At 34.3% G+C, this 72,089-nt stretch overlaps 3 pseudogenes; all 3 read right to left on the bottom strand.

Moving 5' to 3' along the window:
• Nucleotides 1-25,394: 25,394 nt before the first annotated feature.
• On the bottom strand, nucleotides 25,395-36,662 carry LOC116121137 (annotated as a pseudogene).
• Nucleotides 36,663-42,316: 5,654 nt separating this feature from the next.
• LOC116121136 lies at nucleotides 42,317-49,229 on the bottom strand (annotated as a pseudogene).
• Nucleotides 49,230-53,597: 4,368 nt separating this feature from the next.
• Nucleotides 53,598-61,950, bottom strand: LOC116121135 (annotated as a pseudogene).
• Nucleotides 61,951-72,089: the final 10,139 nt, after the last annotated feature.

Here is a 72,089-nt window from a genome sequence, read left to right as displayed (position 1 = left end):
GCCCTAGGACGTAGAGGTCGCTCCTTTAGGAGCCTGATTAGGGCTTTTAACCATATCTTTTTTGCTGTACTCCTTACTAATGAAATTTACATTTTTGACTTATACAATTTATGTTCGCTGCATTATACATGAGTACTATCTGATCGCTTACATTCATTGAACAAGTGTGATAACATAACTCATTTGCACGAAAAGGATCACAAACAAAGATTGTTACAAACGCCCAAGATAAAACTTTACAAAGAAATGACTTACAAAAATCAGAAATTAATTTACAAGGAAAGTTGAGTTCGGAATTACTGATAGTATGGCCGAAGGTGCTCAGCATTCCAAGCTCGGTGTACTTTGGAATCGTTTAGCCTTTTGAGATGATAAGTCCTTAGTCTAATTACTTTATCGATGCGGTATGGACCTTCCCAGTTCGGTCCCAAAACTCCCGCACTTGGTTCTCTGGTTCTAAGGAGAACTTCTTTTAACACAAGGTCGCCGACCTGAAAGTCTCTTTGTCTGACCTTTGAATCGAAGAACTTCTTCGTGCATTGCTGATAGGTCGCTATGCTTAGCGAAACCTTGCTGCGGTGTTCTTCAACAAGGTCTAGGCTTGCTCTCATAAGTGCTTCGTTGTCGGCTTCACTGTACAAGTCCCTCCGAAGTGAACCAGTTCCTACCTCTACAGGGATCATCGCTTCGCATCTGTATGCCAGCGAAAAGGTGTTTCTGAGGTGAAGGTTCTTGGAGTTGTTCTGTACGCCCATAGGACTTCGGGGAGGTCGTCTGCCCAATTTCCTTTGGCTGCACCAAGTTTGGCCTTCAGAGTGTGCTTGATGGTTTTGTTGACAGCTTCAACTTGGCCATTTGCTTCCGGTCTTGCGACTGAGGTGAACTTCTTATGGATGCCTAGCTTGTCGCAAAACTGTTTGAATTCCTTATTGTTGAATTGTTTTCCATTATCTGAAATTAGGGTGTGAGGAATTCCAAAGCAGCACACAATATTCTTGAAAACGAAGTCTTTGAGTTTTCTGGTCGTGATCGCGGCTAGTGGTTCGGCCTCTACCCACTTGAAAACGAAGTCTTTGAGCTCCATAGCGGTCAGCTTGCTTAGCTAGTTTTCCTGGCATGCGATGTACATTGCAACAGCAATGACGTACGGGTTCAGAGTCAGCTGCATCGGCGCGACCCTGAAGTGGTCCAGAAACAACCTGATGAAAGGGTGTAGGGGGATTAGTCCCCCACCCTTGATAATCTCCTCGGAGATCGCAGCCAGACCGCTTGACAGATATCGCGACGAATGCATCAAGTCATGGAAAACGTCCACCTTTTACCCTCTCAAGCTCGTCCTCGGTAAGTACCGAGAAGACCTCGAGAGGGACGCTAGGAGCACCCTGCGGGGACGAGCTGGTTCCCTGCTCGGATCTGGTTACTGAGGGGTCCATTTTGCTAGTATGCAAAAGTGACAAGCAGAAGGGTCATTCGACCGTCGTACGCTATTTCGTACGATGACGTGGGAGAAAATAGACTCCCTAATTCCCAAAGAAAACCCTAACAGCCTGATTCAAGCCACCATTCATGGCTCGAACCCGATGCAAACGTCTCGTCTCTGATGGGTTATCGAAAGACTGACGCCACTAACTCATGAAAATAATGAAACAGTAGCAAAGAAGCTCTTACCTTTCGGAGTATGACAACAGCTTCTGCTTCAAATGCCGGAAAAATGCAGGTTTGGAAGACAAAGGTCCCTGGTTTATAACAATCTTTTGCTCTCTGTGAAAAAGGCTCTGGTGACATTGCCTGAGAACGATTTGAGGTTTTTATAGCGTGTGAATCGGCGTTTGGATTTCCCGGAATCGAAACGACGTTTGGGCGGCAAATGTTTCTTACCGTTGATCTCGGCCACGTGTCACTCATCAGCAGAGAAGGGTGAACGAAACGACTGGATAAAGTCAAACTTTCATACCTCCAGTTGAAAAGCTCAAACGACGGCCATACCTCTCTCAGAGCATTAATTGCGACTTAAATCCTCATTTAATGCTCTGATAAGGGGTGTCATTCCAACGTAAAATGCATTTAATGTTATGATAAAGTGCACTGTTTCAGCATACAACGCATTTAATGCGATTGGCTGGCTTTTATAACGCACAGAACACACCTGTCAGCGCAGGGATTGCTTCATTAAATGCATCCCTATCGTTAGAACAACAGGTGACGTCAGACGAAATCAGGTCGCCCGTCCTCTGCAAGCAATGAATATTCGAGGTCGCGCTCATTAAAATGCCATCCCGACCTACTTTCAAATAGGCCAGAATTTCCAGAAATCATCCCGCTGTGGCATGACTTATAGTTTCCAAGGTTCAATCCTTAAACCTCAAAAACTAGGGGACTTCTGTTATGCTTAAAAAATATAAGGGCTGACGTCAGGTCCATTTAGCCCACAAAAGTCAGATCATTGGGACAACCACCGTCTGCTTCCGTCAGGATAGTGGGTGCGCGTCAGGCCAGTCAGGAGCTATGATGCTCCCACGTGTCCAATCCCTGTTCTAAATCGTGCAAATCACTCTGGAAGGTAGACAATGTGACATAAAGAGGGATTTGCACGGATAATCCCACCAACTTTCAGATTTAGTGATCATTGCCTCAATGCATCCCACTATAAATTGGGAGCTCCTCTCTCATTAAAGGGGATTGACACATTTTACTCTTGATTAATTATTCTCTCTTTTCCTAGAATTCTTAGTATTCAATACCTTGTAATATTATTGTAAAGCCAGTCAGCTAAAAGCGACCTGACCTTTATCATCAGTATAAGCATCAGTGGACGTAGGACTTGCTACCTTAGCATCCGAACCACTTTAAAAATTGTCCCCATTGCATTTACTGTCTCATTATCCATCACTTTCACGTGTGTCTTCTGGGTCAGCTCAACATTTCACACGTGCGTTTCGTTGGTGTAAAAATCACGCATCAACAATTATGATGTTTGCACATTAATTTGTTTAAGAATAATCATGTATGTAGTTTACACATGTTTCAACATATTGCAAATATGTGTGCACATTCCTTTGACCTTGACATATTGCAAATAACATTTTCTTGATCTGTTCTCACAATACAGGTGACGTTTTTATCTTGCTTGTTAAGATAATTCTGTTCATGAAACTTGCGTGAAAATCACTTTATAGGTGTTTGTCTATTTGTCCTAAAGTGGTCCAGCAAGGTTGTTAGAATGTGATCGTGTCCAACAAAGGTTGGTAGAGTTTGTCTGCTACATGAATTGATGATATTGGTTAAGCAAGGATTATATTAGGGTCGCCTCGAGGGGTAGGCAGGTAAGGCACTTGCCTAGGGCCTGGTAAAAAAGGGTCCAATTTTTTTGAATATATTACAAAAATGAAAATAATGTATAATTTCTTATCTGCCTCCCCCCCCCCCCCCCCCCCCCCCCCCCCCCCCCCCACAAAAAAAGAAGGCCAAAAAGGCCCTAATTTTGTTATAAACTTTTTACATATATTCCCACCCAAAGTTTAACAAAATAACAAGTTTGTACCTCTAGTTTCATATATTGTAATTTACACCCCAAAATTAACACATTGAATTTCTTTTAACAATGAAAGGCTAAAATGGTCATTTACATGTCTCAAATTACTCACCTCCAATTCAATCCCAAAATTCGATATTCACATAAATCATCTCCACCCCTCTTTCGCCATTGGCCATTTGGAGTTGATTCCGGTCAATTTTGGTGAGAAAATCGATCGGAATCATCGCTTTATCATTTCCCAAGTGTTTTCCTAGCCTTGATAGCTCTCGATTTGACTAATTTTAAACGAATCTCGCAACCCAACTCCATCGTACGCAACAACCATTTCCGGCATGTACTCGGCGTTGTTGGCCTTCCCCGACACCACCATCTTCCTCCCCTCAGCCCTCTTACCAAAATCCCTATCATACCTCATTTGTTTACTCCGCCAATCGTCGATACCTTTTGGGCCGTGATTTCTCAAGCCTTTTCCGATCAATTTGGCATTGGAAATCACTCATTTCACCACCCATTGCTTCTTTAGCATCTGATCTCCAAAACCTCCCACCAACCTGACCCTGTTAGCTCACCGGTCGTCGTCCACCTCTCCTAGTGATTTTGCATCTCAAAAGGCAAGAAAAAAAAATTTGAAATAATTTTTTTAATATATGCTTATATTATTAGAAGGCCTCCAAAGTAACTCTTGTTTAGGGTCACAAATGTTCTTGAGACGGCTCTGGATTATATATGTTCATCATGTTCTTCCTTGCATTTTTTTAACTTGAGTATTTTGCACTATGAAATTTTCCAGAGCATATTTCACTTAGTCATTTTCCATTAAATTGTTTATTGATTGTTTATTTGACTATCATTTGTTTATTGATTGTTAAATCAAAAGGGTGAAGTTAAATTTGTAAACAAGAAGTTGTTTACTCTTTGATGTATTTAATTTTTATTTTGTATTGATATTTTTGTTTGATGCTATTGGATTTGATTGAGTTGGACATGATCCCATGAATGTAAGCTAAAATGGTTTTTAGCCGAACACGTAAAAATCCATGGTGATATTGTTTTGATGTCGATTGTCTATTCCTCCAAGCAATAACAAACGCTATCAAACCCATTGCAAAAGTTTAATGAACTCGATTATACAAACTTTCATATAGTTATTATGTATAGTTTCAATACTATCTACTATCAATTTAGCACACACCGATCTGTTCTCTGTTTTTTGCAACTGAAACCTGACCTATCGTGGAAAAAAATCATTAATTGTGAACGATTTGTCTTATTTGCTTTGCAACATTCTACAGATAAATACACTTATGAAATAAGTTTAATATTTTTGTTTTTAACAAAACATTGCATACTTGAGCTTATTTCATTCCCCGGTATGCTGCCATTGTCTTCCATTGTTCTTAATTAACCCTAGAGGAGTGAAAGGCAAGCATCGCTCTCTCTTCACTCGGGATTTCTATTCCTTCTAAGCCATACCAATTATCTTCAAACAATGAGTTTTCTATATTCATCTAGAACATATATATTATCATTTCATTAAATGGTAGAAAGGTCACCCAAATAGCCAGACGCAATATTTGTTTTAAAACATGAATACAACGGTTAGGATTTACGGGTTTTTGCGATTTTGGCTTATAATCAACTTTGGAAAAATTGTTTAAACGTTCTAAAGCATGGCCAGGGCATATAAGAAACATAAAAAAAACAAAATAACTCCCAAAACAACAATCGAAATCAACAAATAAAATCAAAACTGGATTATTCCGTGACTAAGTGCATAAACCAAAAGAACAAGCCTATGAGATGAGATTTTAATGCTTAAAAGTATTTCTTTTGCGTTGGGAAAATGTATTATGAAATGCATACAGATTAGATGAGATTAAAGCAGAAAAAGGTTAGAACTTTGAACAAATCTGAGTTGTATATGTCTAGGGGGATGATATGAATTATATATGATGTATATTCGTGATGGCTGGGACTAAACATGATTTCGCTCTTTGAAATTCCATAATCATCCCTTCGTCTCCACGGAATTTCAAACCCGTTTTAGAAAGCAGAGCCGTGTGATGATGGAGAGATGAGTAGCGATGGACGTGAATGCTATGTTAGTGTGCAACTTCTCCTCTGATCTCAACTTCTTTATATACTGGGATGGAGATGACGGTAATTTGGCTGAATGGATGATCTTAGCTACAATGATATGAATGAAAGAGGATTCATAAAATAAATTTGTGGAGAAAATATATAAAACTGAAATTCTTTGAAAAAATAAAATAAATAATAAAACACTAAAGGAAGTCTAGGTTCATTAGAAAATAAAGATTTTAAAAGAATTTCGAAAATATTAAAAATAAAAGGAAGGAGACGGCGTTAATATCATCAAGAAAGAAAGAAAAAATACTCATGCATCTGCCTAGCTAGAAGATAGGATACATACATAATACTTACGGTAAATAAAAGAATAGGATTTAAATCATTTGATAAAAGATAAATAAAATAAAGAGATTTAAAATATTTATAAGAGGAGATAATTTGCTGGAAAAAACATTTAAAATAATTATCTCTCATCAAATTAACATAACAAGAAATATATAAATGATAGAAATAAGGGTTTTGATGAGTTAAAATGCTTTTATACAGTAAAAATTAATAAAATACGGGATTAAGCTCAAATAATGTTAAAATATTGATAAAATCATAAGATAAACTTTGTAACATTTATCTTAGGTTTTAGAAAATAGATTAATAAAAGAATTCAATTAAGAGAAGTGATTTTTAACCCCAAATCCAATTTACGGTTATCCTCCATTGTTAGCTAGACCTATTTTATATTTAGAGAAAAAAATCTCTTAAACCCCCAATTAATACCGAAAATACCCCTCTAAGCTTATATATATATATATATATATATTTTATTTATTTATTGTTTATACCTATTTCTCCCCTATTCAAACTTAATTACATTTTTTGTTTACATCCAATTTTCTTAATTTCAAATTTGGAAAACTTGTTAGAAAGTAGCTCTCGGCAAAGACAAGCAACATCAGGCATAAAGGATTAACAGAATCAAGCATGACAAAAATCAATCGAGCAAGAAAAACACAGCAGCAGCGAACAACCACCACAAATCAGCAGATTCGAACACGGTATTATTCTTTTTTTTTTTGTCTCTTTCTAATTCAACGCAAGCATAAATGAGAGGAAAAATGATATTTTACTCATTTATTAACCTAAGTCAAACGATGGAAGGGTCAATGGTGGTTTCTGCACAATTTGTAAGTGTAATTTCTAAAAAGCATTAAAACTAACAAGTGAAATTAGCCTAAATATTTAGAGTTATTATCTCACTTCCTGAGGTTTAAAAAAATTTCAGCCCTTCAGGTACGAGAAAACTTAGTATGAGAATAAATTAAATTTTCTAGATCCGAATTCTTTTATGTTTGTTGAGACAAAATATAGAAACGAGAAACAGTGTTGAAACAACATATTTAGGTAATCATGTTCACGGCGTCGTTATCTGCTAAATGGATATTATGTTTTATAATATAATAATAAATAAGAGTGGGTCATGTTTTGGTTGTTAAAAAAGATAAATAAACAAAACAAATACAACTGTATTGCATACAGACGAAAGGAAATAAGTTTAATAATATGATATAAAATGTTAAACTTATAATCACGTTATTAATATGGTATGAATATGTATTATACCATAAGTCATATTTTACACAAGTACTTTAATGTTATAAGTATAATATTTATACCGATTTTCACAATAATTCTTACTGATTATGCAACAAGGTTAATGTTATAGGTATAATATTTATACCGGTCAGCTTTAGCAATTAAACGAGAATCTAAATTTCTTTTGTAAAGTTAATAAATAAATTATAATATTTATACTGATTTTCACAATAATTCTTACTTATATATAAGAATTATTAATTTATAGAACTCTCAGACACCAAAATGTATTTTTTTTTTATTGTATATTAATTAGTGATCAAATGAGATTAATTATTGGTAATATTACATAAAATGAAAATCGGGCTACAAATTTTGTACCCTGATCAACACATGAATAATGGAGAGATGATAAACTAGTTACAATGAATATGTTTCACGTGAAACTAAATACAGGTAACATATAATACACGAAATAATATAATAATAAGTCTGAACATAAAATGAGTGTTCAATCTATACAATTATAAATATTTTTTATATTGCGAATTTGATAACATCTGCATGCATATATCCATTATCTTATCCATTACATTACTACTTAAATAATAAAACAAAAACATGGATCAAACATCATTTGTCAACGTTGTTTATGAGAATATTTATATGCAAACACTTCATATAAATTCATCCATAAAAATTGACGTGTTTTAATATAATAAAAAAATTAAAAATAATTTAAACAAATTAGAATAAATGTAAGGTTACTATATCATAATGTAGAAAATAATTTGTATAAACATAATTACTTGATAATGAATACATGCACACTTGTGGTGATCTCAAAAACGCGAGGTAAAAAGAGAAATATGTAATTAAGAATTGAGTCAATTTGTTGCTAGCAGTGGAGCCAGCCACCGAACAGAAATGAGTGGTGAAGAAAGGAGAAAAGCAAAAGACAATAAAGATATGGAGCAACAACAAAAATGGGTAATCAATGGGTCCCTTATATTTAACACAAAAATGGGAATCTTGAAATTGCAAGGAAGAAGAGCAGCCATTCAAGTCAAATACGTGAATATGGGCCAAGCAATTTCTAAGTGGTCACTGATTTCAAACTTTTTTAGAGTATTAAGGCTTTTCTCATTGTGATTGTATAAATAATTCCAACACAAGGTACACAACAACTACCATTACCGACCACATAAAAGTTTATTTGATTTTCTTATCAACTATGACTTTGACTAAAACGTGGAATGCATGAAAAAGTTTTAATTATAATGCAAATGAAGATCAAGTCCTGTGTGAATGTAATGTATGCAAGAAGCTCGTGGTACCTTCATGTAACATGCTTCTTACTTATCCAATCCTAATTTATTAATTTGATAAATAATTAAATATCGCTTTTCATATAGAATTTCTTTATTCAATATTATTAAGTCTATTGTAATTTTGCTGTAAGTCTTACATTAATTAATGCTTCTGGGGTAGAGTTATGTTAATCCTATGATGGCTACCAGCCTACCCTAGACTTACAAAATCATCTGAAGTTATGCTTCTGGTTCTGGGGTAGGGTTATGTTATAACAAGTTTCCTGTAATTTATTTTCAAGGTTGGTGTTCATAATCAAATCAATAAGTAATAGAATTTTTTGGTATTTAATTAATTGTGAACAATATGTCAAGATGAAGATTTGTTTTTTTTTTTTTTATACTTTTAAACTTATAAGAACATGGACGTAATTAAGTAAGATATACCATAAGCTAGGTAAGTGATATTATCAATTAATTCCACTAGTTTTAGTTTATTGACTATTGAAAACGTATTTCTTTTACATCAAAATTCTAAATATAGTCTTTTCATACGAATACCATGACTTAAATTTAAGATGCTGGAATAGATTCCTCATTAGGTGACAAGGAATGTGGACAACAAAGAATAAAATATACACTAACTACTCAGTTCACACCATGAAGACTCTTTTATTTAAAGTGCGAACAGAAGCCTATGAATAAATAAATAAATAAAAAAAGACTGTCAATTCAAAGTTTTCTTCATTTAGTAAGACTCATCGACTACTTGAGCCATCTCTCCCTTTGACTTCAAAGTTCAAACTAACCCTTTTTATCACCTTTTCACTTTACTGAGGTTTTCAAGTAGCCGTCCTCATTTAATTCTAAAGGAGTGGGGTGTATGCTCCATTTTTTACCACTTGATGTATTTGTTTGATAAAAAGTAAATAAATCCAACATAATTTATAAATTAATTTTTCTTTGTAAAATAAATTAAACAACGCAATAAATAATAACAATGTATTATTTTATTGAATTTGTAACATCTCAGACAAGTGAAGAACATAAAATATTGTTGTTGTACGTCCAATCAAAGTAAAAATGATTTTACGAGAAAATTTACTGAAATAAAAATAAATAAGAGAACTCAATTTGGAAGTTTGAAGTCTTCTAATTCACATGAGATCAAGCTTCAACCACCCCAACAACATACTTTTTTTATTTGTTATTGTTTTTATTTTATGGCGGAGACCAGTTACAATAAAAGAAGTTGTCGCATGTCAGAAAAATACAATTGCAAGTTTGAACTTAAAACTAACATGAGATCAAGCTTCCAACACCCAAAGAACAAGCATCTTCTTCAAGGTGTAGGCCACTTGAAAAAGATAATAAATATTCATAGACAATAAAAACAAAAAAGTGATTGTTGCATGCACGTCTGTCCAAAGTACAATAATTCTAATGCAAGATGTACTAAAAAAAAAATGATTAAGACATATGAGATCAAGTTTCGAGCACCACAAGAACCACTTGAAAGAGATAACCATCACGAAAGTAATTGTGTATTCAAACTACAATAATTCTGCTACAAGATGTACCAAAAAAATAAAAAAAATGATCTAGTCCCGGACACCACAAGAAGCAATATCTTATTTATGGATGAGACCACTTAAAAAGAGATAACCATCACAAAAAAGTAGAACTTTTGCTACAAAAATAATTATTCATAGATAATAAGAACAAAAAATAATAATGCTTGTCCATCCAAAGTACAATAATTCTACTAATAATTTTACTACCTAGTAAGAGAAATAAAATTGGATATTTAAAGCCTAAAATTCATACGAGATCAAGTGCCACATGCCACAATGCTCACGAATGGAGTCTGGGTTTGGTTTATAAGGCATTTCCATAATAAAATGCGTTTTGGGTGAAAATGCTTATTTGAAGCCTAAAATTTGTGAGAGTATAAAATAGACAATATCTACTTAATTGGATCCCAAATGTTATAATTGACTTTATATTGGTATCAAAGTGAGCTCATGACCTGATGGTGCAATATGATGAGCACACAGCGAAGTGTGGTTCTTAAGATGGAGAGTTTTAATACATTCTATATTACTTGTGAACCGGAGCTTGTGATAGTTAATAAGTCTTGGGTCCTTATACTTGAGTAGACATGTTTTGAGTGAAGGACGCTTACGTTAAGCCAAAGCCAAATTTTGTGCAAGTGTGAGCCTAAAGGGGATAATATTTACTTAGTTGGACTGGAGATGTTATAATTGACTTAAATCAAGCTTCAAGCAACACAAAAACAAATATCATCTTTAGGGTTGATTGACATCGCTTAAAAGAGATATTATTCACAAAGATAAAAAATAAATTGATACAAAATAACTATTCATACGAAAAGAGGGTTAATTTCATGAAAGAATTGTTAAGTACTCTCAAGCATCCCAACAATTTTCGAAAATTGTTGGGATATCCCCTAAAATTACCAAAAACCCCTTTAAAAATATATATAAGAAAAAAACTCACTTAAACTATTAGAACCCCTACAAATATATATACAAAATCCTAAATAGGGAATATTAATAATTTTCAAAAATCATTATAGCTCTAATTAGATATAAAAATCTTAGGGGGCTGATGTAATTAATTCTATGATAATAAGAACAAAAAATATTGTTGCATGTCTATTTAAAGTACAATAATTGTACCACAAAATTTACAAAAACAAATTATTAAATAAGGGAAATAAAATTGAAAGTTTAGATCCTAAAATTCACATGTGATCAAGCATCGAGCACCTCAAGAGCAAACTGTAAGGAATTGATATGAAGAGGCAAAGAGTAGCAGTTCAGGATGTTGATACTGCCAAAGAATGCTAAGAGAAGAGAAAAGAGGAAAAGATTTCTGTATTTTTCATTGCTGTATTAATCTGTACAATGCTAATTTATACACCTTTTGTAATTGTAAAAATGGAAATCAATGAATGCAATTAAATGTAATTATTCAATCAATCACATAAATTATGGATTGATTGAATGAGACAATTGCTCCTTGATTACAATCAGCATGAATCAAGGAATTTGTGCATTCCATATTTCGTCACTCCCCCTCATGCTTGTGGTTTGTAAATGTCAAAAACTCCAAGCTTGCCAAGTAAATATGAATGCTGTCTACTGCAAAATGGCTTTGTGAAAATGTCTGCTGGTTGTTCTGAAGTAAGAATGTGCAAAGTCTTTTTTACCCCTTCTTGTATCTTGTTTCTAACAAAGTGGCAATCAATCTCTATATGTTTTGTTCTTTCATGGAATACTGGATTTGTTGCGATGTCATTTGCAGCTTTGTTATCGTAGTATAAAAGGACAGGCTTTCTTACTTGTACCTTTAGGTCTTCTAATAATCCCAAAATCCAGATGATCTCACATGTTGTTTTGGCCATGGCTATGTATTCGGCTTTTGCTGAAGATAGAGATAATGTTGATTGTTTCTTGGTCTTCCAAGAAATAAGAGCTCCCCCTAACTTGATACAGAAACCTGTATAAGTGACTTTCTTGTCATTGGACATGTGGCCCAGTCTGAGTCACAATGAGCTGTGACAATTAATTCTTTGTCTCGGGGAAGGAGGAGTCCTAATCTAGGACATCCTTTCAAGTACTTTAGAACCTTTATTGCTGCATCCATGTGAGATTGTTTGGGCACATGCATGAACTGGCTAAGAATGTGGACTGCATAACTAATGCCTGGACGTGTCATGGTGAGATAGATCAATCGCCCAACAAGTCTTTGATACTTTGTAGGATCTTCTAGTGGTGGATCATTTTCGGAAGATGATATCCCACTGTCATATTCTTGAGTAGTCAGCTTTGTATTCTGTTCTATTGGAATGATACTTGGCTTGCATCCTGATAGTCCTGAATTAGAGATAAGTTCCAAGACATATTTCCGTTGGCTAAGGGATATTCCTGCTGGGGATCTTGCAATTTCAATGCCTAGGAAATACTTTGGCTCTCCTAAATCCTTTATTCGGAATTGTCTGTTAAGATGCTCCTTTAAGGATTTGATGCCTGTTTCATCATTCCCTGTAATAAGAATGTCATCAACATATATGATGAGAGCAATAAAAGTTTTACCTTTGTTCCAGGTAAATAATGCATAGTCATGTTTGGACTGAACAAATCCTATGCCAGTGAGAGCTTTACTGAATTTCTCATTCCATTGTTGGGATGCTTGTTTTAGCCCATAGAGGGATTTTTGCAGATGACATACTGTGTTCTCCCTCTATCTGCGTAATCTTGGCGGAAGATCTATGTATATTTCTTCATGAAGATCCCCATGAAGAAAGGCATTATGAACGTCCATTTGATGAAGAGGCCAGTCACGAACAGAAGCTGCTGGAAGAAAAGTACGAACGGTGACATGTTTGGCTACAGGGGAAAAAGTGTCCTGATAATCAAAACCTTCCCACTGAGTGTATCCCTTGGCCACTAACCGAGCTTTGTACCGTTCTATGGAACCATTAGCACGATGCTTGATTTTGTAGACCCATTTATAGCCAATAGGTTTTCTATGAGAGGGGCGAGGCACGAGATCCCAAGTATGATTCTGAGAGAGAGCAGTAAGCTCAGCATGATTCTGAGAGAGAGAGCAGTAAGCTCAGCAGTCATGGCTTGACGCCAGTGAGAGTGTTGAACAACCTCTGAGTAACTAGTGGGTTCTCTTTCTGCAGAGATGTTACTGATGCAAGCTCTATATATAGGAGAGAGACGATCATAAGTCACATAATTTGAGGTGGGATACAGTGGAGTTGAAGGATCTGAAATGGTGAGACACTCATAATCTGCTACCCAGATTGGTGGTTTGGTCTGACGAGTGCTGCGACGGACAGGAATATTAGGAGCCTGAATAGGAGAGCTGGGTAGAGGGATAAGGAGTTGATCCGGTGAATCTGTTGTAGTGTTATCAGTGTTGGTTGTGTCAGGGTCAATAGTAGGAGTGCTAGGCTGAAGAACTGGTGGATTAGGAACCATATTGAACAGAGGATCTTGAAAAGTATCATTGTCAGGGAACACTTGAGGTGATGGTGATGGTGATGGTGATGGAACAGTGTCTTCTGTGGCAAATGGAAAAATGTCTTCATGAAATACAACATCTCGGGAGATCAAAAACTTGTTTGTAACTGGATCATATAGCCTGTATCCTTTCTGAAGCATAGGATATCCCATAAAAACACAACGGGTAGCCCGAGTACCAAACTTATCATGGGATCCAAGAGTGGCAGCATAACAAAGACAGCCAAAGACTTAAAGATGATCAAAAGATGGTTGCTTCTTGAATAATACCTCATAAGGGGTCTTTCCATGAAGGACTCTACTGGGCATGCGGTTGATCAGGTAGGTAGCAGTGATCACACATTCGCCCTAAAAGGAGATAGGTAGGTGGGCTTGGTGTTTAAGGGCATGGGGTACTTCTAGGAGATGACGGTGTTTTCATTCGACAACCCCATTTTGTTGTGGAGTATAGGTGCAAGAGCTTTCATGCAGTATCCCAAGTGATGAAAAAAGGGAAGAACAATTATGATTGAAGAATTCTCTAGCATTGTCTGTTCTAATCCTTTGGACAGAAGTATGAAATTGTGTGTTGACCATGGCTAGAAAGTGTGTGATGTGGGTAAGTGTTTGAGCTTTGGATTGCATGAGAAAAGTCCATGTACCCCGGGAAAAGTCATCAACAATGGTGAGAAAAAATCGGGATCAATCATGATTTGGAGTGTGATAAGGTCCTCAAATATCAAGATGGATTAGGGCAAAAGGTTGTGTCGTAGTGGAAGTGCTATGTGAAAAAGTAATTCGGGCTTGTTTAGCTAACGGACAGATGGGACAATGAGGTTGGGGAATAGTAGCACTGTGACCTAATCTTTGATGGAGAATAAAAGAGTTTTTATTAATTGTTGCATTACAATTGGTAATTTTATTGGTTGTAATACAAGGATGAAAAATTCTAGAAGACTTAGCTGGTGCCCAGTAGTATAGACCTCTATGAACCTTACCCAAGCCCATCAGTTTCCCAGTCGAAGGGTCCTGAAATTCACATGTGTTAGGACAGAATTTTACAGTGCAAGTATTGTCTTCACATAGTTTGGATACTGATATGAGGTTAAAATAAAAAGTAGGGACACATGAGACATTTTTAAGGAATAAATTTTCGGATAATTGGACAATGCCTATGTGAGTGGCCGAGGTTATGTTTCCGTTCAACATGCGAACAGAGGTGGATGAGGTAGTGCAAATAGAGTTGAAAAATTTTGGATTACAAATGATGTGATCACTGGCCCCTGAATCAATAATCCACATGTCAGTAGTAATTAAATTGAAGCAATAGGAAGTACCTGCATAAGACGTTGTAGGTGCGGTGGGAGCATTATTCAGAAGCTGAAGCAATTGATTATATTGATCCGAAGTGAGAACGGGTGCTTGCGGATTGTTGGAAGAAACTGAATCAACCTGAAAAGAAGAAGAATTGTTATTTTTGTCTTTAGGACGACCATGTAATTTCCAGTAATGGTCTCGATCATGATTGGTCCGTTTGTAATAGTCACAATATAATCGCCTCCGATTAGATCATGAATTGTCAGACCCATTGGACCCGTTTCTGGATCCGTTTGACCAAGACTTGGGCCTAGTTGACCAGTTGGTTGACCTGTTTGACTCTGATTGTGACGTGGCTCGATTTGAGCCGTCAGATGCGTTTAAAAAAGCAATCAGCTTCTGGCCGTCAGATCGCGAGATGAGATCTGGGCCTTTCATCTCTGCGTATAACTTCAGGCCCTTCTCTTTTGCAGGTTGCCCTAGCTGCGAGCACTCATCTTCGTTTTCCTTAAGCCCTGCAAAAACCAGAGAGTCAGTGGATGGCTGATCGGAGTGCAACTGGCGTTGGCTCTCATCCTGCACCTTCAGTTGAAAACTCTGGCGAAGGGAAGGTGGTGGAGACGTGGCCAGAACTTGGGTGCGAAAAGCATAAAAGCTTTCGTTCAACCTGAGCAAAAAATGCGACAGGCGGTCGCGATCACAGATCCATTGGTACTGGTGGAGGGTTTCCGGCGGCCCTTCAAGAGCTTCCTCAATAGCGTCTAACTCGTTCTAAACGGTAAAGGGCCGATTGAAATAAGTGGTCACCGAAGCGTTTCCTTGCTTGAGTTCGATCAATCGTTGCGGGAGAGTGTACGTTTTGGCGAGATCGAGTTTCCCATACATCTCTTTGATGTATGACCATATATCGGCGGCCATCTCTGTTGGTGGGAGGTCGGCCGAGACATCTGTAGGATGCAATTACTGATCCATGAGCGGACCAGTGTGTTGCAGCGGTTCCAGTGGCGTTGGAGGTGTGGTTGTGGTTGAAAATTTTTGTCCAGGAAAAGCTCTTTGTCTTTTACGATGAGACCTCATCGGAAATCGCGAGCCCAAGATGCATAATTGTCTGAACCCATAAGGGTTTGTTTGATGAGGACCAATTCTTGTCCATCGAAAATCGGCGAAAACAGAACGTCATCTGGTTCAGGGCGACTGTTGCTAATGGTTGGGATGAAGCGAAATGGGTACGGGTAGGGATTTGGATCCGTACCCGTTTGAGAACCAGATTCCGGGTTGTGACCCGGTATTCCAAGAAGAGATGGGTCGGTGCGGGTAAAAGAATCCGGGTCATAACCCAGCATTCCATATGGGTAACGGGCTGGGTCAAGCCTAGTTTGTGTGTTTGGGCCGATTCAGATTGAACTGGTTGGGAGTGAACTGGTTTGGTTTGGGTCTGGGCCGGTTGAAGTGGGATTTGCATTTGTTTGGTTTGCTGCAGTTGATTGAGTTTGAGTTAGATTTGGATTATCTGCCATTTGCAGAAAAGTAAAACACTAAAACGAGTTTTCTGTTTGATTGCAGGGACAGAAAAGAGAGGCTTGTTTGTGTGGAAGCGTGAAGATTATGGCTCTAATACCATGTAAGGAATTGATATGAAGAGGCAAAGAGTAGCAGTTTAGGATGTTGATATTGCCCAAGTATGCTGAGAGAAGAGAAAAGAGGAAAAGATTTATGTATTTTTCATTGTTGTATTAATCTGTACAGTGCTAATTTATACACATTTTGTAATTGTAAAAATGGAAAACAATGAATACAATTAAATGTAATTATTCAATCAATCACATAAATTATAGATTGATTGAATGAGATAATTGCTCCTTGATCACAACTAGCATGAATCAAGGAATTTGTGCATTCCATATTTCGTCGCAAACATCTACCACTTGAAAGTGATAATCATCACAAAAAAGTAAAAACGAAGTACAAAACAATTATTCATATGACAATAACAAGATGAAAAAAACACCTTTCAGACGAAAACATGATTAATTTCATTAGTCTTCTTACAGATATCATTAAGTCTTAAGCATCCAACAATTTTCATTAAATATTCCTTAAAATTATTAAAAAAATCTCCTTCAATATATGAAAAATCCCCTTAATATATTAAACCTTAAATAAGGGGCATTTATGTCTTTTGAAAATCGTTGGGACGGTTAAAACTTGGTAATTTCTCAATGGTGGATGAAATCAACCCAATGATAATAAGAACAAAAAAATATAATTGCATGTCATTCAAGTAAAGTAATTGTACCACAAATTAACCGAAAAATGATTAAATAAGGGCTTATTATCAAGTATAAGTCCCCTGAGGTTTAAGCTTTTTGCAGATATCACCACATGTTTCAAAAATCCTCAATCCCCTCTCCTCAAATTTCCACTTTCCTCAGCCACCTACCCTAAACACTATTTTCTAACGGAAAATTTAGACAAAAAATATGAAAAGTCATAATAACCATAGGTTCAGTGACGACTTATTTAAATGTTCATATTATCATACAATTTATATATGTTTATATGGTTACTATGGACTTTTCATATTTTGTCCAAATTTGGAAGACTAACAAGGTGCTGAAGAAGCACTTTAAAGTCCTAAGCAATTTGCAACAACATTCTTTGCTAGAATTATCAATTTCTTTCAATCAAAAGGTGCCAAGATATATACTTTGGTGCAAAGGGACGTAAGAACAAAAGTTGGAAACATAATTTTAGAAAATAACAAAAAGAAAAAAAAAAAAAAAAAGCGCAATCATTCCAATTCAATCCTCACAAATATTAATGAAAGTTTGTTTAATGGAGTTCATTAAACATTTGCGGAATTGGCTGATTGTGTTTGTTAACGCTTAGAACCTCTAGTGAAACTATTTTCGCCAAACTTGGTGATATGAATTCATGCAACCTCAATTCATATATCACTTTATTTCAACCAATTTCAACTCAACCTAAGCTAGGATTTACTTGCAACACCCAAACATAAATCCGGCCAACACTCCATAATGACAACTTTAGAACAACACTTTTAATTTATTCTCAATCAACACAAACTCATTCCACTTGAAAACACAACACAAATTGGAATACAAACACAAACAAAACAAGTCAAACCCGAAATTGAGACGAATAGTAACCAAATGGAAATAACTTACAAGATAGATGGCCAATGATCATTCAAGCCTAAAGGAATTCCACTAGCTTGAAAAATCAACCACCACCAAGCTTGGCCGAAACTTGGGTAAAGGAATTCAAAGAGAAAAACAATTCTCCAAGGAAAACACTATTCATGCAATATTCATTGTCTAATTCATATTATGAAAGAGTAGCCTTTATATAGGTTTTACAAAACATGAGAATTACACTAACAAATATTACAAAATCTTAAACAAAATATTAAGGGATAATTCTCCACCATGTAATTACAAAAGTGCAAACCATACATATTTTCTTGATTTTCTTTCACCAATTGAACCAAAGAGCAATGCTAGTTTTACAAAGACATATACAAATGGGGCATACAAAGACAATCCACATCCTTGATTTTCATGATTTCTCTCTCTCTCTCTCTCTCTTTTTCCCTTTTTTGTTTTTTTTTTTGTTTTTTTCTTCTGGATGATGTCACTTTGTAGCCCTCTTCGTATGAGTCTTTGTAAGGATAGCATTTTTCTTGAACCAAATAGCATCTACAAATTGGGCTTGGACCAATTAAGCTTCTCCCCACTTGATCTCCACGGCCTGGGGCTACAAAAAAGGGCTTGTGTTATGTCTTGGACCCTTAACACATCCTGGACAAGTTTGTGAGCTTCCTTGAGTGTTTGGGCTGAATGTTGTCCTCCTTGTAAAGCTTGGGCTTCTTGAATCTTCAATGAACACTCTTGCATGTTTAAAGAACACAATAAGTTTGGATTCTCATCACTTGGTAATAATGGTTTTAAGCCAATATTTTCATTATATAAAATAAAGTAATTTTTAGCCGCGTATAATTCAATAGCATGTATTATTCATTACACCCTATTTATATTTTAAAATATCTCTTTAAACTCCTCTTAATACCAAAAATGCCCTTTTTGACTTAAATATGCTTTTTTTTTTACACCCATTTTCATAATTTTAGTCTATCTGGAATTAATATGAACTTTTTTTTTTTTTTTTTTAATGCAAATCAACTCCTTATTTCATTTTGCATAAGCTTTAAAAGATCCATTGACATATGATAGTTGTTGATGCCGAAATTATTCATCACCCTTAGCTTAGCAAGGTTAGAGCATCTCCAATGACGCTCTTTATTTTGAAGAGCATCTTTCATATAAATAAAGAGCATCTTCATTAATTTTTAAATATAATAGACTCTTTAAATTTAATGAAGATGCTCTTTATTTTTAAGAAAGAGACTTAATGAGAGAGAGAATTAATAAATAAAATGTATAGAAACTTGTAGTTTATTAATTAAAATTATGATAGAGGGTGAAATTTGACTCTCTAAATGTGGAGAGTCAAACTAATTCTCTAATTTATATTTTAAAGATAAAGAGTCTGTTGGACTCTTGTTTTTTTTTATAGACTCTTTATAATAAAGAGTTTGGGTCATATAAAGAGTCATTTGGAGATACTCTTAGAAGCAATTTGGGAGGCTTAAATAGGGGCGGACCCAACCCTTTTGAGGGTAGACCTCAAATTAAAAAAATAATAATAATTAAATGAAAAAATAAATAAAAACCTTTTTTTTTTTTTTTTTTTGGGAAAGTTTTCCCTTGAATCTCTCATTATCCTTTGAGATTCTATGTCTTTATTAATTTGACTTTTCTTTCCTCTCTCTTTCTCCTAATTTAGTACTTATAATATGCCACATAAATCATTATTAATTGTAATTTTTATTCTATGACCTGGTTTCATTGTTACTTAATCTGTACTTACCTTTCCTTCTTTCATCAGTCTACTTAATTAATTACTTAACAAACGTCAATTCCCTCTACTAATAAAAGATTCCATGTTGTAACTTACACCTCTTATTAATAGAAATAAAAATTAATAATTTATATAATTATAAACTAATAATCTACTTAATAATTATCATTATCTTTCCCTTATTTTAATAAATTTGGAATGTTTATGTTATACTCTTTTCACAAATCCATCATTTAATTAATGACAATGACATGACATAATTAAAAAAATATATAATTCAATTTAAATCATTCATTGAACTTTGACGATGACAATCTAGTGTTAAGAGCAAGCAGATTTAATTTTTTTAAAGAACTTAATTATATAAAACATTACTTTAAAAGTGCATATAACTCAACTCATTTTTCTATTCGGCCCTTGCTTCTTCCCTTCCAATTTCATCACAAATTTTCATAAGACATTAATAACATCAATTGGTAAGAGAAGAATTTGAGTTGAAAGCAAATTAAGTCAAGATTTAGGGCTTAGGGTTTAGGTTTAGGGTTTTTTTTTGCTCTCTTCACATTGAAGAGGTTTTTCTATGTAAAATTTTTATTGTGTTTCTTTATGAATAAGATATTATTTTCAACACATTTGCTCAAGATTTTGCTTCTCATGAATTTATTCAAGTAGAAAAGTATTGTGTTATTGCATTATTTCTTTTTAACTTCTTGATATTATATTATTTCATTTGCTTAAGGTTTGGTGGTTTTTTATAAGTTTTCACTAGTTGATTGTCAAACAATGGCAGAGCCGTAGAGGCCCCCCCCAACAAAAATCCTAGGTCCGCCACTAGGCTTAAAGGACCACTGTTAGGATCAATATGGAATGCTCAAATATTAAGAGGTTTTTCCAATAATGAAAAGCGTAATCATCCCTTGCCTTTAGCCTCCTTTATATAGTGAAGTAGAAAGAGTTTGGGTTTTAGAAGAATAGTTTCCTTTGATGATTAGGAATTTGATTAGGATGAGAAGAATGAGTGTTTTACTAGAATTGAGGATCAAATTCCTTTATGGAATGAATCTCACGTATATTCAATTCCCTATTTTACTTATACAGTAAAACCTCTCTATAGTCATAATAGTGGGACTAACTAATTTTATTATTATAAAGAGGTTATAACTTAATAAAGGTATAGTTACAAAAATTTCTTATTTTATAATTCATGCTTTTGTAGTACAGTATTAGGATTTCAATTAATGTTTTAACAGTATTAGGATTTTAATTCAACATTTCGATTGCTTACTTTTGAAACGGATAGAAGATTGTGTTTTGGAACCAATAAAGATAAGTGTCCTTGATGGAATTGTAAATGCAATTGATGCATGGTTAAATTAATGTGAAGTCATAGACAATTGCCTATTGTTTTAAGCATTACAAAATTAGGACCCCCGATGTCGATTAATTGCAAGTTACAAATAAAGTAGATAAGGAGAATCAAAGAATCATAGTAGAATGGAGTGATCAGATTTGACAACTTCACTACACTAATCGAATGGATGTTAATGTCTTCCTCAATTATTCAAATGAGCAACAAGTTATGTATACTTTAACTGAAGAAGAAATCATTGTTACAATTAGACAAGAAGAGAAAGGAAATAATCATGAGAATGATAGTAGGGAAATACAAAAAGTTTCGTGCCAATAAGCTCTAAACATGCTTGAGAAGCTAGAAATATTTTGATTTCAACAAGAAGATATCCATGCTAGCGGGTAATATACTCGCAAGTTAAGAGATGTGGTAACAACTCTAAAACATAAATCATTCATCTAAACAATTTTAGATAAATATTTTATTTCGTCTTAAACCTTTAATGTAAGGTAACATATATATTTTTTTTCAATATACAGATAATTATTACTATGTGAAGGCAATTTTTCTTAAGACGAGAATTAAAAAAATTATAACTTAGTACAATGTGGAGTTTATTCTTATATAAAATATCACTATAGAGAGGTTCTACTGTACTTTTTTTTCTTTTTAAAATACTCTTTTAACATAGATTCCACTTATATATATATATATATATATCACTTAGACTAATTACGTGATGTCCAAGTAAGATCTTTAGAATATTTACATATTTAGCCCTGGAAAATCTGGGCACTACAGCTGTTATAATATTAGACAGGAGGTATCTGTGCATTCAATTTTTTTTTTTTCCTTTTAAGTCTCCTAATTAAACTCAAGATTTTTTCTTCTTAATTACTAAATAGAATTTTTATGTTTTCTACACTTCTTCTCCAAACCAACAACTGTTAAGTGCAACCATATGTATTTCTATTCAAACTCTAATCTCTCTAAGAAACTCCACCGCAATGGAGATTATTTGTTTAATAAGAAGTTTGCGTTTAAAAAAAAAAAAAAAAAAAAAAAAAATTGGATTAGTTTATACTTTAAGACTTCAAGTTTAAGAAGAACAAACATATTTGAAGTGTATCATTGTAATGAAAAAAGAAAGATGGAGTGAAAATTCATATCTAGATTTAACATAAAATTTAAGTGTCATGGAGGAGTAAAAACTGATTATTTTTTGTGTTTTTAAAATGATAGACTCTAAGTTTTAGAGGTTAGAGGAAAGAATAACAAAAGGAAAATATAAAATAAATAAGGGGTGTATTTAGAACCTATAGTGTCATTTATGGTAACGTTATTTGGTTAAACTTATAAAAAAAAAATGGGGGCTACTAAAGTTAAAAATCACAGCTTATTCAAATCTTCCCAAGGCATTGTCAGCCTCAAAACTTTGGCTTGCCTCAAACTCTTAGGGTGTGTTTGGTTGGGAGTAATAGAAGATTACTGATGTAATGTCATCTTCTAGTACTTGATTACTATATTTGGTTGTCAAATAATATAAAATTTTAGTAATCTCTCAAAACCAATAATAATTACTATTGGTAATATAGGAGATAATCTTATTACCTCAATTTTCTTAGGTATTTTAAAATTATTTGGTAATTTTATTTTTGTTACAATTTTACCCCTTATTAATAAAATTTTAGGACAATGATATCCTTGTTTTAAAAACAATTCACAAAAATACTAATAGACTATTTTGTTCTTATATACAAAGTTTTTAGGATATAAAAACCTCAGGAATTTAAAAAAAAATTACCCAAGGGTGGTGGCCGGATTTAGCCACCACAGCTAGCCGCCGACAACCACTGTCGATGGCGATGGAATGGCGCACGATTAGCAAATCTGGTTGGCCGTGCATTGCTAAGATTGTTTCCGGCCATGGATCTATGATCCTTGGCTGGAAACAACCATTTCTGGCCTTTCACAGCGAAGATGAGGCCGCAAAAAGCCAGATATTTGGCCATGAAACGACAGCCGTGAAATGACCAAATATCCAGCCTTTCACGACCAAATCGTGGTCCTGATCTTTGGCCTTTCACGACCAGATCTCCACTATTGTTGCCGCCGAAGGTGGTGGCATGCACCGGTAGTGGCTTGGGGTAGGTGGTAGGGGTGTTCGGTTTCGGGTACCCTGCACTTTTTGAAGGAACCAGAACCGGAACCTACGGTTCCTTGAAATTTGGAACCAGAACCTGTAATAACGGTTCCGGTTCTGGGTACCCTGTAAAATTACATGACCCCCCAAAAGTTTTTAAAATGGCAAAAAAAAACCCTTAAAAACATACAAATACCCCCTCACTTGGCACTTGTCAACAAAAATAAAATTACAAATTATAAATTCAAAATTACAAACTCCATTACTTTGTAAATGTAGATTCTCAAAATTCAAACCAACTTACTTTAAATGTTATGAAATATAAATATAAATGTATTCACATTACTTTTTCTACAAAAGTTTTTATTAACCCCCCTAATCTTTAATTTTATTTATATTAGTCTCGGTTCCTGGTTCCTGGTTCTGTTCCGGTTTTCTTAACTATAGGAACTGGAACCGGAACCGGAATCGCACAGTAACGGTTCCAAAAATTTGAACCAAAATCTACCCATTGACGACTAGTTCTGGTAGGAACCGGAACCAAACCTAGTACCTGCGATTCTGGTTCCAACCGGTTCTTTTGAACACCCCTAGTAGGTGGGGCGGTTTTTGTTAAATTTTAAACTTTTTTTGTTGCTGGTTGTTTTGCTAAATTGAATGTATGGGGTTAAAAGGAATTATTCAAAAATATATAATATTAATATTTAAAGGAGGGCAATTTAGTAATTTATATAACATACCTGCCATTTTATTCTCTCAACTAAACATATTAATATAACATAAAACCAATTTATTCTAATCAACCAAACATATTTCCTTAAACATTCATAGTAATCTTCAAGGTAATTTATCTTTCCATAATATAACATTCCCTGAACAAACACACCCTTAAGCAATTTTGACTAGTAATGTTGATTTGGTATTTTACAATTACAATAATACTACTTTCCCTAAAACTTATCATATTTCAAGTATGTGCATTGACTTGTATATAAAATGATGATGCATTGAATGATATGACATTGCCCATATAATTACACATGATTTGGGACATAAAATTTGAGATAACATTTGGAATGACTAGATTACGACTAAAGGGTGTTTAGAAAGTCAGGACATTTTGTACCACGAGTTGGAGCCGAAGCTTGCATAAAATGAAATCGGGTCTGGCTGGTAATGTTATTGGCCCAAGATAGCTCTTAGATTGGACTTGATCAAGGCCCAAACTACCGTCTAATACCACAACAATCAAATGAAATATTGTCCAAATAGACATCACTTTTATAAATCACATCATATAGATGTGAAATTTGAGATAAGTATGAATGATATATATAGCAATGCTTATGTGATGACATATCATTTAGAATGTAAAATCCAGAATGTAAAATTTGGGATAAGTACGTGGGATGAGTAGCATTATTCTTATAACTAAGGGGTTTAGAAAGTTATCGAAGGAGCATTAAATGCCTGAGTTGAGGAGCCGAAGCTTGTATAAATGAAATCAGGTCAGGTTCGTAATGTTATTAGCCAAGATAGCTCTTAATTGTACCTAGTCAGGGCCCAAACTACCAGGTCTGGTACTGTAACAGAATCAAAAGGAAATTCTATCCAAAATAACTTCATTTTGGTAATGGATAAATAATTTAGAAAAAAAAAAAAAAAAAAAAACTATTTAACATCCTTTGGTTTACCTTCATCGAAAAATACATCTTTACCAATTCATCAATGACTTAGTTCACAATAGCTCTTGTTAACTAATAGTTAACAGACCAATGATATGTTTTTCTAAAGTCTTAATTCTCAAGTTAATAACAAGTGGCACTTAATCATAGGACCAATACACCTCCTCTTCACAAGCTATGTACTAATTAATGACTAATTCCTTTCCTAATGAGACTCGATTATGATCAGCCATTAGAAAGTACACATTTGCTTTGCATAACTTTTAAATTTCTACAAAACGAGCGAATAAATCATCGCACTAAAATCACAATTCAACCGAATCTTTAGCCGGTCCCTACAATTGTTCAATTATCAGCTCCATTCACATTCTTCTACGCAGCTACTAAATCAGCTACAATGCTCCCCCTATGACTCTCACGGAACCTAGCAACGCCTTCTTATGAATGAGAGTTTTGTAACTATCCCCTGCCTGCACCTCAAGGCTTGGGTCCAACTTCTTCTGCTGCTCCCCAGTCCCGCTCTATTGTCCATCGCCTGTGCTTGTACGGTTCTATCATTCCACTTCCATCCTTGCCTAATCCCTATTGGTTGTAACAAGTCCCCAAGCCAGGAAACAAAATACCCATATAAAATGTTAGAATTCATAATTTCTGAGAAAAAGTGCCACCTGACCAACAGTTTGCCATTCAACTCTCGATGATCGAAGGAACACAGTATTTTCAAGTATATAAAAGTTTTAAATATAAACTGTTTTACCTAATATGCATTTAAGGGCATTTCAATTGCATGATACACTTGAGCATATAAAATTAATGGTCTGTATCATTAAGTGCAGAAGGAGGAAGATACCAAGCCTTCATGCCAACCCTTGTTGCGGAGCATTCGATTTCCCACATTGTTCTCATCTATGCTTTGTCAGCTGTAATCACCTCATAACTGTGCACGTTCCTGCAGTAACCCCACGTCCTCCAACACCAGGGGGAAAGGCATTGGACCAAAGAACCCTTTTTGAGAGCAAAATCTCGATCTTGAAGTCACAAATGGTAGAGACAATTTCTCACAAGTCAATAGACATATTGAGAGATAAAGCAAAAACTCTGGACCCATCAACTTGGATAACTAAAACGGTTATGAAAAACCATCATGTGACAGACTTTCAGATATAATTATCAAGACAATGTAAAAGTTACCAACATAATGGTGCCAACATAAATGATGCTTTACACACAGGATCTAGGGGCATGCCACTCATAAACAATATTTAGCGAAGCTTACTTGATCTCCAAACCACATCAGGCAGATCATCTCCAATAGAAGATAACCATACAAGCTCCTCCTTTCAGCTGCACGATCTCTATAAGTAGTCTGAGGTAGCTCCTTCTGAGAAGAAGCAGGCATTTCAGAAAACCTTCTCCTGCCACTCCCAGAAGCCACGGGTGGAGTATAAGAACCCAATGCTGATGCATCTGTTCTAAAGGGGTCACAACTGCATGCATATCAGAACTTGTTAAGGAGGTCCTGTGAACTACAGAGCAGTTGAAGACATGGAAACCACCAAATGATCCCGAATTAAAACCCCTTCCAGAGTTCCTAATAACACCCATTATAGTCCCTCCTGAGCTGTTACTCACAGGCTTTGGCTTTACTGGAGATTCCAAACCAACAGCCTGGGGAGCTGCTGCTACAGAAGAAGCTCCTGAAGTAAGGGTAGAATTCTCCTTGTTAGACACTGAATCAGATTTGAACTTGCTCTTAGTGGATTGTCCAGCATTAAAGATTTTACCTCAGCTGAAGCAGACAGCTGATTGTCATGACTCCACTGCTTCCACATTGTGGCATTATTTATTTTCTTCTTGCTAGCAAGAATAATGCTCTTTGAGGCAAGTTTCATTCTTTTTCGACTTCTCCTTCCCTTTCTTTTCAGCGGCTATTGCTGCTGTTGCAGCAGCCTGAACCGCATCTGGTAATGAGGCAGGCTTCTCCACTGCTGAAATGGTTGCAGCAGGTGCAGAGATAACCACTTTTCTATTATTGGAACCATCCACTGCCTTAGAAGCTCAGATTCTTTACCAGACATTTTGTTGTCATTTTGATCAGTACAAGGGGTATCCTGCTGCAATTGGTGGTCATAAGAATACCAAACTCCACTGTTACCATCATAATAAGACCTGCATATTGGGAAAAAAAAATCGGGAAATACTAAATCTACTTCCAAGAAATTTAATATCTATTATATTTCCATAATGTAAATTTAAACTTTTTCGCCTTTAAATCATAGAGATATCCTAACATTCTTATAAAGAAATTTATAATAGCTGCTTACTGTCTTGACTGGTACTTTTTTTTTTTTGGGTAATTATTTGACTGATAGCTCAATGCTCTAATGCAAAATTTTAAGGACTACTGTTAGTGTTAGCAGAACTCACCTTCAAATTTTTTAGGATCTAAATTCCCCTAAAATATTTTAAGCTTCAAAGATCTTAATGCATATTTAAAACATAAAAAGTACTCAGAAATCTGGCTAAATATAAATATAAGTTAGTAAAGATCAAACTAATCTGGTTATTATTATCCATGGATTAAAAAAATTATGTTAGGAACAATATCACAAGAACCAAATCGATCAATAAAAAGACTAATTATTTTACACTTTCTTAAGACATCTTTAAATTCCATGGTCACCAAATGCTTCAGAAACTATTAAACCACCCCTTGTATTTAGAAAAATTTAGAATTTCCTAAAAAAAAAAAAGGTTTTTTTTTTTTTTTTTCAAATAACTTCCAAAAAAAACTCGTATGGAATGAAATTTAAGAATCTCTCAGGTAGATTCAAGATAATATTCCTTAAATAATGTATTTCATATTTGGAAATCTAGATATCTTTCTTAAAACAATATTCTTGAGTATGAAATTACATGCTCTGGAAGTTATAATTTTCAAATAGTTGTGTAGTGCCACTCATACCTTCAAGATTAAGAGGAGAAGAAAACCATAAGGGAAAATAATATTATGATGATAAAATATACTTTTTGAAGATGAGTGACATTTGACATGTAGTACTACGATAAAAACAAGTTAAACTATCATAGCTACCAAACAAAAGTGAGGAAATGATAGTAAATAACAACAAAATTAAAATAATATTCCACTTTCCCACATATCAAAAAAAAAAAAAAAGCTTCCCTTTCAATGTCAATGATAACACAAAATGCAATGAGGTAGAACCAAACCTGTATTTCCATCATAGTAGAACCCTGAACTAGCATCATAGTAATATCCAGATGATTCATCCCACACAAAGCCAGATTGTGGAGCAGAGCCATCTTTCTGGACAGAGACTTCTCCATGCTGCTCATGGCCCCCAGCAGACTGTTTGTCATCTGGATTATATTCCTTTGGTGCCCATCCAACAGCGTCATACTAACAGAAGGAAAAGCAACAACAATATATTCAACCAGATTCAAAGTCAGCAGAAAACTAAAACAATTCATATTCCAACTTTGGCTTCTCTAGCTTTTATTATACTTTTGTAAATAAATAAATGACCATCAAGAACCCCGAACTTTTTTTTCTTGTTCAGGTATCAAAGAATACCTTCACTTGTACTAAGTTATTACCTTCTCCAATTGTATTGGAAAAACCATTCTAATCAATAATTGAATCATAATACTTGAAATTAGAGCAAAATTGAAAACATATATAGATTTAGGTACAAAATTTTCAAACTCAATTTCTAAAAGACAATCATAGATCAATAAATTACATGGTGACATTCATCTACAGAATGATTTCCCTTAGAAGAAAGCATATAGCCAACAACATGAAATACCTGCTGAGCAAATGCTGCTGCCTCAATTGCAGCAGCTGCAAGGCTACTTGACTGTGAAGACCCTGATGTCCCTGATCCAGGACCAAGAATGCTCTTTGCATAAGCTACTCTTAATATCTGCCCATTCCTCTCAAGAGTTGTTCCATTTGTTGCTTCAAGAGCTTTGGTAGCATCCTCGACCTAAAAGCAATGAGAAATACACCCTTATGTCATATGCAACAATAATCTTAAAAAGCAACAACACAGTAAAACATACTTTTCCACTTCCCCATGGTTTTAAAAAAAAAAAAAAAAAATCTGATGGATAAGGGGAAAAACTTTGAATTTGAAATAACAAAGTCCTAGCTCTTGATTGTAAATCCTACAGTTTTCTTCAAAATCAACTAGTAGACTTGCATGGAGTTAGCCTATGCCACAGCACTGTGATCATATTTTTATTTCGTTTATAGGGATTAAAGAAAAAGAGAGATAAAAATACAAAAGCTCCATCTGTTTTGCATAAATTTTGATGACAGATTACATTCTGTCATCCTTATCTTCTTTCTTCACAACAACGAGATAAATTCTAGTGCTTGGATCATTGGTCCGAAAACTTACAACTTAATGACAAAAACAGAAAGCATTATGAGCAATAATGCAAGAAAACTTTTAAGTAAACATATCAAAGTGCTATTTGCTAATATAGCAATATCCGAAGCTATACATAGATGTCCACCAAACAATAACTAAAAATTGATCTTATCTACTTAAAGCAAAAAAAAAAATTATCTTAAGTATGGATTGTAATCTACAAAGTCCCCAAAACCATAATAACAACACAAACTACAACTAGCGCCAAACTGCTTGGAATTATATTTTCCTCCAAGCCACTTTACACAGCATATCATCCACACAGCATATAACATTGAGCAAATGTGTATTATCTTAACATTTCCTACAGTTTTTAATAATTTATAAAAGAACACCCACACAGATAGCATCACATCTCCTTTCTTGCTAATTTTTTTTTTTTTTTTTTTTTTGGGTAAAAAAAAAAAGGAAACTAACATGTGAGGTCATTTAAACACTATATTATCTATGTTTTAAAAGAGTTATAATTGACATTTATCTATAAATTCAAACATATATATATGTATTATCTAAACTTCCAAATTTGTGCAGATTTTTCATAGTTCAAACTTGTATAAAAACCAACCTAGCTTGGAATATAAAAAACTAGCTGTAATAAAAGAGAAATAATTTAACATTCAACAGCGACATTGACAAAATAAAAGTGAACATACCGAATGGAAATGCACAAATGCAAATCCCCTTGATACATGAGTGAACTTGTCTCTGACAAGGCGAAGATCCTGAAAGTTAAACAAATCAAAAATTCACTTTACATGGTAGAAGGAAACAAGAATTCAAAGAAATCAACCATCACATAATATTAACCTTAATTGGAGCATGTTTTGAGAATTCATAGCGAAGCATTTCCTCATCAGCATATTCGTCCAATCCACGTACAACAAGAACATGAGTGGGACCTGGTTACGTATTAAAACTTATAGATAATAGCTACACTTAAAAAAAGGAAGAAGTCAACTAAAAGTAACTTTGACCAACCTGCATCTGATCCTTTCTTTCCTAAAGAAGGTAGATTTGATAAAGTCATATCTGCCGGAGGAGCATCATCAGTTCTTGCCTCATTGCACTGCATCGATGGGAAGAAAAAACCCAAAATGTTTAAACAAATCTTAAAGAAATAAGATACAGAACAAACCTCCCCTATATAGAAATTAAACCTGCCCTCCGGCTTAACTAGTACATGTCTCTGAGTAATGAAGGACATATGGGCATACATAAAGGATTATTCCATTCTTTAGTTTTATTAAACTAAGGGAACAATATATCAAGGGGTTTTGTTCTTTAATTTAACTTTTGAGTTGTTTTTGACATTTTGGACTTTAATTTTACTTTTGAATTGTTTTGGACTTTTATATTGTTTCTGATTAGGATTAAATTTCTGATTTGTGATAAAAATTATATTTCTGCTTTTTAGAATTTCAAGACTTTTAAGCCAATCAATAGGCCTTATGTTCATGTGAAAAGCAGAATTTGATAACTGATTAATAAAATATTGCTTCCTATAGTATTCTATCTAGTTTCTTTTCCTAATTTTCTCTCCTTTCCTCCCTCTTTTATCTCTCTCTTGCTCTTTCCTCTCTTTTCTTCCTCCTGTTCTCCATCACTTACATGGCAAAAAAGAGCCCAGGGTCAAATCCCATTCACAGCTAGCGTATAGAGGTGGCAGCCTCCTGTTTGTAGTCCATAGGACCCAGGGAATTGCCAAGGACAAAAAAAGTTAATGTTCTTAATGATTATTCTGACATATAAAATTAATTTTTAAGTATTATGTTCTTAAATCATCTAAAACCAAGTTCAGATCGGCAGAGGGAATTAAAAAAAATAAAATAAAATAAAAAAACAACCTGAAAGCAGGATGTTCGCCGAGCAAAATTCACACAACCACAAATGGTGCACATCCAATCAGATGGAATTGTGATGCTTTTATGGTTACTATGGCCCGTTCTCATAGTGTTTTCATGACCAAAAGGTCCACCTGAACCCCCAGTTGGCTNAACGAGATAAATTCTAGTGCTTGGATCATTGGTCCGAAAACTTACAACTTAATGACAAAAACAGAAAGCATTATGAGCAATAATGCAAGAAAACTTTTAAGTAAACATATCAAAGTGCTATTTGCTAATATAGCAATATCTGAAGCTATACACAGATGTCCTCCAAACAATAACTAAAAATTGATCTTATCTACTTAAAGCAAAAAAAAAAATTATCTTAAGTATGGATTGTAATCTACGAAGTCCCCAAAACCATAATAACAACACAAACTACAACTAGCGCCAAACTGCTTGGAATTATATTTTCCTCCAAGCCACTTTACACAGCATATCATCCACACAGCATATAACATTGAGCAAATGTGTATTATCTTAACATTTCCTACAGTTTTTAATAATTTATAAAAGAACACCCACACAGATAGCATCACATCTCCTTTCTTGCTAATTTTTTTTTTTTTTTTTTTTTTGGGTAAAAAAAAAAAGGAAACTAACATGTGAGGTCATTTAAACACTATATTATCTATGTTTTAAAAGAGTTATAATTGACATTTATCTATAAATTCAAACATATATATATGTATTATCTAAACTTCCAAATTTGTGCAGATTTTTCATAGTTCAAACTTGTATAAAAACCAACCTAGCTTGGAATATAAAAAACTAGCTGTAATAAAAGAGAAATAATTTAACATTCAACAGCGACATTGACAAAATAAAAGTGAACATACCGAATGGAAATGCACAAATGCAAATCCCCTTGATACATGAGTGAACTTGTCTCTGACAAGGCGAAGATCCTGAAAGTTAAACAAATCAAAAATTCACTTTACATGGTAGAAGGAAACAAGAATTCAAAGAAATCAACCATCACATAATATTAACCTTAATTGGAGCATGTTTTGAGAATTCATAGCGAAGCATTTCCTCATCAGCATATTCGTCCAATCCACGTACAACAAGAACATGAGTGGGACCTGGTTACGTATTAAAACTTATAGATAATAGCTACACTTAAAAAAAGGAAGAAGTCAACTAAAAGTAACTTTGACCAACCTGCATCTGATCCTTTCTTTCCTAAAGAAGGTAGATTTGATAAAGTCATATCTGCCGGAGGAGCATCATCAGTTCTTGCCTCATTGCACTGCATCGATGGGAAGAAAAAACCCAAAATGTTTAAACAAATCTTAAAGAAATAAGATACAGAACAAACCTCCCCTATATAGAAATTAAACCTGCCCTCCGGCTTAACTAGTACATGTCTCTGAGTAATGAAGGACATATGGGCATACATAAAGGATTATTCCATTCTTTAGTTTTATTAAACTAAGGGAACAATATATCAAGGGGTTTTGTTCTTTAATTTAACTTTTGAGTTGTTTTTGACATTTTGGACTTTAATTTTACTTTTGAATTGTTTTGGACTTTTATATTGTTTCTGATTAGGATTAAATTTCTGATTTGTGATAAAAATTATATTTCTGCTTTTTAGAATTTCAAGACTTTTAAGCCAATCAATAGGCCTTATGTTCATGTGAAAAGCAGAATTTGATAACTGATTAATAAAATATTGCTTCCTATAGTATTCTATCTAGTTTCTTTTCCTAATTTTCTCTCCTTTCCTCCCTCTTTTATCTCTCTCTTGCTCTTTCCTCTCTTTTCTTCCTCCTGTTCTCCATCACTTACATGGCAAAAAAGAGCCCAGGGTCAAATCCCATTCACAGCTAGCGTATAGAGGTGGCAGCCTCCTGTTTGTAGTCCATAGGACCCAGGGAATTGCCAAGGACAAAAAAAGTTAATGTTCTTAATGATTATTCTGACATATAAAATTAATTTTTAAGTATTATGTTCTTAAATCATCTAAAACCAAGTTCAGATCGGCAGAGGGAATTAAAAAAAATAAAATAAAATAAAAAAACAACCTGAAAGCAGGATGTTCGCCGAGCAAAATTCACACAACCACAAATGGTGCACATCCAATCAGATGGAATTGTGATGCTTTTATGGTTACTATGGCCCGTTCTCATAGTGTTTTCATGACCAAAAGGTCCACCTGAACCCCCAGTTGGCTTACTACTGCAACACAACAATTGAAAATGATGATTGAGAAAAGCAAGAAAAGGAAAAAAAAAAAAATGAAACTGATGGTGTATACTTTTAGTAGCAGAACAAAGACATAAAAATTAGCCCAGTTTCAAGCCATTGTATAAAAAGCCTTTTATTTTCAACAATAACATATAAGATCTACATAACATCAATGTACAAAAAAAGCTATCTTAAGGTAGAGATCATAACCCATAGAACACAGTCAAAAACAAGTACGCAAGATTAATGACAATATGAATGATTGGGGTGAAAATAAAAAACCTGTACTCAAAGAAAAGCTTCCTGCCATCCACAACAAGACCATCCTCTCCAATCCTATCCATCATTGCTCGTGCTGCTCCCTGTTCAATACCAATACCTGTCATGTACCCCATTCCAAAACAGAGAACAAGAATTGACAATTTAAGCATAGCACATACCACAGAAGGAAAATCAATAAATGCAAATCCACGTGAAATTCCAGAATTTCGCTCTTTGATCACGCGGACATGGCGAAGCGGTCCCCATTCAGCCTAATAATCACAATAAGAAGAAATGTTCTGATTTATAAAGAGATAACAACAGAGGGATGAAAGAAAGAAGAGAGTAGAAAATTACAAGGATCTGGTATAAATCTTCTTCAGTTGTCTTCTGAGAGAGACCCTTCACAACCACAGTGGGAGACGGGGCCTGCAAGAAAACATATTTCTAAACCTTCTGGCTAGCAACAAATCCTGCATTATAATTATGAAATATTAAATTTAAAACAATTAAACTTTAAAATATACCACTGAATAGTGCTCCCGCTGACGTCTCTCTTCACGGTCCCTTCGCTTTTCAGTTCTCTCATGTCGGCCATCATCATAGGTGTCCTCTCGATGACTTCGGCCATGACTTCGACCATGAGGGGATCTAGATCTAGGACGATCATCATTGCCATGAGACCTAGATCTAGATTGAGACCGGGATCGGGACCGCTCATGTCTTCTATGCGGACTTTGATCTCTTTCCCGACTTAAACATCTTTTATCACATTCTCGATCACGGGATTCATACCTCCTCCAGTTACTGTCCCTTCTACTGCCTCTATCATAATCAGAATCATAACTGTGACGACTATAATCGTAGTCCCTCTCTCGACTGTCCTCTCTGTTCTGATGGGAAATTCGAGATCGGTAGTCATAATCATCATAACCATCACGATCACGTCCCCCAAACCTAGGAGGCCTGTCAAATCCATGATCACGATAATTGTCAATACTACGATAGCCATCACGATCGAATTCCTGAAATGAATCTATATCATGGTATGAATCAACATATGGTTTCTCATGCCGTCTGGATTCCCTTTCAAGGGGATACTCTTCTTCATAATCTCTTCTCCTTGATTGAGGCCAAAGACCAACAGCAGGTGCTGGCGGATAGTCCTCCCTTTGGAAGGCATTTCTTGGATAAACATTATCCCTTGAGTATCTTTCATCTAAAAACCTCCTCTCATCGTATGAACTACCAGCTCTGCCAAAATGACATAAAATGGGATGGAAGAGAAAAGATAAAAAGTGATATTATGTACTAAAACTTCAAAAGTAGGAAAAAGAATAAAGAATAAATAAAAATAAATTTGCAATCACATTTTGGAAATAACCATTTAGTAAGTATCAATAATATGTCTTGTTGCAAAACCATGCAAGAAATAAATACTAATAAACATACAAACATTTCCAAATTAAAAAAATTTACCGACAAGCACCAAACAACCCTTTTGACCATGATATTCAGGACTCACCGGAAGTTCGGTTCATGGACTGCACCATACCCCTCCAGAGCCTGTGGATTCAAGACAATAAGTAATGTCAGCAACAAATACAATCATGATAGGAGGTTAGGCAAATCCAGTCCATATCCTCACTGCCCCACGGCTTTCTCTCATTTTTTCCTTAAGGATGAGATGCCGAATAAAAATGGACAATCACATATGCCCTAATAATTTTCTGGTATTATCATCCCATATAGGTGATTATTAAGGAGGAAACCACAATTACGCTGTTATTATCCCATCCTCGCTGAAGGCCATAGCGACCAGGATCCATTTCTTTGAAGCAAAACTGTCAGCGGTAACCCCTGCAAGGCTCTCGACGATTGCTCAGAAGTTTCAGAAGCGCAATGTTTTAAATCACTTCCTGTAATATATGCACAAACAGACACAGTTACGCCATGATGAACCAAGCACCAATAGTTCCCATGAATTGACCTTGGCCTCTTGTTTTACAATCGGAATCCTCAAAATTCAAATCCTTTCCAGAAAGTCAGAACACCCATCTTGCAAGTCTCTTAAAACACAATAGAAGATGTTGATAGCAGTAACCATCGGCTAATATTCATGAAGGTTATCCAAATGACATTGAGGTAAATTTAAAATTTTGAACAATCAAAATCTGAACTAATGTCAATCGGACATGAAATTAGTGTGAAACAGTTAACCAAACAAAGTGAACATGCACATATGTTTCTCACATAACAACCATCATTTATATTACAAAAGAGGATAAATGTTACTCTCATATTCAAACAGCTGTGACAAAAGTAACGAAAATTTTGTCCAATCAAACATATGATATTTTTCACTACACGAGTTGATTAAACCAATCATAAAGAATTACAAATTTTGCTTCAGATTGTTATAATAAGACAAGAGATACATCAATAACAATTTAAAAACAATTTCTCAAGCCAACCATATTTTAATGCTAAACGGTGAAACAACCGATTCGCAGCAAAGATCGTCTGAGATTTTAATATCAATAAATGCAAAAGGAAAATGGTGATTTTGGAGCAGGTTGCAATCACACAAGGAAATGAGAATTCAAATAGCGTTGTTAAAAAGTTCCAATTACAAAGAAAAACAGAGAAGAAAATCGATAATACCATTCAATTGATTATCAAACACAACCCTAACTTGACGATTCAGATTAATAGGAACATGAACGTACCAGAAAGAACTGGGTTGGATCTGAACACACGGTTCGCTACTCTTCTTCTTCCTCAGTGATTTGTTGTTAGGGTTTTTTAGTTTTTATTTTTCCTGTTTCTCTCGGTCAGTAAACACCAAAAAATGTTTGATTGCATAATCAGAACTAAAGGAGGGGAAATGTATTTTTGGCCGAACGACTTATACCTACCCAAGGTTTGGTGAAACACCGATTGGTACCCAAAAGGTTTCAAAACGATAAACATGTACCTTTCATTAGTGAAAAGACTAGAATACCCTTTGAGAAATATTAGTCTATTTTTTAATTACTTTTAGACCTCTTAATTTTATTAATTCCATCAAATACCCCAAGAAAAAAAGTTTAAAAATGAACAAAAATACCCTCACTCACCCATACTTGCCAGATTTTGGCAGCCACCGCTGGTGGTAGCCGGAATCTGTCACAACGGTCTACGCCACCACTGTAAATGGCTGACGGCCACAGATGGTGTGTTGCGACCGTCAACGACCAGATCTGACCGTAGATCTGACCGGAAAAGGCCAGATCAGTGAATTACCGGTCATTTTCAGTGATGGCGTAGACCGTTATGACAGATTCCGGCCACCACCGGCGGTGGCCGCCGGTATCTGGCGAGTATGGGTGGAGGTGTTTTTGTTAATTTTTAAACTTTTTTCTGGGGGTATTTGTGAAATTAATAAACTTAAGGGGTTTAAAAGTAATTAAAAAAATAGACTAATATTTCTTAAAGGGCATTCTAGCCTTTTCACTAATGGGAGGTACCTATTTGTTGTTTTGAAACCTTTTGGGTACCAATGTCGTTTCGCCAAACCTTGAGTAGGTGTAAGTCGTTTTCCCTTATATATTATATTATAAACTTTAGGCTAGCAAATGGATGTTTTCAATGTGTAAAGCCAAGTTTTTTTTTTTTTTTTATCATCTTTTATTTATTTATTTTTGAGTAAATGATATATTCCCATCGAAGGTTTGACGAAATCCCAAGTTAGTATCATTGGTTCCATTTATTCTAGATTCACACCCTTACAGTGACGGAAAAACGTTTGATGTAACGGTAAAGTGGTAAATTGGTTATTTTAGATGGGCGGCGCACATTAGCAGACCACCGCCTTTAACAGTCCTCCGACACACATTAGCAGTCATTGTTCCCGACGTTTTTCGCTCTTTTCCAACGATTCTTCCACCCAAAATCACCATTGTCACCACCATTTGAACCCCCATCCTCCCCTCTACAAAACCATACCATTCACAACCCTTCATCACTCGCCGATTGCCGGCCACGGCAACGAAAAACGGTCGATGAACACGAACTCTCGACCGGCGAATGAAGACGAAATGGTTGCTGGGGACATAGGGGTTTTATAGATTTGGAGACGGTGGTTCCATTGGTGGTGTCCAATTGGATTTTCACAGCCGGAATCGACCGGAATCCGGTGAAGAACACCGAAACCCTAAGCCTAACGGTGCCGACGATTGGAGAGGCAAATGAGTTGGGAACCAGAGGGGTTTTGGACGACGGACTATGGGGAAGGTGATGGAGGTGACCAGGGGGTTCGATGTCGTCGGAAACAGCCCATATCGGGCTGTTTCCAACGAGGTTGTATAGTGACCGAGGGTGTTTTTGATATAATTTGGAAATAAAATGGTAAGTTTTGTAATTCTACTAATTTAGGGGTTAAAACATAATTTATTAATTTAGAGTTAAGGGCATTATGGTAATTGCACCCTCTAAACCCTAAAAATTCATAACACTGTTACTTTAAGGGTGAGAATCTGGAATAAATAGAACTAATGGTACTCACTTAGGATTTTGTCAAACCTTGGGTGGGATTATGTCGTTTACTCTTTAGTTTTTTATTATTAGTGTCAGAAGCATTAACCTGAAGTACGGTATAATACAAACTTCCTTTAAAGTTTATAAAATAATAAAATTTTCCCCNTATTCACATTACTTTTTCTACAAAAGTTTTTATTAACCCCCCTAATCTTTAATTTTATTTTATATTAGTCTCGGTTCCTGGTTCCTGGTTCTGGTTCCGGTTCTTAACTATAGGAACTTAGGAACCGGAACCGGAATCGCACAGTAACGGTTCCAAAAATTTGGAACCAAAATCTACCCATTGACGACTAGTTCTGGGTAGGAACCGGAACCAAACCTAGGGTACCTGCCGATTCTGGTTCCAACCGGTTCTTTTGAACACCCCTAGTAGGTGGGGCGGTTTTTGTTAAATTTTAAACTTTTTTTGTTGCTAGGTTGTTTTAGCTAAATCTGAAATGTATGGGGTTAAAAGGAATTATTCAAAAAATAATATAATATTAATATTTAAAAAGGAGGGCAATTTAGTAATTTATATAACATACCTGCCAATTTATTCTTCTCAACTAAACATATTAATATAACATAAAAACCAATTTATTCTAATCAACCAAACATATTTCCTTAAACATTCATAGTAATCTTCAAGGTAATTTATCTTTCCATTAATATAACATTCCCTGAACTAAACACACCCTTAAGCAATTTTGACTAGTAAGTGTTGATTTGGTATTTTACAATTACAATAATACTACTTTCCCTAAAACTTATCACATATTTCAAGTGATGTGGCATTGACTTGTATATAAAATGATGATGCATTGAATGATATGACATTGCCCATATAATTACACATGATTTGGGACATAAAATTTGAGATAAGCATTTGGAATGACTAGTATTACGATTAAAGGGTGTTTAGAAAGGAGCATTTAGTACCACGAGTTGAGGAACCGAAGCTTGCATAAAATGAAATCGGGTCTGGCTGGTAATGTTATTGGCCCAAGATAGCTCTTAGATTGGACTTGATCAAGGCCCAAACAACCGGTCTAATACCATAACAAAATCAAATGGAAATATTGTCCAAAATAGACATCACTTTTATAAATCACATATGATGACACATCATATAGATGTGAAATTTGAGATAAGTGTGAATGATATAATATAGCAATGCTTATGTGATGACATATCATTTAGAATGTAAAATCCAGAATGTAAAATTTGGGATAAGTACGTGGGATGAGTAGCATTATTCTTATAACTAAGAGGGGTTTAGAAAGTTATCGAAGGAGCATTAAATGCCTGAGTTGAGGAGCCGAAGCTTGTATAAAATGAAATCAGGTCAGGCTGGTAATGTTATTAGCCCGAGATAGCTCTTAGATTGTACCTGGTNGTCAAATCAAAGTTTGACTACTTAAACTAATTTTTCTCAAACTAAGATTACTTTAACCTTTAACTAGGTTTAGTGTTTTTGTAACTTTCAGGCTCCATTTGGTTCACAATTTTGTGTTTTTGGGAAAAGTTTTTTGAAAAAAGTTAAAAAAAAGTTGAATTGGGCGGGTATTACGATGTAGGATTTACAAATTTATAAAATACCCTCTATGTTTGTTTTTTTACAAAATACTTCCTATAATAAATCATTAAAAGTTAACAAAAACACCCCCAAACCACCCTCAAATACGAACAGCCGGCCACCACCGCGAGAGGGTGGCCGGAGTTGCCGTATCGACGCATGATCGGCTGGATCTTGCCGGTCATGCGCCGATATGACCTTTTCCAGCCAGATCCACGGTGGATCTGGCCGACAAAGGTCAGATCTACGACTAGATATGGCCGTCATCATTGACGGCCAGATCTGGCCGTATTTGCTATTCAACGACGGTCGTCGTTGATGGTCAACGACGACCGTTTGTTGACCGTCGTTATCGACTGGTTACGGCCAAAGATCTAGCCTTAGATCTGGCCTTTTCCGACTAGATCCACTGTGGATCTGGCTGGAAAAGGCTAGATCGGCGCACTACCGGCCAGATTTAGCCGGTAGTGCGCCATCTTACCAGATTCTGGCCATTTTTCGGCAGTGGTGGCCGGAATCTGGTAAATGTGGATTGTTGAGGTATTTTTGTAATTTTAAAAAAAATATTTAGTGGTATTTAATTAAATTAACAAATTTAGGGGGTTTAAAAAAAGTTAATAATATTGTGAGTTTTTGGGTATTTTACTGTTTAATTTTTTTGAGAATACTGAAAGTAGTATTACCAAAATGCAATCAAACAAGCCTCAATGATCAAATGGTTATCTTAATTAAAGAAAAATAAATTGAATATTAATAATGATTTTTCAGTTATGTGTTTTTATCTTTTTCTGGAAAGTGAGATTTGACAAGTACTCGGATAATTAATTAGAGAAGTTTAATTTATAATTATATAGGTTGGAATAATGAATTGTAGCACCATCTCCCTGTTTGTATCAAAAATTTAATTTTAAGATCGTGTCGTATTATGTCTTTTTCAAAAAAATAATAAAAAATTTTCGATAGGATTTTGGAGATAGTATTGGATAGTTGAATAAGGTGATTATTACGAGGTAAAATTTAAAAATTTTCAAAAAAACCCCATCGGTATGCTAATTTAACTAAACACCCAAATATATAAAAATTTTATAAAATGACAAAAACACCCCCACCCACCCACAATGCCTGGCAGTGGGAATTTGGCGTTATGAGACAGACCGGTCGGATCTGGCCGGACATGCGTCGATCTGACCTTTTCTCACAGATCTGTCTGGAAAAGGCCAAATCGACGACCAGATCTGACCGTCAACGGTCGCAAAAGGCTAGATCTTGCCGTCAACGACGACCATTTCTTTAGTTGGAAAAGGCCAGATTGGTGAATTATCGGCAAATTTCGGTCATTTGTAGGCCGTTGTGACAGATTCCAGCTACCACCGACGGTGGTTGCTAGAATCTGGCAACTATAGGTGGGTGGGGTGTTTTTGTTAATTTTTAAACTTTTTTCTGGGGGTATTATGAAATTAATAAACTTAAGGGGTCTAAAAGTAATTAAAAAAATGTAATAGTATTTCCTAAATATTTAAACAAACAAATATTTTGGGAATAGAATCGGATATAGGAATAGAAATATTAAACCAAACATACCACATTCCCAAGATTAATTAATAAATTTTGTGATATTATTGGTTTTAAATTTTGGTATTACATAATCAAAATTAATCACAAAATTAAAACTTTATATTATTTCTAAGATATTAATCTCAATATTTATATCTCCACTTGTGTTATTATTATCATACAAAATTAGAAACACATCTTCCTCTTCACTTTTTCCATGCAAAATAAGTAAATTTGGACAGATTTTAGTGAACCGGGTTGTGTGACCTAGATCCAACCTGAAATTTTTTTTGCGCCTTCGACCTAAATTAATAAAGTTCTATCGATTTATCTAGATATTTTTAAGAATATGTATTGTATCGTATTGTTAGAAACATAACAACTTATCAAAATATTTTAGACACATTCTCTGATATATATCATTAGTGACCTGTATCGATTATCATAAGATAATAATAACTATGGTTTGTTTCACTATTTCAAATTATTTAGTAAATTAATATTAATTTTCTCTTTTCCATTCGTCAATTTCTTCCCTCTCACTTCTCTCCTTTTATGTTTGTTTTCTCCCCCTCCTCTTTCTTTTCTCTTTTCTTCACTTCTTCCTTTATTTTTCGTTTATTTCTTCTCTTCTCTTTCTTTTTCTCTTTTATCTGCGCTTCCTTTTCTTTCCTTCGTCTCTTTCTTCTGTTCCAACTCCTCATTCTTTTTCTCTTCCTTCTCTCCTCCTCTTCTCTTCTATTTCTTCTAATCTCTCTCTTTATGGAATGTCCTGTGAACGATACGAAGCAGTTGAAGACATGGACAAACCACCAAATCCCGAATTAAAACCCTTTCCAAGAGTTCCTAATAACACCCATTATAGTCCCTCCTGAGCTGTTACTCACAGGCTTTGGCTTTACTGGAGATTCCAACCAACAGCCTGGGGAGCTGCTGCTACAGAAGAAGCTCCTGAAGTAAGTGTAGAATTCTCCTTGTTAGACACTGAATCAAATTTGAACTTGCTCTTAGTGGATTGTCCAGCAGGTAAAGATTTATCCTCAGCTGAAGCAGACAGCTGATTGTCATGACTCCACTGCTTCCACATTGTGGCATTATTTATTTTCTTCTTGCTAGCAAGAATAATGCCTTTTGAGGCAAGTTTCATTTCTTTCGACTTCTCCTTCCCTTTCTTTTCAGCGCCTATTGCTGCTGTTGCAGCACCTGAACCGCATCTGGTAATGAGGCAGGCTTCTCACTGCTGAAATGTTGCAGCAGGTGCAGAGATAACCACTTTTCTATTATTGGAACCATCCACTGCCTTAGAAGCTCAGATTCTTTACCAGACATTTTGTTGTCATTTTGATCAGTACAAGGGTAATACTGCTGCAATTGGTGGTCATAAGAATACCAACTCCACTGTTACCATCATAATAAAGACCTGCATATTGGGAAAAAAAAAATCATGGGAAATACTAAAATGCTACTTCCAAGAAATTTATTATATCTAATTATATTTCCATAAGTAAATTTAAACTTTTTCGCCTTTAAATCATAGAGATATCCTAACATCTTATAGAAATTTATAAATAGCTGCTTACTGTCTTGACTGGTACTTTTTTTTTTGGGATATTATCTTGACTGATACTTCCAATGCTCTATATGCAAAAATTACTAAGGAACTACGGTTTGTGTTAGCAGAACTCACCTTCAAATAGTTTTTAGGATCTAAATTCCCCTAATTTTTAAGCTTCAAAGATCTTAATGCATATTTAAGAACAAAAAAGTAACTCAGAAAATCTGGCTAAATATAAATATAAGTTAGTAAAGATCAAAACTAATCTGGTTATTATTTCCATGGATTATAAAAAATATGATTAGGAACAATATCACAAGAACCAAATCGATCAATAAAAATGACTAATTATTTTACACTTCTTAAGACATCTTTAAATTCCATGGTCACCAAATGCTTCAGAAACTATTAAAACCACCCCTTGTATTTAGAAAATTTAGAATTTCTAAAAAAAAAAAAAGGTTTTTTTTTTTTTTCAAATAACTTCCAAAAAAACTCTTATGGGATGAAATTTAAGAATCTCTCAGGTAGATTCAAGATAATATTCCTTAAATAATGTTTTCATATTTGGAATCTAGATATCTTTCTTAAACAATATCTTGAGTATGAAATTACATGCTCTGGAAGTTATAATTTTCAAATAGTTGTGTAGTGCCACCATCCCTTCAAGATTAAGAGAGAAGAAACCATAGGAAAATAATATTATGATGATAAATATACTTTTTGAAGATGAGTGAAATTTGACATGTAGTACTACGATAAAACACAGTTAAAACTATCATAGCTGCCAACAAAAAGTGAGGAAATGATAGTAAATACAACAAAATTAAAATAATATTCCACTTTCCCACATATCAAAAAAAAAAAAAAAAGCTTCCTTTCAATGTCAATGATAACACAAATGCAATGAGGTAGAACCAAACCGTATTTCCATCATAGTAGACCCTGAACTAGCATCATAGTAATCCAGATGATTCATCCCACCAAAGCCAGATTGTGGAGCAGAGCCATCTTTCTGGACAGAGACTTCTCCATGCTGCTCATGGCCCCAGCAGACTGTTTGTCATCTGGTTATATTCCTTTGGTGCCCTCCAACAGCGTCATACTAACAGAAGGAAAAGCAACAACAATAATTCAACCAGATTCAAAGTCAGCAGAAAACTAAAACAATTCATATTCCAACTTTGGCTTCTCTAGCTTTATTATATTTTGTAAATAAAATAAATGACCACAGAACCCCAAACTTTTTTTCTTGGTCGTATCAAGAATACCTTCACTTGTACTAAGTTTTACCTTCCAATTGTATTGGAAAAACCATTCTATCAATAATTGAATCATAATACTTAAAATTAGGCAAAATTGAAAACATATATAGATTTAGGTACAAAATTTTCAAACTCAATTTCTAAAGACTCATAGATCAATAAATTACATGGTGACATTCATCTACAGAATGATTTCCCTTAGAAGAAAGCATATAGCCACAGTTCATCCTCTTATACCACAAATCTCTAATGATCAATATTTCCATACTACAGGATTAATCATGTAGTATGGAAAAAGAAACTTAAGATATGACCAACACATGAAATACCTGCTGAGCAAATGCTGCTGCCTCAATTGCAGCAGCTGCAAGGCTACTTGACGTGAAGACCTGATGTCCTGATCCAGGACCAAGAATGCTCTTTGCATAAGCTACTCTTAATATCTGCCCATTCCTCTCAAGAGTTGTTCCATTTGTTGCTTCAAGAGCTTTGGTAGCATCCTCGACCTAAAGCAATGAGAAATACACCCTTATGTCATATGCAACAATAATCTTAAAAACAACAACACAGTAAAACTACTTTCCACTTCCTATGGTTAAAAAAAAAAATCTGATGGTATAGGGGAAAAACTTTGAATTTGAAAAACAAAGTCTACTCTTGATTGTAAATCCTACAGTTTTCTCAAAATCAACTAGTAGACTTGCATGGAGTTAGCCTATGCACAGCACTGTGATCATATTTTTATTTCGTTTATAGGGTATTAAAGAAAAAGAGAGATAAAATACAAAAGCTCCATCTGTTTTGCATAAATTTTGATGCAGATTACATTCTGTCATCCTTATCTTCTTTCTTCACAACAACGGATAAATTCTAGTGCTTGGATCATTGGTCCGAAAACTTACAACTTAATGACAAAAACAGAAAGCATTATGAGCAATAATGCAAGAAAACTTTTAAGTACATATCAAGTGCTATTTGCTAATATAGCAATATCCAAGCTATACATAGATGTCCATCCAAACAATAACTAAAATTGATCTTTCTACTTAAAGCAAAAAAAAAATTATCTAAGTATGGATTGTAATCTACAAAGTCCCCAAAACCATAATAACAACACAAACTACAACTAGCGCCAAACTGCTTGGAATTATTTTCCCCCAAGCCACTTTACACTAGCTATCATCCACACAGCATATAACATTGAGCAAATGTGTATTATCTTACATTTCCTACAGTTTTTAATAATTTATAAAAGAACACCCCACACAGATAGCATCACATGTCCTTTCTTGCTAATTTTTTTTTTTTTTTTTTTTTTTTTGGGTAAAAAAAAAAAGGAAACTAACATGTAGGTCATTTAAACACTATATTATCTATGTTTTAAAAGAGTTAAATTGACATTTATCTATAAATTCTAAAACTATATATGTATTATCTAAACTTCCAAATTTGTGCAGATTTTTCATAGTTCAAACTTGTATAAAAACCAACCTAGTTTGGAATATAAAAAACTAGCTGTAATAAAGAGAAATAATTTAACATTCAACAGCGACATTGACCAAATAAAAGTGAACATACCGAATGGAAATGCACAAATGCAAATCCCCTTGATACATGATGAACTTGTCTCTGACAAGGCGAAGATCCTGAAAGTTAAACATCAAAAATTCACTTTACATGGTAGAAGGAAACAAGAATTCAAAGAAATTAACCATCACTAATATTAACCTTAATTGGAGCATGTTTGAAATTCATAGCGAAGCATTTCCTCATCAGCATATTCGTCCAATCCACGTACAACAAAACATGAGTGGGACCTGGTTACGTATTCAAACTTATAGATAATAGCTACCTTAAAAAAAGGAAGAAGTCAACTAAAAGTAACTTTGACCAACCTGCATCTGATCCTTTCTTTCCTAAAGAAGGTAGATTTGAAAAGTCATATCTGCCGAGGAGCATCATCAGTTCTGCCTCATTGCACTGCATCGATAGGAAGAAAAACCCAAAATGTTTAAACAAATCTTAAAGAAATAAGATACAGAACAAACCTCCCTATATAGAAATTAAACCTGCCCTCCGGCTTACTAGTACATGTCTCTGAGTATGAAGGACATATGGGGCATACATAAAGGATTATCCATTCTTAGTTTTATTAAACTAAGGGAACAATATATCAAGGGGCTTTTGTTCTTTAATTTAACTTTTGAGTTGTTTTGACATTTGACTTTAATTTTACTTTTGAATTGTTTTGGCTTTATATTGTTTTGATTAGGATTAAATTTCTGATTTGTGATAAAATTATATTTCTGCTTTTTAGAATTTCAAGACTTTTAAGCCAATCAATAGGCCTTATTTTCATGTGAAAAGCAGAATTGATAACTGATTAATAAAATATTGCTTCCTATAGTATTCTATCTAGTTTCTTTTCCTAATTTTCTCTCCTTTCCTCCTCCTCTTTATCTCTCTCTTGGCTCTTTCCTCTCTTTTCTCCTCCTGTTCTCCGTCCTACATGGCAAAAGAGAGCCCAGGGTCAAATCCCATTCACAGCTAGCGTATAGGAGGCAGCCTCCTGTTTGTAGTCCATAGGACCCAGGGAATTGCCAAGGCAAAAAAAGTTAATGTTCTTAATGATTATTCTGACATATAAATTAATTTTTAAGTATTATGTTCTTAAATCATCTAAAACCAAGTTCAGATCGCAGAGGGAATTAAAAAAAAAAACACTGAAAGCAGGATGTTCGCCGAGCAAATTCACACAACCACAAATGGTGCCATCCAATCAGATGGAATTGTGATGCTTTTATGGTTACTATGGCCCGTCTCATAGTGTTTTCATGACCAAAAGTCCACCTGAACCCCCAGTTGGCTTACTACTGCAACACAACAATTGAAAATGATGATTGAGAAAAGCAAGAAAAGGAAAAAAAAAAAATGAAACTGATGGTGTATATTTTTAGTAGCAGAACAAGACATAAAAATTAGCCCAGTTTCAAGCCATTGTAAAAACCTTTTATTTTCACAATAACATAAGATCTACATAACATCAATGTACAAAAAAAGCTATCTTAAGGTAGAGATCATAACCCATAGAACACAGTCAAACAAGTACGCAAGATTAATGACAAATATATGATTGGGGTGAAAATAAAAAACCTGTACTCAAAGAAAGCTTCCTGCCATCCACAACAAGACCATCCCTCCAATCTCTCCATCATTGCTCGTGCTGCTCCCTGTTCAATACCAATACCTGTCATGACCCATTCCAAAACAGAGAACAAGAATTGACAATTTAAGCATAGCACATACCACAGAAGGAAAATCAATAAATCAAATCCCCGTGAAATTCCAGAATTTCGCTCTTGATCACGCGGACATGGCGAAGCGGTCCCCATTCAGCCTAATAATCACAATAAGAAGAAATGTTCTGATTTATAAAGAGATCAACAGAGGGATGAAAGCAAAGAGAGTAGAAAATTACAAGGATCTGGTATAAATCTTCTTCAGTTGTCTTCTGAGAGAGACCCTTCACACCACATGGGAGATGGGGCCTGCCAGAAACATTTCTAAACCTTCTGGCTAGCAAACAAATCCTGCATTATAATTATGAAATATTAAATTAAAACAATTAAACTTCAAATATACACCTGAATAGTGCTCCCGCTGACGTCTCTCTTCACGGTCCCTTCGCTTTTCAGTTCTCCATGTCGGCCATCATCATAGGTGTCCTCTCGATGACTTCGGCCATGACTTCGACCATGAGGGGATCTAGATCTAGGACGATCATCTTGCCATGAGACCTAGATCTAGATTGAGACCGATCGGGACCGCTCATGTCTTCTATGCGGACTTTGATCTCTTTCCCGACTTAAACATCTTTTATCACATTCTCGATCCGGGATTCATACCTCCTCCAGTTACCGTCCCTTCTACTGCCTCTATCATAATCGAATCATAACTGTGACGACTATAATCGTAGTCCCTCTCTCGACTGTCCTCTCTGTTCTGAGGGAAATTCGAGATCGGTAGTCATAATCATCATAACCATCACGATCACGTCCCCCCAAACCTAGGAGGCCTGTCAAATCCATGATCACGATAATGTCATACTACGACGATGCCATCACGATCGAATTCCTGAAATGAATCTATATCATGGTATGAATCAACATATGGTTTTCTCATGCCGTCTGATTCCCTTTCAAGGGAATACTCTTCTTCATAATCTCTTCTCCTTGATTGAGGCCAAGACCAACAGCAGTGCTGGCGGATAGTCCTCCCTTTGAAGGCATTTCTTGATAGACATTATCCCTTGAGTATCTTTCATCTAAACCCTCCTCTCATCGTATGAACTACCAGCTCTGCCAAAATGACATAAAATGGATGGAAGAGAAAGAATAAAATGATATTATGTACTAAAACTTCAAAAGTGAAAAAGAATAAGAATAAATAAAATAATTTTGCAATCACTTTTGGAAATAACCATTTAGTAAGTACAATAATATGTCTGTTGCAAAACCATGCAAGAAATAAATACTAAAAACATACAACATTTCCAAATTAAAAAAATTTACCGACGAGCACTAACAACCCTTTTGACCAGGATATTCAGGACTCACCGGAAGTTCGGTTCATGGACTGCACCATACCCCTCCAGAGCCTGTGGATTCAAGACAATAAGTAATGTCAGCAACAAATACAATCATGATAGGAGGTTAGGCAAATCCAGTCCATATACCTCAGTGCCCCACGGCTTTCTCTCATTTTTTCTTAAGGATGAGTGCCGAATAAAAATGGCAATCACATATGCCCTAATAATTTTCTGGTATTATCATCCCATATAGGTGATTATATAAGGGGAAACCACAATTACGCTGTTATTATCCCATCCTCGCTGAAGGCCAAGCGACCAGGATCCATTTCTTTGAAGCAAAACTGTCAGCGGTAACCCTGCTAAGGCTCTCGACGATTGCTCAGAAGTTTCAGAAGCGCAATGTTTTAAATCACTTCCTGTAATATATGCACAAACAGACACAGTTACCCATGATGAACCAGCACCAATAGTTCCCATGAATTGACCGTGCCTCTTGTTTTACAATCGGAATCCTCAAAATTCAAATCCTTTCCAGAAAGTCAGAACACCCATCTTGCAAGTCTCTTAAAACACAATAGAAGATGTTGATAGCAGTAACCATCGGCTAATATTCATGAAGATTATCCAAATGACATTGAGGTAAATTTAAAATTTGAACAATCAAAGTCTGAACTATGTGTCAATCGACATGAAATTAGTGTGAAACAGTTAACCAAACAAAGTGAACATGCGCATATGTTCTCACATAACAACCATCATTTATATTACAAAGAGGATAATGTTACTCTCATATTAAAACAGCTGTGACAAAAGTAACGAAAATTTTGTCCAATCAAACATATGATATTTTTCACTACACGGTTGATTAAACCAATCATAAAGAATTACAAATTTTGCTTCAGATTGTTATAATAGACAAGAGATACATCAATAACAATTTAAAAACAATTTCTCAAGCCAACCTATTTATGCTAAACGGTGAAACACAACCGATTCGCAGCAAAGATCGTCTGAGATTTTAATATCAATAAATGCAAAAGGAAAATGGTGATTTTGGAGCGGTTGCAATCACACAAGGAAATGAGAATTCAATAGCGTTGTTAAAAGTTCCAATTACAAAGAAAAACATAGAAGAAAATCGATAATACCATTCAATTGATTATCAAACACAACCCTAACTTGACGATTCAGATTAATAGAACATGAACGTACCAGAAAGAACTGGGTTGGATCTGAACACACGGTTCGCTACTCTTCTTCTTCCTCATGATTTGCTGTTAGGGTTTTTTAGTTTTTTTTATTTTCCTGTTCTCGCTCGGTCAGTAAACACCAAAAAATGTTGATTGCATAATCAGAACTAAGGAGGGGAAATGTTTTTTGGCCGAACGACTTATACCTACCCAAGGTTTGGTGAAACACCGATTGGTACCCAAAGGTTTCAAAACGATAAACATGTACCTTTCATTAGTGAAAAGACTAGAATACCCTTTGAGAAATATTAGTCTATTTTTTAATTACTTTAGACCTTCTAATTTATTAATTCTCAAATACCCAAGAAAAAAAGTTTAAAATGAACAAAATACCCTCACTCACCCATACTTGCCATGTTTTGGCAGCCACCGCTGGTGGTAGCCGGAATCTGTCACAACGGTCTACGCCACCACTGTAAATGGCTGACGGCAGATGGTGTGTTGCGACCGAACGACCAGACTCCGTAGATCTGACCGAAAGGCAGATCAGTGAATTACCGGTCATTTTCAGTGATGGCGTAGACCGTTATGACAGATTCCGCCACCACGGCGTGGCCGCGGTATCTGGCGAGTATGGGTGGAGGTGTTTTTGTTAATTTTTAAACTTTTTCTGGGGGTATTTGTGAAATTAATAAACTAAGGGTTTAAAAGTAATTAAAAAAATAGACTAATATTTCTTAAAGGGCATTCTAGCCTTTTCACTAATGGGAGGTACCTATTTGTTGTTTTGAAACCTTTTGGGTACCAATGTCGTTTCGCCAAACCTTGAGTAGGTGTAATCGTTTTCCCTTATATTTATATTATAAACTTTAGGCTAGCAAATGGATGTTTCAATGTGTAAAGCCAAGTTTTTTTTTTTTTTTATCATCTTTTTATTTATTTTTTTGAGTAAATGATATATTCCCATCGAAGGTTTGACGAATCCCAAGTTAGTATCATTGGTTCCATTTATTCTAGATTCACACCCTTACGTGACGGAAAAACGTTTGATGTAACGGTAAAGTGGTAAATTGGTTATTTTAGATGGGCGGCGGCACATTAGCAGACCACCAGCCTTTAACCATCCTCCGACACACATTAGCAGTCATTGTTCCCGACGTTTTTCGCTCTTTTCCAACGATTTCTTCCACCCAAAATCACCATTGTCACCACCATGTTGAACCCCCATCCTCCCCTCTAACAAACCATACCATTCACAACCCTTCATCACTCGACCGATTGCCGGCCACGCAACGAAAAACGGTCGATGAACACGAACTCCGACCGGCGAATGAAGACGAATGGTTGCTGGGACATAGGGGTTTTATAGATTTGGAGACGGTGGTTCCATTGGTGGTGTCCAATTGGATTTTCACAGCCGAATCGACCGGAATCGGTGAAAACACCGAAACCCTAAGCCTACGGTGCCGACGATTGGAGAGGCAAATGAGTTGGGAACCAGAGGGGTTTTGGACGACGGACTATGGGAAGGTGATGGAGGTGACCAGGGGTTCGATGTCGTCGAAACCGCCATATCGGGCTGTTTCCAACGAGGTTGTATAGTGACCGAGGGTGTTTTTGATATAATTTGGAAATAAAATGGTAAGTTTTGAATTCTACTAATTTAGGGGTTAAACCATAATTTATTATTTAGAGTTAAGGGCATTATGTAATTGCACCCTCTAACCCTAAAATTCATAACACGTTTACTTTAAGGGTGAGAATCTGGAATAAATAGAACTAATGGTACTCACTTAGGATTTTGTCAAACCTTGGGTGGGATTATGTCGTTTTACTCTTTAGTTTTTTATATTAGTGTCAGAAGCATTAACCTGAAGTACGGTATAATACAAACTTCCTTTAAGTTTATAAAATATAAAATTTTCCCCATCATTAATGAATTGTTATAAGCTGTTAAAATTTACATTTTAATATTTTTTATACTATGAAAAAAATTGGTATAAATTAAATATTATTGTTGGACTTCTTTTTGTTAGTAAATTTTTTTTTTTTTTTTTTTTTTTGGGTTTGTAACTATTAGGCCATTCTTCTTTTTTCCTTCGTAATACATGACATTACAAGGGCATTTGAGTCAACATAAATACCCCCATTTCAATAAACATTAATAAATATTTTTTATATGAAAAAAAGTCAAATCAAAGTTTGACTACTTAAACTAATTTGCAATTTATTCTTCTCAACTAAACATATTAATATAACATAGCAATCAATTTATTTTAACCAACCAAATATATTTCCCTAAACATTCCTAGTAATCTTCAAGATAATTTATCTTTTCATTAATATAACATTTCCCGAACTAAACACACCCTTAAGCAATTTTGGCTAGTAAGTGTTGATTTGGTATTTTACAATTACAATAATACTACTTTCCCTAAAGCTTATCACATATTTCAAATGATGTGGCATTGACTTGTATATAAAATGATAACGCATTGAATGATATGACATTGCCCAGACACAAAATTTGAGATAAGCATTTGGAATGAATAGGATTACGATTAAAGGGTGTTTAGAAAGGAGCATTTAGTACCACGAGTTGAGGAACCGAAGCTTGCATAAAATGAAATCGGGTCTGGCTGGTAATGTTATTGGCCCAAGATAGCTCTTAGATTGGACTTGATCAAGGCCCAAACAACCGGTCTAATACCATAACAAAATCAAATGGAAATATTGTCCAAAATAGACATCACTTTTATAAATCACATCATATAGATGTGAAATTTGAGATAAGTGTGAATGATATAATATAGCAATGCTTATGTGATGACATATCATTTAGAATGTAAAATCCAGAATGTAAAATTTGGGATAAGTACGTGGGATGAGTAGCATTATTCTTATAACTAAGAGGGGTTTAGAAAGTTATCGAAGGAGCATTAAATGCCTGAGTTGAGGAGCCGAAGCTTGTATAAAATGAAATCAGGTCAGGCTGGTAATGTTATTAGCCCGAGATAGCTCTTAGATTGTACCTGGTCAGGGCCCAAACTACCAGGTCTGGTACTGTAACAAATCATTTTGGTAATGGATAAATAAATTTAAAAAAAAAAACTGTTTAACATCCATGTTGGCTTACCTTGCATCGAAAAATACATCTTTACCACTTCATCAATGACTTAGTTCACAATGGCTCTTGTTAACTAACAATTTGCAGCAACAAAAACAGTTAACAGACCAATTGATATGTTTTTCTAAAATCAGTGCTGTTGGAACATTATGTTTGTCTTAATTCTCAAGTAAATAACAAGTGGCACTTGAATCATAGGACTCAATACATCCTCCTCTTCACAAGCTATGTACTAATTAATAGACTAATTTCCTTTCCTAATGAGACTCGATTATGATCAGCCATTAGAAAGTACACATTTGCTTTGCATAACTTTTAAATTTCTACAAAACGAGCGAATAAATCAGCTCACTAAAATCACAATTCAACCGAATCTTTAGCCTGTCCCTACAATTGTTCAATTATCAGCTCCATTCACATTCTTCTTACGCAGCTACTAAATCAGCTACAAATGCTACCCCTATGACATCTCACGGAACCTAGCAAGCGCCTTCTTATGAATGAGAGTTTTGTAACTATCCCCTGCCTGCACCTCAAGGCTTGGATCCAACTTCTTCTGCTGACTCCCCAGTCCCGCTCTATTGTCCATCGCCTGTGCTTGTACCGGTTCTATCATTCCACTTCCATCCTTGCCTAATCCCTATTGGTTGTAACAAGTCCCCAAAGCCAGGAAAACAAAATACCCATAATAAAATGTTAGAATTTCATAATTTCTGAGAAAAAGTGCCACCTGACCAACAGTTTGCCATTCAACTCTCAATGATCGAAGGAACACAGTATTTTCAAGTATATAAAAGTTTTAAATATAAACTGTGTTACCTAATATGCATTTAAGGGCATTTCAATTGCATGATACACTTGAAGCATATAAAATTAATGGTCTGTATCATTTAAGTGCAGAAGAGAGAGAAGATACCAAGCCTTCATGCCAACCCATGTTGCGGAGCATTCGATTTCCCACATTGTTCTCATCTATTGCTTTGTCAGCTGTAATCACCTCATAACTGTGCACGTTCTCTGCAGTAACCCCACGTCCTCCAACACCAGGGGGGAAAGGCATTGGATCCAAAGAACCCTTTTTGAGAGCAAAATCTCGATCTTGAAGTCAACAATGGTAGAGACAATTTCTCACAAGTCAATAGACATATCGAGAGATAAAGCAAAAACTCTGGACCCATCAACTTGGATAACTAAAACGGTTATGAAAAACCATCATGTGACAGACTTTCAGATATAATTACCAAGACAGTGTAAAAGTTACCAACATAATGGTGCCAAACATAAAATGAGCTTTTAACACAGGATCTAGGGGCATGCCACTCATAAACAATATTTAGCGAAGCTTACTTGGATCTCCAAACCCAGCATCAGGCAGATCATCTCCAATAGAAGATGAACCATACAAGCTCCTCCTTTCAGCTGCACGATCTCTATAAGTAGTCTGAGGTAGCTCCTTCTGAGAAGAAGCAGGCATTTCAGAAAACCTTCTCCTGCCACTCCCAGAAGCCACGGGTGGAGTATAAGAACCCAATGCTGATGCATCTGTTCTAAAGGGAGTCACAACTGCATGCATATCAGAACTTGTTGAAGGAGGTCCTGTGAACGATACAGAAGCAGTTGAAGACATGGACAAACCACCAAATGATCCCGAATTAAAACCCCTTCCAGAGTTCCTAATAACACCCATTATAGTCCCTCCTGAGCTGTTACTCACAGGCTTTGGCTTTACTGGAGATTCCAAACCAACAGCCTGCGGAGCTGCTGCTACAGAAGAAGCTCCTGAAGTAAGGGTAGAATTCTCCTTGTAAGACACTGAATCAGATTTGAACTTGCTCTTAGTGGATTGTCCAGCAGGTAAAGATTTATCCTCAGCTGAAGCAGACAGCTGATTGTCATGACTCCACTGCTTCCACATTGTGGCATTATTTATTTTCTTCTTGTTAGCAAGAATAATGCTCTTTGAGGCAAGTTTCATTTCTTTCGACTTCTCCTTCCCTTTCTTTTCAGCGGCTATTGCTGCTGTTGCAGCAGCCTGAACCGCATCTGGTAATGAGGCAGGCTTCTCAACTGCTGAAATGGTTGCAGCAGGTGCAGAGATAACCACTTTTCTATTATTGGAACCATCCACTGCCTTAGAAGGCTCAGATTCTTTACCAGACATTTTGTTGTCATTTTGATCAGTACAAGGAGTATACTGCTGCAATTGGTGGTCATAAGAATACCAAACTCCACTGTTACCATCATAATAAAGACCTGCATATTGGGAAAAAAAAAATATGGGAAAATACCAAAAAGCTACTTCCAAGAAATTTATATATCTAATTATATTTCCATAATGTAAATTTAAACTTTTTCGCCTTTAAATCATAGAGATATCCTAACATTCTTATAAAGAAATTTATAAATAGCTGCTTACTGTCTTGACTGGTACTTTTTTTTTTGGGTAATTATCTTGACTGATACTTCCAATGCTCTATATGCAAAAATTACTTAAGGAACTACTGTTTAGTGTTAGCAGAACTCACCTTCAAATAGTTTTTAGGATCTAAATTCCCCTAAAATGTTTTAAGCTTCAAAGATCTTAATGCATATTTAAGAACAATAAAAAAGTAACTCAGAAAATCTGGCTAAATATAAATATAAGTTAGTAAAGATCAAAACTAATCTGGTTATTATTATCCATGGATTATAAAAAATTATGATTAGGAACAATATCACAAGAACCAAATCGATCAATAAAAATGACTAATTATTTTACACTTTCTTAAGACATCTTTAAATTCCATGGTCACCAAATGCTTCAGAAACTATTAAAACCACCCCTTGTATTTAGGAAAATTTAGAATTTCCAAAAAAAAAGAAAAAAAAAAAAAAGGTTTTTTTTCAAATAACTTCCAAAAAAAACTCTTATGGGAATGAAATTTAAGAATCTCTCAGGTAGATTCAAGATAATATTCCTTAAATAATGTATTTCATATTTGGAAATCTAGATATCTTTCTTAAAACAATATTCTTGAGTATGAAATTACATGCTCTGGAAGTTATAATTTTCAAATAGTTGTGTAGTGCCACTCATACCTTCAAGATTAAGAGGAGAAGAAAACCATAAGGGAAAATAATATTATGATGATAAAATTTACTTTTTGAAGATGAGTGACATTTGACATGTAGTACTACGATAAAAACAAGTTAAACTATCATAGAGACCAAACAAAAGTGAGGAAATGATAGTAAATAACAAAAAATTAAAATAATATTCCACTTTCCCAATATCAAAAAAAAAAAAAAGCTTCCCTTTCAATGTCAATGATAACACAAAATGCAATGAGGTAGAACCAAAACTGTATTTCCATCATAGTAGAACCCTGAACTAGCATCATAGTAAATCCAGATGATTCATCCACACAAAGCCAGATTGTGGAGCAGAGCCATCTTTTGGACAGAGACTTCTACTGCTGCTCATGGCCCCAGCAGACTGTTTGTCATCTGGATTATATCCTTTGGTGCCCATCCAACAGCGTCATACTAACAGAAGGAAAAGAACAACAATATATTCAACCAGATTCAAAGTCAGCAGAAAACTAAAACAATTCATATTCCAACTTGGCTTCTCTAGCTTTATATACTTTTGTAAAAAAATAATGACCATCAAGAACCCCGAAACTTTTTTTTGTTCAGGTACAAAGAATACCTTCACTTGTACTAAGTATTACCTTCTCCAATTGTATTGGAAAAACCATTCTAATCAATAATTGAATCAATACTTGAAATTAGAGCAAAATTGAAAACATATATAGATTTAGGTACAAAAATTTTCAAACTCATTCTAAAAGACAATCATAGATCAATAAATTACATGGTGACATCATCTACATAATGACTCCCTTAGAAGAAAGCATATAGCAACAACATGAAATACCTGCTGAGCAAAATGCTGCTGCCTCAATTGCAGCAGCTGCAAGGCTACTTGACTGTGAAGACCCTGATGTCCCTGATCCAGGACCAAGAATGCTCTTTGCATAAGCTACTCTTATATCTGCCCATTCCTCTCAAGAGTTGTTCCATTTGTTGCTTCAAGAGCTTTGGTAGCATCCTCGACCTAAAAGCAATGAGAAATACACCCTAGTCTTAGCAACAATATCTAAAAGCAACAAAACAGTAAAACATACTTTTCCACTTCCCATGGTTTAAAAAAAAAAAAAAAAAATCTGATGGATAAGGGGAAAAACATTGAATTTGAAAAAACAAGTCCTAGCTCTTGATTGTAAATCCTACAGTTTCCTCAAAATCAAATAGTAGACTTGCATGGAGTTAGCCTATGCCACAGCACTGTGATCATATTTTTCGTTTATGGGATTTAAGAAAAAGAGAGTTAAAAATACAAAAGCTCCATCTGTTTTGCATAAATTTGATGAGAGATTACATTCTGTCATCCTTATCTTCTTTCTTCACAAGAACGAGATAAATTCTAGTGCTTGGATCATTGGTCTGAGGACTTACAACATTAATGACAAAAACAGAAAGCCTTATGAGCAATAATGCAAGAAACTTTAAGTAAACATATCAAAGTGCTATTTGCTAATATAGCAATATCTGAAGCTTACACAGATGTCCCCAAACAATAACTAAAAATTGATTTATCTACTTAAAGCAAAAAAAAAAAATTATCTAAGTATGGATTATCTACGAAAGTCCCAAAACATATAACAACACAAACTACAACTAGCGCCAAACTGCTTGGAATTATATTTTCCTCCAAGCCATTACACTGATATCATCCACCACGCATATAGCATTGAGCAAATGGGTATCTTAAAATTCCTACTGTTTTTAATAATTATAAAGAACAACCCACACAGATAGCATCACATCTCCTTTCTGCTAATTTTTTTTTTTTTTTTTTTTTTGGTTAAAAAAAAAAAAAGGAAACTAACATGTGAGGTCATTAAGCAAAATATATTATCTATGTTTTAAAAGAGTTATAATTGACATTTATCTTAAATTCAAACATTATAATGTATATCTAAACTTCCAAATTTGTGCAGATTTTTCATAGTTCAAACTTGTATAAAAACCAACCTAGCTTGGAATATAAAAAACTAGCTGTAATAAAAGAGAAATAATTTACATTCAACAGGGAATTGACCAAATAAAAGTGAACACCGAATGGAAATGCACAAATGCAAATCCCTTGATACATGAGTGAAGTCTCTGACAAGGCGAAGATCCTGAAAGTTAACAAATCAAAAATCACTTTACATGGTAGAAGGAAACAAGAATTCAAAGAAATCAACCATCACATAATATAACCTTAATTGGAGCATGTTTTGAGAATCATAGCGAAGCATTTCCTCATCAGCATATTCGTCCAATCCACGTACAACAAGAACATGAGTGGGACCTGGTTACATATTCAAACTTATAGAATAGCTACACTAAAAAAAGGAAGAAGTCAACTAAAGTAACTTTGACCAACCTGCATCTGATCCTTTCTTTCCTAAAGAAGGTAGATTTGAAAAAGTCATATCTGCCGGGGGAGCATATCAGATCTTGCCTCATTGCACTGATCGATAGGGAGAAAAAACCCAAAATGTTTAACAAATCTTAAAGAAATAAGATACAGAACAAACCTCCCTTATAGAAATTAAACCTGCCTCCGGCTTAACTAGTACAAGTCTCTCAGTAATGAAGGACATATAGGCATAATAAAAGGATTATCATTCTTAGTTATTAAACTAAGGGAACAATAATCAAGGGGTTTTGTTCTTTAATTTAACTTTTGAGTTGTTTTCAACATTTTGGACTTTAATTTTACTTTTGAATTGGTTGGACTATATGTTTTGATAGGATTAAATTCTGATTTGTGATAAAAATTATTCTGCTTTTTAGAATTTCAAGACTTTTAAGCCAATCAATGGCCTTATGTTCATGTGAAAAGCAGAATTTGATAACTGATTAATAAAATATTGCTTCCTATAGTTTCTATCTAGTTTCTTTTCCTAATTTTCTCTCCTTTCCTCCCTCTTTTATCTCCTCTTGCTCTTTCCTCTCTTCTTCCTCCTGTCTCCACACTACATGGCAAAAAGAGCCAGGTCAAATCCCATTCACAGCTAGCGTATAGAGGTGGCAGCCTCCTGTTTGTAGTCCATAGGACCAGGGAATTGCCAAGGAACAAAAAAGTTAAGTTTCTTAATGATTATTCTGACATATAAAATTAATTTTTAAGTATTAGTTCTTAAATATCTAAAACCAAGTTCAGATCGGCAGAGGGAATTAAAAAAATAAAATAAATAAAAAAAACAACCTGAAAGCAGGATGTTCGCCGAGCAAAATTCACACACCACAAATGGTGCACATCCAATCAGATGGAATTGTGATGCTTTATGGTTACTATGGCCGTTCTCATAGTGTTTTCATGACCAAAGGTCCACCTGAACCCCCAGTTGGCTTACTGCAACACAACAATTGAAATGATGATTGAGAAAAGCAAGAAAAGGAAAAAAAAAAAAAAAAAAAAATGAAACTGATGGTGTATAATTTTAGTAGCAGAACAAGACATAAAAATTAGCCCAGTTTCAAGCCATTGTATAAATAGCCTTTTATTGTCAACAATAACATAAGATTTACATAACATCATGTACAAAAAAAGCTATCTTAAGGTAGAGATCATAACCATAGAACACAGTCAAAAACAAGTACGCAAGATTAATGACAATATGAATGATTGGGGTGAAAATAAAAAACCTGTACTCAAAGAAAAGCTTCCTGCCATCACAACAAGACCATCCTCTCCAATCCTATCCATCATTGCTCGTGCTGCTCCTGTTCAATACCAATGCCTGTCATGTACTCCATTCCAAAACAGAGAACAAGAATTGACAATTTAAGCATAAGACATACCACAGAAGGAAAATCAATAAATGCAAATCCACGTGAAATTCCAGAATTTCGCTCTTTGATCACCGCGGACATGGGCGAAGCGGTCCCCATTCAGCCTAATAATCACAATAAGAAGAAATGTCTGATTTTAAAGAGATACAACAGAGGGATGAAGAAAGAAGAGAGTAGAAAATTACAAGGATTGGTATAAAATCTTCTTCAGTTGTCTTATGAGAGAGACCCTCAACCACAGTGGGAGACGGGGCCTGCAAGAAAACATATTTCTAAACCTCGGCTAGCAACAAATCCTGCATTATATTATGAAATATTAAATTTAAAACAATTAAATTAAAATATAACCACTGATAGTGCTCCCTGACGGTCTCTCTTCACGGTCCCTTCGCTTTTCAGTTCTCTAGTCGGCCATCATCATAGCTGTCCTCTCGATGACTTCGGGCATGGCTTCGACCATGAGGGGATCTAGATCTAGGGACGTCATCATGGCCATGAGACCTAGATCTAGATTGAGACCGGGATCGGGACCGCTCATGTCTTCTATGCGGACTTTGATCTCTTTCCCGACTCTAAACCTCTTTATCACATTCTCGATCACGGGATTCATACCTTCCAGTACTGTCCTTCTACTGCCTCTATCATATCAGAATCATAACTGTGACGACTATAATCGTGTCCCTCTCCGACTGTCCTCTCTGTTCTGATGGGAAATTCGAGATCGGTAGTATATCATCATAACCATCAGACACGTCCCCAAACTAGGAGGCCTGTCAAACCATGATCACGATAATTGTCAATACTACGATAGCCATCACGATCGAATTCCTGAAATGAATCTATATCATGGTTGAATCAACATATGGTTTCTCATGCCGTCTGGATTCCCTTTCAAGGGGATACTCTTCTTCATAATCTCTTCTCCTGATGAGGCCAAAGACCAACAGCAGGTGCTGGCGGATAGTCCTCCCTTTGGAAGGAATTCTTGGATAAAAATTATCCTTGAGTATCTCATATAAAAACCTCTTCATCGTATGAACTACCAGCTCTGCCAAAATGACATAAAATGGGATGGAAAGAAAAGATAAAAGTGATATATGTACAAACTTCAAAGTAGGAAAAAAGAATAAAAAGATATAAATATAAAATAAATTTGCAATCATATTTTGGAAATACCCATTTAGTAAGTATCATAAATATGTCTTGTTGCAAAACCATTCAAGAAATAAATACTAATAAACATACAACATTTCCAAATTAAAAAAATTTACCGACAAGCACCAAAACAACCCTTTTGACCATGATATTCAGGACTCACCGGAAGTTCGGTCATGGACGCACCATACCCCTCCAGAGCCTGTGGATTCAAGACAATAAGTAATGTCAGCAACAAATACAATCATGATAGGAGGTTAGGCAAATCAGTCCATATCTCACTGCCCACGGCTTTTCTCTCTTTTTTCCTTAAGGATGAGATGCCGAATATAAAAATGGACAATCACATATGCCCTAATAATTTTCTGGTATTATCATCCATATAGGTGATTATAAGGAGGAGGAAACCACAATTACGCTTTATTATCCATCCTCGCTGAAGGCCATAGCGACCAGGATCCATTTCTTTGAAGCAAAACTGTCAGCGGTAACCCCTGCAAGGCTCTCGACGATTGCTCAGAAGTTTCAGAAGCGCAATGTTTTAAACACTTCTGTAATATATGCACAAACAGACACAGTTAGACATGATGAACCAAGCACCAATAGTTCCCATGAATTGACCTTGGCTTGTTTTACAATCGGAATCCCAAAATCAAATCCTTTCCAGAAAGTCAGAACACCCATCTTGCAAGTCTCTTAAAACAATAGAAGATCTGATAGCAGTAACCATCGGCTAATATTCATGAAGGTTATCCAAAGACATTGAGGTAAATTTAAAATTTGAACAATCAAAACTGAAATAATGTCAATCGGACATGAAATTAGTGTGAAACAGTTAACCAAACAAGTGAACATGCACATATGTTTCTCACATAACAACCATCATTATATCACAAAGAGGATAAATATTACTCTCATATTCAAACAGCTGTGACAAAACAAGTAACGAAAATTTGTCCAATCAAACATATGATATTTTCGCTACACGAGTTGATTAAACCAATCATAAAGAATTACAATATTTGCTTCAGATTGTTATAATAAGACGAGATACATCAATAACAATTTAAAAACAATTTCTAAGCCAACCATATTTTAATGCTAAACGGTTGAAACAACCTATTCGCAGCAAAGATTGTCTGAGATTTTAATATCAATAAATGCAAAGGAAAATGGTGATTTTGGAGCAGGTTGCAATCACACAAGGAAATGAGAATTCAAATAGCGTTGTTAAAAAGTTCCAATTACAAAGAAAAACAAGAGAAGAAAATCGATAATACATTCAATGATTATCAAACACAACCCTAACTTGACGATCAGATTAATAGGAACATGAACGTACAGAAAGAACTGGGTTGGATCTGAACACACGGTCGTACTCTTCTTCTTCCTCAGTGATTTGTGTTAGGGTTTTTTAGTTTTATTTTTCCTGTTTTCCCTCGGTCAGTAAACCCAAAAAATGTTTGATTGCATAATCAGAAAAAAGGAGGGGAAATATATTATAATTACATTATAAACTTGGGCTAGCAAATGGACGTTTTCAATGCGTAAAGCCAAGTTTTTTTTTTTTTATCATCTTTTATTTATTTTTTTATTATTAGTGTCAAAAGCATTAACCTGTATACAAACTCTTTAAAGTTTATAAAATAATAAATTTTCTCTATCATTAATGAATTGTTAATAAGCTGTTAAAATTTACATTTTAGTATTTTATACTATGAAAAAAATTGGTATAAATTAATAATATATTGTGACTTCTTTTGTAGTAAATTATTATTTTATTATTTTTTGGTTTTATAACTATTAAGCTATTTCTTACTTTTCCTTCGAAATACATGACATTACAAGGGCATTTGAGTCAACATAAATACACACATTTCAATAAACATAAAGTTTGACTACTTAACTAATTTTTCTAAACTAAGATTACTTTAACCTTTAACTAGGTAAGTGTTTTTGTAACTTTCAATGATCGAATGGTTATCTTAATTAAAGAAAAATAAATGAATATTAATAATGATTTTTCAGTATACGTGTTTTATCTTTCTGGAAAGTGAGATTTGACAAGTACTCGGATAATTAATTAGAGAAGTTTAATTTATAATTATATAGGTTGGGAATAAGAATTGGAGCACCATCCCTGTTTGTATCAAAAATTTAATTTTAAGATCGTGTTGATTATGTCTTTTTCAAAAAAATAATAATAAAAATAATAAAAAATTTCTAAAAATTATGGGTGGTTTTGGTTTATTATTTTGGATATGATTTGGAGATAGTATTGGATAGTGAATAAGGTGATTATTACGAGGTAAAATTTAAAAATTTACAAAAAAACATCATAGGTGTGCTAATTTAACTAAACACTCAAATATATAAAAATTTATATAAATGACAAAAATACCCCACACCACCATAGTGCAGGTGGTGGGAATCTGGCGTTACGAGGCAGACTGGTTGGATTGGCTGGACGTGCACGATCTGACCTTTTCCTATGGATTTGTTAGAAAAGGCCAGATCGACGGCCAGATATGAACGTCAATGGTCGCAAAAGACAGATCTTGCCGTTAGTGACCCACATTTCTTAGTCAGAAAAGGCTAGATTGGCGAAATTATCGGCAAGTTTCGGCGTTTGTAGGCTGTTGTAACAGATTCCGGTACACGACGGGGTTGTTAGAATCTGGCAAATATAGGTGGGTAGGGGTGTTTTTGTTAATTTTTAAACTTTTTTTTGAGAGTATTTAATGAAATTATAAACTTAATCGGTCTCTAAGTAATTAAAAATATTTCATAAATATTAAACAAAAAATATTTGGGAATAAGATGGAAATAGGAAAAGAAATATTAAACCAAACGTACCTCATTCTCAAGATTAATAACAAATTTTGTGAATTATTGGTTTTAAATTTGGTATTACTTAATCAAAATAAAACTCATATCATTTCTAAGATATCAATGTAAATATTATATCCATTGGTATTATTATCATAAAAAATGGAAACACAATTCTTCTTCATTTTTTATGCAAAATGAGTAATTGTATGGGTTTAGGAAACAGGTTGTGTGACCTAAATCAACCTAAAATTTTTTTTGTACTTTGACCCAAATTAATAATTCTATCGATCGTATATTTTAAGAAATGTATTATATCATATTTTTAAGAATATATATTGTATGATCTGATATTAAGATATGTATTATATCGTATTTTTAAGCATATATATGTATATTATTGTTAGAAAAATAACAACTTATCGCAAAGATATCATAACTATGGTTTGTTTCACTATTTCAAATTATTTAGTAAATTAATATTAATTTTCTCTTTTCCATTCGTCAATTTCTTCCCTCTCACTTCTCTCCTTTTATGTTTGTTTTCTCCCCCTCCTCTTTCTTTTCTCTTTTCTTCACTTCTTCCTTTATTTTTCGTTTATTTCTTCTCTTCTCTTTCTTTTTCTCTTTTATCTGCGCTTCCTTTTCTTTCCTTCGTCTCTTTCTTCTGTTCCAACTCCTCATTCTTTTTCTCTTCCTTCTCTCCTCCTCTTCTCTTCTATTTCTTCTAATCTCTCTCTTTATTTGTTGTCGATCGGGACTTCGCGGCTGGCCAAGTTGGCCGCCGTAAGGCGCTTGCATGGCGGCCAGGCAACAGATTTATTTGACTTTCCCTTGAAGAAGTTTGTGCTGGTGCTTTTGTGATGGTTTTGGGAACAAAAAAAAAAAATGAAGAAAACGGAACCGTTGTTGGGTTGGGACAGAGAACTGAATGGAAAAGACATGGAGTTTTTTCTTTGATGCGCGATTAGGATTTCTATAAAATGGTTGCTACTTGAAGTATTGTTATTGTGTAAGATTGTAAGAAAATAAAGGGTTTTTATGGTAAATTAGCTTTAATAAAAGAGATACGTCAATTAACTTAGGTATGCTATTTTGACGGAATAGTATAACGGTCTGCAAAAGATGGGGGCTGCCTGTATAATAATAAAACTAGTCGGTGTTCACAGATTTGGCTAAACTTATGAAATTTTTTGAAATAACCTTTTTTTTTTTTTTAAATAGATATTAAAAAGGATATTATCAATTGAGGTAAACTTTTCGGAAAAAATTAATAGAAAGATGGAAGTTGCAAATTCTTCAATTAAGAAACAATAACAAGTTATTTAATGTCAGACTCAACTTTAGAAAATGACAAAACAATAACAGTATACATTTAAATTGTCTCTTTTTAGAAAAAAAAATTAAAATTATTAAAAAAGTAAAAAAAAAAATTTTTTTGAAAAAAAAAAGGTTAGAAAGAGCTTTCTTTTTTAATTGTTTTCATCAATTCTTAATTTTAATTTTTTTTTCCAGTTTTCTTAAAAAGAAATGTTATTTTAAAAAAAATTCAATTTAAAAACTAAATTTAATTAGAAAAAAAAAATGTTAATAACATCTAAATCTTTTTATCATTTTTTGTTAAAATTAACAATAAATTACAGTTAGATATTTTTTAATTAAATCAAAGCAAGAGAATGAGCTCTCCCGATGGTTGCGTTTTCCAGATCGAGAACGCTGCGAAAGCCGTCATAACAACGGGTACTCTACTCAAATCACTTAGTAACCTTCGATTTTCCTTTATTTCTTGTTTTAATCTCTAGATTGATTTCAAATTTCCATTTCTTTTGCAGGACTGTCACAGGAATTAAATGCAAAGATGAGATTGTTATGGTAAATTTTATTTTACTACTACTACTACTATTATTATTGCACTACTTAAAAATTGTCATTTGATGGTGATTTTGGTTTGATTTAAGGGAGTGGAGATGCTAATTGCGTCGAAGAGTTATAATAGAAGAATCCATTCTGTTCACCGGCATTTTGGCATGGTACTCTCTCGTTCTTGTCTTGATTTGATCTTTTGTTCACTCATATTTTTACTAGTAATTTCCATGTTTTCTCTTACTTTTTTATGCTTCATATGTATATTTTTAGCTTGCGAAATAGACAGAGAGTGATTTAACAGGAGGTTTGAATGGTTGCCAATTAAGATGTTAGAGGTTTATAGTTAATTTGAAGTAAGATCCCTCTATTATTTTGAAATAACCCTTTTTTTTTTTTTTAAATAGATATTAAAAGGATATTATCAATTCAGGTAAACTTTTCGGAAAAAATTAATAGAAAAATGGAAGTTGCAAATTCTTCAATTAAGAAACAATACAAGTTATTTAATTCAGACTAACTTTAGAAAATGACAAAACAATAACAGTATACATTTAAATTGTTTCTTTTTAGAAAAAAAATAAAATTATTAAAAAAGTAAAAAAAAATTTTGTGTTGAAAAAAAAATGGTTAGAAAGAGCTTTCTTTTTAATTGTTTTCATCAATTCTTAATTTTAAATTTTTTTTTTCCAGTTTTCTTAAAAAGAAATGTTATTTTAAAAAAATCAATTTAAAAACTAAATTTAATCAGAAAAAAAATGTTAATAACATCTAAATCCTTTTATCATTTTTTGTTAAAATTAACATAAATTACAGTTAGATATTTTTTTAATTATCAAGCAAGAGAATGAGCTCTCCGATGGTTGCGTTTTCCAGATCGAGAACGCTGCCAAAGCCGTCATAACAACGGGTACTCTACTCAAATCACTTAGTAACCTTCGATTTTCCTTTACTTCTTGTTTTAATCTCTAGATTGATTTCAAATTTCCATTTCTTTTGCGGGACTGTCACAGGAATTAAATGCAAAGTGAGATTGTTATGGTAATTTTAATTTTATTACTACTACTACTACACTACTACATTATTATTGCACTACTTAAAAATTGTCATTTGATGGTGATTTTGGTTTGATTTAAGGGAGTGGAGATGCTAATTGCGTCGAAGAGTTCTAATAGAAGAATCCATTCTGTTCACCGCATTTTGGCATGGTACTCTCTCTTTCTTGTCTTGATTTGATCTTTTGTTCACTCATATTTTACTAGTAATTCCATTTTCTCTTACTTTTTTATGCTTCATATGTATATTTTTAGCTTGCGAAATAGACAGAGAGTGATTTAACAGGAGGTTTGAATGGTTGCCAATTAAGATGTTAGAGGTTTATAGTAATTTGAAGTAAGATCCCTCTATTAGAAGGTTAAAGTAAAGTGAAAAACCCAAAAGTTATTAAAATACATAAAAGGAAATCTCTGTTTTCCGTTGACATTGTTACGTGGGTTCTAAGGAAGAAAATTTCATTGGGAGGTGCTGCTGAGAAGTAAAGCTTTTTTAATGTTCTCGTACTCTTAAGTTGATTTATTCTTTTTATTTTTCCCTGATTCAATAAATGTAGAACGATAACCTCACTCTCACTCAAAATCATTTTAATTAATACGTGTTGTTGGTGATGCGAACTATGTTTTTGATTTGATTAATTATATAGTTAAGATTTTCAAATTTTGTATTTTTTGAGCAGATGGTTAATCGATATTGAATTACCTTCTATCCTGTGCTTTCATGTCTTGTTAAAGTTTTGAATGCCAGTGCTGTGATGCGATCTCTCTACAGGTATAACTTTATCATTTTTCCCTATTGTGTCTCGTCAGTTGCTAGGAGGTTGTCCTTATTGAAATTTGTAGGTGTCTATGTACACTTATCGTTTGTCTAATGGTATGCTGGAAAATTTGTTTTGCTTTGTTAGTGGTCCCAAGAAAGTTTGTGAAAGCTTTCCCAATAGCAAGACACATAAGTAACATGTTGCTGGCTGTCCTATTGCATTGAACCCAAGTTTCTTATATTGGTCTTCTCCAATGCATTTCTTTTTTAGCCTGAATGTACCTATGATAATACTGGCATAGTTCTTGAGGTTTCATTAGTTTTCATTTGTGTTCATTAGCTTAGGTAGGCTTGAAATACCTTGTTTAACTCTTGTTTGTTGAGTTTGGATCTGGAACATGGTTCCTGATTGTTGCTTAGAGAGTTAAGCTGCTGAAGCTGAAGTGCACCTTGGCATTGAACCTGAAAAGAGCTCAAGGATGACTAGGTGGTCTCGTGGAGTGAAGCTAGCTATAGTAGTTTGTGTTTTAATCAAGAGTGAAGATTGAAGTTGTTGTATAGGGAGTGTTTGCAACTGATACTTGTCTTTCACTTTGTAATTGAACATAAAGTATTTATAGTGGATCAGCTCTTCTAGACTTGGTCTTATGGATGTAGGCAAGTTGCCAAATTATGTAAATGAGTTGTGTTCTTTATTTTCTATCATGGATGATTTGCTTATGTTGATAATCTTTTATGGTAAAGGATTGAAATTTCATCACTCACTTTTGGCACAGTTTTATGTAAACATGGTCAAATAACTTTAAAGCTCCAATATGAGACACAGATAGTACAATAACAACGGCACTAGCGAATGAAAAAACAAGTAGCACCACAAATCTTATTATCAGAACCCTTGGTTTCGCACACTGCAACATTACAAGATGCAGAATTATAGACAAACATTAAGTATCATTTTTTTCACAACCTAAACCTATTATTGTTGGGGAAGCATTAATATTTTAGAGAGCCATGACTTGTTCAAACTAACCGAACCAAGCAATTTAACATCTGCTTCAATGATGCAAGTGTCATCCACCAAATAACCCTGTTTCGGATCTTTCAATGTATCTACAACATAAATTCTGGAAAACCCAAATCCTTGTCTGTTGGATAAAACATATGGTCTTCAACTGGAATCAAAGAAGAAGCACATGTTCATAAGATCAAATTTCATGGGAAAACGTTCCATAGAAAAAGTAAAATATAACGGTTCCCATTGAACTAACCTTTTCCTTCAATGTGAGGTCCATCCCTTTGATTTTTACACGCAGAATGAAATTTACAAATAATTTACATTAAAAAATGATCATACGATAAATAAATTGAAATATTTTTTCCCTTGCCCTCCTTATGTCCATTAGGGAAGAGAATAAGATACCTGCAAGACATTAATCAGCGTAAGCTGTACAAATATATGCGAAGAGGGTAAATATATATTCAATCAATGCCAAAATCAGTCATGCCTATACAAACCTTTGTATGGTCCGAATATTCAGAAATGTAATTTTATTAGTCATGGTCGTAAATTTTTAACTATCCAGGTATGATAATGAGTAGTAGGATCTTCCATCTTTGATAAAAACTCCCCCTTAAAAGTATTTTTGATAACAAAAACCTCCGCACCAAAGACACAAGTGTCTTTGATAAGTATCCGTTTATGGATTAAGAAAGGTTTCCGGTCCAGAATTTGAAAAGCCCCATTCTGTCTAATTGAATGGAACGCCTTTCTCCATTCTCCCATCTACATCAGAAGAAAAAGAAAAAAAAAATAAAATATATAACCAAAGAGCTAGAAAAGATAAATTTGCTGAATTATTGTAGAGAAATAAGCTACCTTGAATTGTAACATACTTGCCCTGAAGCTGATCAAATACAAAAAATTGAAAATCACGTTGATTTCCCACCCATAGGGGAGAGAACTCAATTCTGCCAATTCTAAGTAAATAGATATGACCTTCCCTTTATCTCCTTGTCCCCATTTGGATAGAGACACAATTTCCTGCAATTGTAGATGAAATTCAAAATGTTAAAAAAGAGATCTAATATGCATTCTTATCTATAATATAAGTCCCCTATTTGGCTTAATCTTCAAAAAGTTATATACAATCAAACAAATAGATATGATTCATTAAATAAAATACCATTTGAAGCCCCCGCATCAAAACGTTTGAGATGAACTTGTTTAAATGGTAAGAATGAAAAGACTGAATTTTCAACAAGTATGACTAGGCGTAGCTCCCTTAACACTAGAAAGAAGATACAAATTTGTTAGATAAGGAACATTGCATGGTTAATCGGAGAAAAATATGAACTTACACACACACACACATATATACCTCTTAAGACAATTCCTTCTCTTGAGTTCTTAAACTCCATATATATATATTATATATCCAGTTGCAGAAAGAATTAATATTAATTGGATTTTGCCTTTGTTTTCTCCTTCCTAATTAGGTTAACTAACTTTTATAATATAATTGTGATGTTTGATGCCTTACGAATTCAATCACCCAATATCAGAAAAAATAAAGTAATTTCTTTGTATTACATCCACAAATTTTTACTTCATGTACATATACCTACCTTCCTTGTAACCAATGTTCCTTTATTCTTTTATCAAGGTTATGTACTAATGACATATCAAATCAATTTAATCTTTGAAATCTTACTTTTAGGTCCACTACAAGAAATTAATATGTCTTACCTATTAAGTATCAAGTATCGATTACGGTTTTGGATGATTGGATCATCTCCATGATTATAAAATTATGTTCTAACCAATTATAATATGAAAGAAAGAATTGACAACAATGTATCCAAGGAGTTTCAAATAGCGACTTTAATCTAGAATATACAAGATAATCAATATAATAAGTTGTTGTTCTAACAATACATACAATATATTCTTAAAAATATGATATAATACGTATTCTTAAAAACATATATACAGATCGATAGAATTTTATAATTTGGGCTGAAAGTGCAAAAAACATTTCAGGTTGAATCTAGGTCACACAACCCGATTTACTAAAACCTATACAAATTTACATCATTGTATAGAGAAAGTGAAGAAAAAGATGTTGTTTTCAATTTTTTATGATAATAAAACATAAGTGGAGATATAAATATTACATTGATATCTTAGAAATGATATAGTGTTTGTAAAACAACATTAAAGTTTGACTACTTAAACTAATTTTTCTCAAACTAAGATTACTTTAACCTTTAACTAGGTTAAGTGTTTTTGTAACTTTCAATGATCGAATGGTTATCTTAATTAAAGAAAAATAAATTGAATATTAATAATGATTTTTCAGTTACGTGTTTTTATCTTTTTCTGGAAAGTGAGATTTGACAAGTACTCGGATAATTAATTAGAGAAGTTTAATTTATAATTATATAGGTTGGAATAATGAATTGGAGCACCATCTCCCTGTTTGTATCAAAAATTTAATTTTTAAGATCGTGTTGTATTATGTCTTTTTCAAAAAAATAATAATAATAAAATAATAAAAAATTTCTAAAAATTAATGGGTGGTTTTGGTTTATTATTTTGGATATGATTTTGGAGATAGTATTGGATAGTTGAATAAGGTGATTATTACGAGGTAAAATTTAAAAATTTACAAAAAAACATCATAGGTGTGCTAATTTAACTAAACACTCAAATATATAAAAATTTTATAAAATGACAAAAATACCCACACTCACCCATAGTGCCAGGTGGTGGGAATCTGGCGTTACGAGGCAGACTGGTTGGATCTGGCTGGACGTGCATCGATCTGACCTTTTCCTATGGATTTGGTTAGAAAAGGCCAGATCGACGGCCAGATATGACCGTCAATGGTCGCAAAAGACCAGATCTTGCCGTTAGTGACCACCATTTCTTTAGTCAGAAAAGGCTAGATTGGCGAATTATCGGCAAGTTTCGGTCGTTTGTAGGCTGTTGTAACAGATTCCGGTTACCACTGACGGTGGTTGTTAGAATCTGGCAACTATAGGTGGGTAGGGGTGTTTTTGTTAATTTTTAAACTTTTTTTTCTGAGAGTATTTAATGAAATTCATAAACTTAATCGGTCTAAAGTAATTAAAAATATTTCATAAATATTTAAACAAACAAATATTTTGGGAATAAGATTGGAAATAGGAAAAGAAATATTAAACCAAACGTACCTCATTCTCAAGATTAATTAACAAATTTTGTGATATTATTGGTTTTAAATTTTGGTATTACTTAATCAAAATTAAAACTCTATATCATTTCTAAGATATCAATG

Source organism: Pistacia vera, unplaced genomic scaffold (assembly GCF_008641045.1).
Source record: "Pistacia vera cultivar Batoury unplaced genomic scaffold, PisVer_v2 Contig968, whole genome shotgun sequence".
NCBI classification, from domain to species: domain Eukaryota; kingdom Viridiplantae; phylum Streptophyta; class Magnoliopsida; order Sapindales; family Anacardiaceae; genus Pistacia; species Pistacia vera.
The sequence above is the reverse complement of the archived record's forward strand: the minus strand, read 5'-3'. Positions and strand labels throughout refer to the sequence as shown.